This window comes from Pinus tabuliformis, chromosome J (genome assembly GCF_031772625.1).
Source record: "Pinus tabuliformis cultivar Carrire ecotype Pingquan chromosome J, CPIR1, whole genome shotgun sequence".
In the NCBI taxonomy this organism is placed as follows: Eukaryota; Viridiplantae; Streptophyta; class Pinopsida; order Pinales; family Pinaceae; genus Pinus; species Pinus tabuliformis.
In genome coordinates this window covers 1,519,095,184-1,519,167,272 of record NC_142295.1, presented here as the reverse complement: position 1 = coordinate 1,519,167,272, position 72,089 = coordinate 1,519,095,184, and the positions used below count along the sequence as shown (strand labels likewise).

The window sequence follows — 72,089 nt, the reverse complement described above, 5'->3', positions numbered from 1 at the left end:
GACCTAGGCTCTATCTAGGGACTTTAAGACTAAGGTGACTAAGAGAACAGAAAGGTTATCCCAAAGACCTGCTTGTTGGTTTGAAAGGTCTAGCAATTGAATGTCCAGATAATAGACCCTACCTCAGGCATGCCTCTTGAAAACTACCACAACATAGGCTGGCTGGCTTTGGCTTAGATGCTGGCTAGCCTAGAGCTGCTGGTCCTGGATCAACTGGTTATGCTTAACCAACTGAATTGACTGCTTTGTATATTGAGAAAACTGGTGCTGATGCTTAAACTCCTGGTTCATCGACTGGGTTAACTGGTGAAAAGTAAGAAACTGCAACATCAACGGAAACTACTGGTTCTAGTTTTGGAGATCCAGCCAGATATATATCTATATATATATATATATATATATATATATATATATATATATATATATATATATATATATATATATATATATATATATATATATATATATATATATATATATATATATAGAGAGAGAGAGAGAGAGAGAGAGAGAGAGAGAGAGAGAGAGAGAGAGAGAGAGAGAGAGAGATAGAGATGGGTAAAAATAGTAGATAAAGATAGAGACCCTGCCTTTTATGATCGAGACCCAGAAGTAGAGAAAGGAATGGCTTCATCAATCACATCTGTCACCGGCTGGCATAAGTACTGGTCAATATTTATATGTTAACCTGGCATACGATATGCGGAAAATCTCGCTAAACTAAAAAATGATCTGGGAATTTAGACTCTGTTCACATGGGGTGGAGATCTTTCATCTCCACTGGCTGCTAGTTCTCGACCTGGAAGAAATGCTGGAAGCTGGTTCTCTAACTGGAAGGGATGTTGTTGTTGCTTCTGTTGCTGGTACTGGTACTGGTAATGGACTTGGTCTAGCTGCCCCTGCTACTGATGCTGTAACTGCTGAAACTGCTACTAGTGCAACTATATAAACAGAATAAGCTCAATAAACTACTCAGTCTACTAATGTTAATGCTGCTGGATATGCGCCCTTATGCTGCTGACTCTCAATTTGGGATTAGCGCATGTTATGGCATTGGTGAGGATGCTTCCCTTGCTCAATCTTCCTCTCCTGGTGGTCGAGACTAGTTCCTTCCTCGCATTAGTCCAAAGAGAAAGTCTTTCCATTAGTAATAGAGTACCCAGGAAGAAGCTAGGGTCTTTGCCTCTGTGAGATCTGGATCAATTGGTTCAAATGGATAAATAACTGGGATTGGATAATGGGACTAACCCTAAGTTGGATTTCTCCAATGGAACCAAGTGATCAAGAAAAGGGGCTAAATCAATCTCCCATCTTTAGGGGCGGAGGGGGATAGCACAACAATTAAACATCACTGGAAGGATTGCTTATGGAACATAGAGGGAGGCACAATCAAATTCTCTCACTCTAGTGGCTTTGGTGGCTACACAGCAGGCAACATTCTATTGGAAGGACCTAAGGACGGGGACTAATGGGGCCTAAACAACCATGACTATGGATTTGATGGCTCACACCAATTCTCTAGCCTTAGTAGCGGGGGCAGATGACTATTAGGCTATCCACCCTGGGACTTAGGGGGGCTATATATCTAGCCATTTGATCTCGAGCAACCTGAGCTCGGATGGCAGGAGGGGCGAGCAACTATCTCTTGGACTGACCTAATCACAGCGGCAGTGAAAGGGACTTCACTTTCACTATAACTCCTATAGGTAGGGCACACACTAATGACTCTCTACTTCGGGTGGGGGAAATAGCTAAGTGGATGTAGGGGCTTGAAATATTGCAACTATAGATCAGGTCTACACAACTAAGGATTAAGGGGCTATCCAAAGGTACACTCAAACCAGGGGGGGCGGCCTTAACAACGGTGGCTCACTAGGGGGGTCTAGAATACTACTGTGGTTTTTAGGGATCCTACCAATGACTCTATACATTGGCCTACTAAGATTCACATTATTATGGGGAGCCCATTTGACAGGTTATTTCCCGGAAGGAGAACACCTTTTGCCTTAACGAGTGCATACAACAGCCATAATCAATCTGGGACTGGAACTTGCAGCGTATAAACCGGGCTACCCAGACTAGGTTGAACAAAAGGGAATGTCAAAACTAGGTACCTCCCATATCTACGTGAGCTTCATGAAGGAGAATCTACCATCTCTTCTACGCTAGGTTCACCGAGCAGTATTTTCCAATACCCGGCTAGTAGCTTCATGTAGAATACATTACCATATCATATGCCAGGTTATAAGAGTAGGCTTTTATGATTGCTATTGATTTATACATTTCTATTCATACATTTCTATTTGATGAGTGCCCATAGCTGAAGCTGCTGATCCACCAATTTATGATCCAATGCCAAGAACAGGGGAATTACCCGCATCCCCGCAGCATTATATTTAGGGGTCCTAGGTCGAGATGGAGATCCATAGCAAAAGGCAAAGGCGAGGCACTGAAACCGGACGAATAGAACAAAGCCAAGTTATCGATATAATGCTTTATTCCTTACTATAGTATGAGCATGACCTTTAGCCATATCCAGATTCTGAGTTTGTTGAAAGAAGCACCTTAGTGGAAGTGATTTGTCATTCCCCTCTGATTTTGGCTTATCCCCCTAGCAGAGAAAACACTTGTGACAACCCTTGGTTTGGTTACCCACTTTTGAATCATAATCGACCTTATCGGAAGTTCTTGAAGTTTGACTTCTTCTTTTTTCCTATCACCTTAGCGGATAACACACTTTTGACAACCCTTGTTTACCCACTTTGAATCATAATCGGCCTTATCGACCTTAGCGGGGGTTTGAGCCTTTTTCCCTCTTCTTTTGGCTTATCACCTTGGCCGGTAAAGTGGTCTATTTAGCTTAATTGACCTTGAACTCACAAACTCCTACATAACTCAACAACACACTTTCTTTCTTATTGAATTTTCATCCGACCTAGCTCGTAGTTTTTTTATAGATCCTGCCCTTATGGGCTTTTATGGTGGAGATTCTAATGATAGATATGTGTACCCTTCTTTCGTGTTCTCTCTGCCATCCTAGGAATAGCAAAGATATTGTTGTGATACCAAAATTGAGCAATGAACTGACGATAACAAAGTGGCGGTCGGATAGCTGGGTAGTCCACCAATCCCACGTAAGATTGGAAAGCGCAGGTTCAAATCCTGTTCGCCACCCGAAGAAGAAATGTAAGATTGCATCATTACGAGGGTGTCACATATATAAGGCAGTTGCCACTAGGTCTATAGTGTTCCGTTGCGGAGTATTAGGTTCCATTTGCTACCGGATGGGAGAATTCAAACCGCCCCATTGCTGATCGTGCTGGTTGGGCGCTTACTGGGCAGTACCAGACGATTGGGAGAGGCGGTGAGACCTTCCACTGGCAGTATACTATTTCCCTAGCTGTGTTATGAATTTCATAATGGGTTTATTTGACTTTTCCCTTAGCGAATTGGTATACCAAATCGACTTTTGGGTAAGCTAGGACTATAAATCCTCGTTCGGAACTAGGAATCGATCTTCTTTAGTTCTTTTTTTCGTGCTAAAAATCAATCCTATACAAATTGGAATTCATATCTCAGTAATGAAATGAAGTTTAAGGCAAGTGAAAGCATTCACCGCGCTTAACCAGTATTCCTTTTGTACCTACTTATGCCTCCCTTTCCTTGGTGGAGACTACGTATCCGATCATCTATATGTCACTAGCGGATTACCTACTTACGCTGAGCCAATCCTATCAACCCAGCTCTCTGTGTACGTATTCTATCCCATTTTCCCCCGTTCTTGATGGTTGCACATTCGCTTATTTGGTCACTTGGGCGTAGTTGATTGATTAGAGACAGTGATAGCTTATAACCGACTCTTTGTTCTATCCTGTCTCTCCCCAGTCACCGTAATCAACTTTTCTGCGGGTGATCCTGCAACCATTTTGTCTCCGTTTAGCCAAGTTTAGCTAAAGAAGGGGCAGGGCCGTATAGCCGTGTACGATGCCAATAAGTTTGATTTGATGCCTTCACAACCTTTTCCAACCTGCCTACGTATCCAGTAGGTGAAGTGTCTCAGCCAAGGATTGGTGTCTATAGCTTTCACTAGCGGAGAACTTAATCTGTAGTTGTCCTTGCACCCCCGACTCTAGAGATTGAAGAGACAAAGAAATACCAGTACATGATTGCCTTTATTCCGGGCATTAACAACCTACTTATTGGTGTATCTAGCTTGAACTAGTGCTATCATCATCACTCTTTCTAGCATTACAACCTTTGTATGATTCCAGCCAATAGTAGTTATAAGCATATAGCTGAGCGGAATCGACCTAGCTTTCTTCTTGATGACCAACACATGTTGACTCCCAACCTGAGTATTTGGTAGTGATACAGTTGAGTTAACCGGTTAGTTTCAATGATCGATTATAGCCACGATTGGTGCTTTAAAGATCAGAACGTAATGCTATAAAGTAGAACAGCGGTACTAAACCTGATGTTATGCCATCCATTCTATGTACCTACATCCCTTACTCTAGCTGAGTGCACGACAACGGAGAATCACACCTTGATGGCAGTATCCCAGTCTATCTGTTGGTGCCCATCCACCTTGATGATTCGAGCCGTGTTGGTTTAGCAGCTTACGTATACGGTGATCTACTATTGCCTTCATTCCTACCTATCTACTTATCTCAGCCAAGATCCATCGACTCATTCAAAGCATTGACATAATAATTCCTAAGATACTTTGACTACAGTAAAGCAGAAGTTAATCTATCGAAAGACGTCATTCATATTCTTGACGACGCCTACTGTTTATGGATCCTATATACCCAGAAACATATATTTTGTCCAGCCAGAGTGACTTTTGATACAGATCTCTCGGGCCACTGCTAGAGTGCAGAAGATACAGCTGAGTGAAAATAGAAGATACATCTCCCACTGCCTAGTGACCTACAGAAGATATGGAGTTACCTACATAAATAAGATCTTCCACTTCCAGCTAGCCTAAAGATATGATTATGTTTGTTGGTGGGGGATGGTGCTGCGAAGAATCAAAAAGTGATCGGGAGTTTGGAATGAAAAGAGTATTTCTTCATTACCCGCCATGAGGAAAAGAGAATATTCTTAACCGAATAGGCATGCATTATGTATTTACCGAATAGGCTTATATTAGGTCAAGGAGCGGGGGGTTACCACAGAAAGAAAGAAGCCCTCGAACCGATGATATTCTTTATATATGTCATTTCGGCCTCAGGATGCATGCAGATGCAGGAGGCCCCCTACTATAGATTATGTAGTGGGGGCTGGCAGCGGGGGCTAGATTTTGAAGCATCCCATCTCCATTATTTCTCCAGATCATTTAGGATTCTCCCCCACTCAAGTTCTTCCTATCTGATAGGCCTTTCAATCTATCTAGCTAGTTAATGCGTCCTTACCTTTCTTGATGTATGAGGGGAAAACCTCCTTTTTATGCTTTTCTTCCTTGGGCCAAATCAATATAGTAGTAGATAGGAGAGTGATCTAACCCCTCATTCCACTATGGGAAGGCCCTTACCCCTGCCTTCTGCCTATGGGGAACAAAGAGTTTTTATGTCTAGCCTGAGTTAGCGATCCAAAGCACAGGACAAAGAGTGTTGGGAAGGTCTTGAAATGTATATTAATCTATGTTCTATGGAGATTCTTGTCATCTTTCCTTATAATCTCCAGGATACGAGCCTCTAAGGTGGCCTACCTTCAAAGCCATGCGTCGTAAACCGTGGATCATTCAATTTCCCTCTCTATTCAGTAATGGCTGCCCTCGATAACTATGCATGCAGAGAGAGAATAAAGAGAAAACCTCCATATCCCTCTCCTCTTGTCTTCCGTCTCTGCGCGAGTGAGCGATCGATTGATACCCAAAAGGGAAAAGGTCTCCCCAGTGATTGATTGTAAAGGAGGAAGGGGCAGGGGGAAGGGGCATGTTGACGGTTCATCACGTACATTGGGTTCCATACAATTACTACGCGGCGGTTCCACTCCAACTCCAATAAATGGACCGCTCGGGTGGGTGGGCTAAGTAGAGGGGCGTGATGGTGCTCGAGGGAACCTAAGGGTGGTGAGGCACATCACGTTAAGGAGGAGAACGAATAAAGCAATAATAAAGAAAGAAATAGCTCAATTGTGGAGGGTGCGTTAGCACGCTCGACTAAAAGGCCGCCATCGATTTCTCGCTCATCCATCATATGCCCCCCCACCCAATAAGTAAATTGAGAAGCCGCGTATATTTCTTTGGCGAGAAAGGGTGGGAAGGCCGTAGGTTGGGTGGTTAAGCCAAAGGTCTTTGAGCACATTTACACTCGACATTGCGTTTTACGCCGAGCGGACTAGGCTTATATATGTCTTATTTGCATATGGGGTTCAAGCAGTAAAAGGAAAGGTCTGTAGTGGCAGGCAATATTAGATATCTAAGAATCGTCGCTTTGCGAAATCGCGAAAATGCTTTTGGAAAGAAGCCGTACTGGAGTGATCCAAGATCTCTGTTCTACTTAAGATTTTTTGTTTCTTTTCTTTTTGGGCCAACCATCAAAGTTTTTGGAACTATTCATACCTAGGCATTATAGGGGAGGCAGGGGTTCGACGGGATAACCTGAGGGGAGAACCTGAGCAGAACAAGTAAGAAATAAAAGCGACAGAGCTACGTGTTGTTTACCCTCAATCTATTTCCAAAGCGAAGTCACTATTTACCCTGCGTGATGCGGAAGGAAGGGAACGGTTCAACGCGCGAATGAAGGAGCTCACTCACACTCAATTGGCTGGCTCGCAAAGCTATTTGTCTTCTTGGCCGCTGTCCACGAGAGGGAGGGTGAAGGGAAAGCCGTTCCCTATTTATTTCACCTACCCCTTCCCGAGGTTGGTCCAGTTAAGGTCCTTAGTGAGCTATGCTCTTTTAGGGGAAGAAAGAAAGGGTCAGTCATATCTTCCCGAACCTAATTTTCACCCGGTAAGTTATAACCTATACAAATTAAGGTTATCCGAAGGGCAACTACGATCTATCTATAGTGCCGTAATTCTGTCACTATAGGTCGATCGTAGTTGCCGTAATTCACTATAGAATCATCTTTCCTCCACAAATGATCTGGTGATTCCCGAAACGCTCCGCGTTATCTTTCCCACCCAACCTGTTGCTTCTTTCTTCTAAAGGCTGTCCTCTCTCGGCTGGATGTTGGTCCAGCCTACTACGAGGATCCCGTACATCGTATTTATCCGGTCCCGTGGTTACTATGCCGCCGCGTTTCTTTTCCGGTCCTTTTGCAGAATTTGTGCACTATATATTGTAGTTGCCTACACACACAAATTCAAATTCTGGGATATCCTTTAGTGTTTCGACTCTCCGTTCAGTGGATGAGATGGCTGCGCTCCAGCTCACTAAATAATGGGACGGCAGTGGTCCGCCGGCAAGCTCGTTCTGATCCTGCCTGGACGCAGTACATTGGAATCCTGATGCACCACCACGAACGCTACCGCGGCGGCGTCCGCCTGCGGTAAGGCACCACCCTGTTGTGCCAGCAGCCAACCCCGGCGTGTCAGCTCAGTTATCCTCATCAAGCCACTTACTGTCTGTCTAGCTAGCTCCCCAATCTTCCCTTCTCAGATCGATGAATAAGGACCGGCAGGGGCTCGACTGCTAAGGAGAGGGATTTATCAGTCGATCCCTTATAGTAGCCGGCCACGCAAGGTTATACCTCCCCCCCCCTACCTCCTATAGTAAGTAGCGAGGGGTATAACCTTATAACCGGTATAACCGATAGGGCAAAAAAGTATTCACCCCCTATTCAATAAGTGAACGGGCGAAGCGCTATGCCTTCCCCTATAGCCTGACTAGCTAGAGGTAGGGAAAGGTATAACCTCATCCGGAGAAAAACTGCTCCCCTATCGAATGGATAAATCGGGTTTCCCAATGCTCTTCCACGTATCCGAGATACGCCACCTCGGGATGCTTTACTCCTAACCCCTATCGGTTCCGAGACGGGGCTTAACCTGAGTCTCGGTTAAGAACGGCATGCATCTACGTTTCACACGGCGCACGATTCCATGGGTAGTTTCATTTGACATCGTGATGGGGGACATAGCTTACGATCATCGGCTTTCATCATGCCACTAGGCATTCGATTAGGACATTGCACAATGATTCGAATACTTTGTCGCATCTCTTCGATACGGATACAGTGGCGATCATAGCAATCTCCTCTGGTACCCACTGGTACGTCAGAATCCGATTGGTCATGGGCATCGTAAGGTGCTGCTTTTCGCGAATCCCAGCATACTCCCGGTTGGGATGGGTAGGCCCACCACTTAGGCCAAGACCCAAGTAAGTGGGGGACCCCGTCGGGCTCCTCCCTCCCTAAGAACTGTACGTGAAAGTTTCCCTTCGTGCGGCTCGAATCATTCTCAGATGCCTGCCCAGCAGGCGCAGGCATCCCCGTTTGCCGCCGAATTGAATAGTGGCAGGGACCGAAACTATGACCAACCAATAGAGTCAACTTAGCTATGAGGAATGTGGTTCCAAAGGTTGAGGGTGGAGGGCGCTGGTTCGCGGAGTCCGCTTCTCAGGAGACTTCCGTACCACCATAATTCGACTGCTGTTGATCCCAAACTTCTCCGAACTCCTAAACATAAGGTGAAACCACAAGGTTATACCGATACCTACCTTCCCCTCGACTATAGGGAAGGTATAACCGATAGCCGATTAGTTGGGGGGTTATTGTGGGTGGCCCCCCCCCCACCTTTCGGGGCAGGGGGGCCGCCCGATTCGACCATGCATGGTATCGATATAATGGGGCAGCCGAGCTGATCTGCTTCCAATTGGAGAAAGCCGCTTTCACCAAGTCAGCCACCTTTCGGTGCGGGTCACGTAACCCTACCTGCGCCATTACAACTCGACCTTCGATTTTTTAGGCTTCCTCTACCCACATATTTATGTGCCCATAGCACCTCCATATGGATAAATATGGGCTTACCGTGTTCCATTAATAGCACCTGACCTATGTCGATTTTGGCGGACCGTGCTCTACCCCGGTGGACTCATGCGGTTCCGACGTGCCCAGAGGCCAGAGGCGAATCCGTCCACGCACGGCCAAACACCAAAGGTGGCCCGCCTGGAACAGTCATGTTTGACTGGGCTTATACACATTCGCTTACTTACGCTGTCCCCCCTCAGCTAACCCTAGCTTGCTAGTTATTGGGGGGGGGGGTACGTCGTCCCCGAGGCTTCACACCAAGTCTTTGCAACAGTAGGGGCATGCTTGAGTAGGGTCAGGCAGAACCGTCGTTGCCTGATGGGAACCTCCCCCATATTGCTACCAATGTCTTCGTGTCGCGCAACCTCTTAGCATTACACCACTGGATCCCCAATCCTTTGCCTGCTGTGCAGTGACAGTACCAATATCCACTAATCGTTGTTTCCAGATACGGTTGCCGGTTGACATCTCTTCTGATTCGTCAATACGAGAAGCGAATTGTCGTGTAAAGGAATCAATATCTCGACATAAGCCAAGAGGCAGATCTTGTGCCACTCCACCTGGTCGTATGAAACTGGCATGCATCCTGGCTCCCGGGACTCTTTCATGGAATTCCAACGATCTCTCCCGCTCCTCAGAAGCCCACAGGGACGGAGTTAATGCTCCCACATCCGTAGCATGAGTAGTTAAAGCAAGTGAATGATTCGAAATTCGAGTTATTTCACGAAATAACACTCGTATATATTGAGCCCGTAATGGTACCTCGCGATTCAGAAGTTTCTCTTACTTACGCTATCCCCCTCAGCTAACCCTTTTGGAGGGGGTTGGATACTCGTCTCAGTGCTAGGTCTCTTAATGTGGAGTGGACCAGAACTGGACAGAGGAGCGCTGGAGGAGACCTCAGGCTCTTTCCCGGCATGAGATGGATATTCTTTTGCTCGAGTAGTGATGTGGACGGGAATCGTCCCAGCCATAAATACTTGAGAGCCAAATGAAGAAGAGGGTTGCGATGGATCTGCCACCATTTGAGTTTGCTGTGAAGGGAAAGGTTCTTTAAGCACAACAGGAGTCCCAGTACTCTCTGGAGCTGGGGTCCCGGTACTCTCTGGCTGGAGTTGTCTATTGTGTCGGACCTGTTGTTGTTCTTTGACCGACGCATAACTGACTCCTTGTGTTTGGGGTTGCGCGATCTGTTGTTGTTCTTTTCCCAATTTGTTATTGACGCATTTCTCTGCTTCATCGACCTGCTGCCTGCCTCTACTATTCATTTACCTACCCTATCCAGAAAAATGATAGTGACTCTATGACAAGCTATCAAATTTGTTACTTAGAAAATTGAAAGACTGACTATGGGACTAGAACAGGATTAGGATCTGGAACAGGATCATCTGCTGGGTATCGATCTCGATCAGAAGGCTCTGGATTTGGATCTTTAGGAGGCTATGGATCTGAAACAGGTGGCTCTCGAAATGGGTCTACCGCATATGGATCTCGCTCTGCTGCTGGAGGATATGGATTTATAACTGGTTAAGGATCAACTGAATCTGGGACTTAATCTGCTTTAGATGGATCTGCTACTAGAGGATCTGAAACTGCTCCTGCCTTTCCTCCTGCTGCCTTAGATGCTGCTTGCTTAGCTGCTGGTTAAACAAGGTGCGAAGCCGCCAGAGAAGAAATAGGAGGGGCAAGGTCAATTGAATCTGCAACAAAGAAAGCTGATAGCTGTCGAAATGGAAGGGATTTATGCTGGCTATGTATCTCCTGTTGCTATCTCTGTGCCATCTCCACTGCTTCGGACTCAGGAGGAATTGGTTCATCTGCGTGTTGCATCGGATCTGAATTCCGACTCATTGATTGCATCTCGAACTGCTTCTGGCTGGCTACCTAACTTGAATAAGGGGGCTCCTTAATTGGATCGACTTCAACTGCTCCATACTCAACCTTCTTACTTTGCGGGTTTTGCTCCTTCGTACTTTGCCCCCGGTGGGCCTGGATCCGGGCGAAGTTATGACTAGGATGGCGCGTTGTACAGCTTCCCCCCCCCGCGGGACTGATGCTACTTACGGAGAAATGGGTTTTTCAACGGGCGCTTCCACTTAGTAAACTGGCTAATAAACTGCTTCATCGACAAAAGTCAACCGGCTTTCGAACAAGAAGAGATGCTACTAAATATCGAACGGGCTATGCCTTTGCGGGATCAAATGAATCAAGGTAAACCGTCCCTGCTGCTGGATCTACTGAATCTAAATCTCGCTATCAAATTAGGTTCAAAACTTCCTGTTGTGGAGGTAAATCCTCTCTGCGGACAGAGACGATCCCTACTAGCCCAGACCGGGTCTAGCAACAATCAAACAATGCTATCACGCAAGTTCCTAATTGCAAATTGAAAGTGGATGATGAGAACCTACTTGGATTCCAACGCTAATATTTGTAGAAGAGTTGTCGCTCTCGTTCCTTTGCTTCGGCCGGTCACGATCCCCACGATATCCGTGATTGGACACCTGCACATGCAAAGAACAACACAAATACAAGCATAAAATCCAATAGATGCAATTATATATCAGTCAGAAAAGATATAACTCAACATCAATCATTACGAAGGACAATGAGAGTGGAACCATAATGATAGTCATCTATTATTGATAAATAACAAAGAAGAATACAGCCATTGTTCTGACGTCAAATCCTCCTTTGGCTGGGTAGTCAGCTACACAAGTCTTGCAAAGCTTGTTAGGATGGGAAACAAGCCTCTCTCTCTTTGGTGACAAGAATCTCCTCACTTAGATTTTGCCTTATGGGTGCAAAGAAGGCTCTTGCAACTTCAATCTCTTGAACTCCTGGAATTCACACTATCTTAGCACTATGCTGGAACTAGCTTGCTCAAGGCATAGAGACAAGCTTTTATAGATAGAGGGGAAGGAGATAAGATCAATCACAATTTCAATGGGATTGGCTTTATCACTTAGAAGCTTCCATGAAAGGTGGCAAACCACTTCCCTTCTATGGAGATTCGAAGCCAAACCATCCTAACTCAACAAGGATTCAGTTGGTGAATGGGTTAAGGAGAACCTTCGGAAGCTTGTTTGTTAAAAACTTTACCCAATTCGGTTGGCGCGAGTGCGACTCTGAGACAGAGCGCCAATGGCGCGCCCTCTTTAGAGGATTTCCCCCATTGGCGCGAGCAGTACACTGTGGAACCGCGCCAATGCAAAAAGAGGTCTTTTTATGGGTATTCTACAGGAGATGTCTTCAGGGCATATGAAGCTCATACTTAGAGGAATATGATGCAAGTGGTTTCAGGTCATGTCACTTCTCACAGGTCCCGGAATGAGTCCTCCAGTGTGCGGGAGAGGGGTAACAGGGACGGTGACAAACGGTGACAAATTATTGTGTAACAGATGCCCCCTAAAGCATGAGGCCTGAGGGAGAGAGAGGGGTGAAATGCTTTACAAGAACATGCGTAACTTAAAACACTGCCACCGGAGAACCTGCATAAGGAAATACAACTGATATCTCAAGTACATGACATGTGGTATGGGCGCAGCCATCCATAAGAGAGTACATAATAATCTAGATCCAAGGTATGGGCGCAGCCATCCAGTGAGGATCGATGAATAGACTCAGGCATGGTCGCAGCCATCCAGTGAATGAGTCATGTAATGATCATAATAAGCCACAAATCGCAGCCTGGATTCCAACAAAAAATCCAGGGTCTTGCACTCCATCTCGACCCGAACAGAGTACAATTTCAGGCATGCGAATACATTAGTTGAAGTCGAACATGCATGAACATCTTCTGATTACCAGCCAATAGTGAAAACTGTTAACAGACGCGAGAGGTACCACCAATAATGACAATGGTCCTCAAGGTACTATAGGTACAATCCACGGCGTGTGAATCAATGAGGCATCGAACACCCACATAATCATTCGATCGGAGGCCAATGATGGAAACCTCGCGTCAAACATGAAGAACCTGCCATTGAGGCATGCAGGCTCCAAGGTACCGGAAGGGAGTCTCTAGATCAGCTTCCTGGATAATGAGCTGAAGTCGACAGGAAGTGACCTTGATCAAAGGTGGGCCATAATGTTTCCCACATCATTGACATGAGACAGAGGAAGAATGTTGTGGTGAATCAGAATTATGTGAGGTATCAGAGGGAGGTTGTAATTCTGCAGAGGTCAACTTCTCTTGAACATATTGGCGGCACGACAGTGGACTTGGCAGTATTTGACATCAAATGAGCAGAGGTCATGGTGACAAGGCAATGAGTAGATGAGAGGTCAAACAGGATAACCCAATCCCACGAAGGCTAGTGTAAAGCAAGATGAGATGTTCCCACCCAGACACGAATGCAGACTAGTGCCATGTTCAAGAGCGACATACTGTTGACGCAATAATGATTATGGTTCCATTTTCCCCACCATTTCTGGCGAGTACCCCAGTTATTTTTAACAAGCTTGACAGGGATAGCATATGCTTGTAAGGCGTCATTACGACAGAATCCGATGTCATTAAGTTTCAACGAGCCTGAAAAAGGAAGAAATCGACATCTTTTCCTGTTTAGAGAGTCTGAAAAGACAGCAGAAAAGTGAACTCCAGGGGGTCCTTTCTCGTAAAGTTGTGTCTCCCGAGCCCGAAAAAGTATAAAAAAATGCTTGAAAGAATCGCCTGATCATTACGATCAAGGAGTACTTTTCATATGTAGTGACATCGACCTGAAAAAGTAAAAAAGCGATCGATATCACATCGTTTCGTGACCATTAACGAACCCGAAACGATAAGGGTCCAACGATCTTTTCATTTTTTACACGGTCGGAAAAGAGTTTAAAGACGACCGCCTCTTACTTACGTTTAACGAGTCAAGAGGGATAACTCGGTGATCTTTTCATGTTTACCGAGTCAGAAAAGGGCTGAAAGATGACTCCACAGTGACTTTTTCGTGTATTTACCGAGTCCGAAAAAGTATAAAATACAACTCGTTTCACCATCGAAGTTGCATAAAAGACCTGTCGCTGCACAAGAAGCGAGCGTAAAATCCATTTTCGCCTAAAAGAATATATTAAAATATTCAAAAAATAACTTTTTAAACCTAAGTACAAGTCAAAAAGTTTATAAATATGGTGAAAATGGTAAAAAATAGAATTACTTTTACTTTTTACCTCTTTGAATAGTAGCAGCGGTCCGTTTGGGGAGTGAACTTCAGATGGTGATTATAGCCAATCCGTGCAACCATTCGAGATTTTGTTGGTTCCAGGTAAGAGGCGCTTCCCTTAGCTCCATTTCCATGCCTTTTTTATGCATTTTGTTCCCTGATTGAGCCTTTACAGGGAGGATTTCAAAATTTAAGGCTGCACCCCATTAGCGCGGGTATCCGGCACGAACCCGCACTAATGGGGTGATTTTCCTAAAGGGGTCGCGCCAACCGCGCGACCTAAGTTTTCCTTTGAATTTTCCCATTGTATTTGAAATTTGTCCGGATTGTAAGCTTACCAGTGTTCTAATAATGATTTATTCATCCTTGTGGGCGCAGGAAACAAGCAAAATGGTGGTGGAATGGAAAGAACGGGAACATGATGCCGTAGATGCCTTGGCTATAGAGGACGAGGGATGCATGAACGCTTTAAGAGACTGTGGTCTCAAGAAATTCTTCCTCACATCTTATCTGCGAGCTCAGCCCGAGTTATTGCAGTTCATAGTTGATGCTTGGGATGTTGATGACCAAGTATTTCGCTTACGGGACCAAACCTTAGAGCTGGACGTGTCTGATGTGTATTTCATTACTGGGCTGTCACGGAGAGGGGCGAGTCCTATCTTGACCGGAAGTAGACCTTCCGGGGAGAAGATGGGTGAGGTGATGGCCTGAGTGTGTCCAAGGGCACAATTTGGGAAAAACAGTGCGAAGGTGTATATTGCCACCATTCAAGACTTGGTTCTCAAGGTGATACTTTTCACCATCACTCATGCAGCCGGGGTACAGGCGCCCCATGAGTCGAGCAAGAATCATCTGCTACTTGCGGCAGAATGACTCAGCCCCACCATTTTTTACTGGGCTACAACGGTGACCACCAATATCAAAAGGAAGCTTACAAAGTGTAAGCGAGAAGGAGTGAAACAGTTTGGGTATGGCTCAATTGTGGTGTCGTTCTTCTTGGAACGATTACCCCTCTTTCAGATTCAGGGAGCTATAGTGGCTGATCCATTGCCACGAGAGCCTAGGATGGCTCGCTGGACAACACTAATGCCCAGAGGTGGAGGGGGCCAGATGTCCTGGCGGCTCGAGTTCTTTATATGGCTCCGCCGTCAGCTGATCATGGTGGAGGATTGGCCATACGCAGGGACTAATTTCATCGGGGATCCAGACCTCCCACTACCAGAGGGAGAGGAGTGGGACGAGGAGTTGGGTATGATCTCTTTGTTTTTTGATGTTTTATGTATTTTTTGTTTTTGTTAATACATGCATGTTCTGATGACAGTTGTATGTATATGCAGATGTTGGCCCAGAGCGACCAGCCGGCTTGTCTCCTGTAGCGCGGAGGGTCCAGCCCGCAGCTGACCCTCAGGCAGAGGGTGCCGTGGGGGAAGAGTTGGTTCAGAATCTCGAGGGACTCACCTGAGGGATTCCGGGTTACGCTAGACTGGCGGATGTGCCTTTTTCATACCAGAGGCACACAGTGGGGGTGCCGACTCGCATCCATCGTCTGTTGAGACGATTGGTGTGCGCAGTGACGTGCTATCATGAGCACCACCGCGATTAGACTTCTAGGCTTCTTTTATGCATATTTTTGAGGGACATGTCGTCCCAGGATGTATCAGGATGAACATGTATTATTTTTTGAACTATGTAATGCACGCGGTGCAAACATTGCGACACACATATATATATACATATGCCTATGGTTTATTATTGTGCTTTTATGCGCTTGCTTGTATAATGTTTTGATTATAAATTATGCAAATGTCTATCTAATACATGATTAGCCAATGCATCAGATAATGTGTTTAATCGTCATGGAATATGCTGATATGTGATGAAGTCAAAATTCCTTTCTAACAATTTAACACGTAAGTAAAACCTTAAAATGTGACGGTCTTTGATGGAATATCGCCCATTGAGCTGATGGACGACAAGTTGAGAGTCTAGGTTAACAACCAATGTACGAATACCGAGATTAATCGTGTCGGCTAATAATTCAATAACAACACTATATTCAGCAACATTGTTTGTAGTACAGCCTAAACACACACCTTGAAGATCTATCAACTCACCATGAGGATCATAGATCACCCACGCCGCAGAGGACAAATTGCGAGTGCTGCGGCAGGCACCATCAACGAAACCAACATAAGGTGCACCCAACATCTGCTTAAGGAGAAAAAACACAATAAGGGGCAATCACGCCTTCACACCAAGCCAAAAAAATGAAAACACACACACACACACACGCATGTATAAATCGAAGTGCATGGAATCATGCATAGTATTTTTTCAAGTACAGCCCATTGCGGGGCTTATCAAGAGGATTACCTTCGTAGTCAACTAGCTCATATGCCCCCTTCTGCAATACTTTCTTTACAATATAAGGGCCTAGCCACATGGGCTCGAGTTTGTCTGCCCCCAGCTTGTCATTTGCTTGGTCGTATAGCAGGACTAAATCTCTCTCAACAAAGGAACGAGGATGGATGGTATGGTTGAAGTGAGTTTTAACTCTCTTCTTTTGAGCTTCGATAGCTAGAGAGGCTAGGCGACGGGTCTCGTCCAACCGTTCTAGTTAAAGAAGTCGTTCCTCTACTGGAGTAGTGTTGGGAAGCAACTCAACGGCTATTTTTAACGAAGGGATTTCACATTCTATAGGAAGGGTAGCCTCCAATCCATAAACTAGTTGAAATGGAGTGAAACTGGTGGCATCCTTCACAGAGGTTCGGTGGACCCACAAGGCGGGAAACAACATCAGATGCCAATTAGACTTATGCATGTCAACATTACGTTAAAGCATCGTAACCAAAATCTTGTTAACGGCTTCAACCTGGCCGTTAGACTGAGGATAGTACGGGGTCGAACTATCATGCCGTAAGCCTAGTTGGGTTGTTAGTTCGGTCATCATGTGATTACAGAAATGCTTTCCGTGATCCGTGACGATGGCCTGCGGAACTCCGAACCGTGTAATAACATGATTGAACAAAAACTGCGCCGTTGTGTCACCGTCTTCAGTTAATGTGGGCATCGCCTTGACCCATTTTGTAAAGTAATCGATGGCAACGATGATAAACCCATGCCCCCTCGGCTGAGCGAGGCTTACAGGTCGCATAATCAATGCCCCATTTTGCAAAAGGGCCAACGGTGACTACAGGGTGCAGCGGAGCTGGTGGCGCACGCATCTTCTGCTGGTATATCTGGCACGCATGACATGAATGGAAGGCAAGAATGCAATCCTTAAAAATGGAGGGCCAAAAATAACTGGCGCGAAGGATTTTTTGAGCTGTGGCATATCCGGACATGTGACCACCACAGGCACTAGAGTGGTAGTCATTCAGAACTCTCTCAGCTTCCTCGAGGGTTAGACATCGGTGGAGGACGGAGTCAACGCCGAGACGGTATAGGGTGTCCCCGATGATACGGTAGGGTTGAGACTGATGACGGATCCGCCGCCGAGCATCTTTGGATACAGCGGGGTGGAAAGAGGACGTCTGCAAATATACAATAATATCCCCGTACCAGGGATCGAGGGTGCTGATCAGAAAAAGAGTTTCGTCCGGGATATGATCCTCTGAGTGAGGAGGTGCAGAAGGAGATGGCAAAGAGCAAAGTAACTCAACAAAGACCAGGGACTTCTTAGACTTGGCAGCAGTAAATTCCAAGTCAAACTCTTGGAGGATGACGATCCACTTTGAGTATTTGCCCCCCAGCAACTAACGTGACAAAATGTACATCATCGGGTTGCAATCATAAATCACGGTCGTGGTGCGCAACAAGATATAATGCCAGAAGCGTTGGACAGCACAAACGGCGACCAATGCAAACTTCTCGACGTAAGCGTATCGCGTTTCTGTATCCAAGAGGTTGCGGCTGAGGTAATATATGACGTGCTCATTGCCATCATCATCGTCTTGCACGAGAACCATGCCGATAGTGGTATTGGCGGCGGCCAGATACAAAGTATAATCATGGTGGTAATTCGGAGGTCACAATAATGGAGCAGAAACAAGGAGACCCTTGAGACGCTTGAAAGACTCTTGAGCGATAACATCCCAATGAAAGGGTGTATCTCGCTTCAATAACCATGTAAAACCTTTAGCCACCTCAGCATAGTTCGGAACGAATCGTCTTAGGAAATTTGCTTTGCCCTGCAAGCTCTGCAACTAATGCAAAGAAGCAGGGGGAGGAAGATTCAAAATAGCCTCGACTTTGAGGGGATCCAGATGGATGCCCTCTCGGGAGACGATAAACCCGAGTAGTCGGCTTGATTCAACACAGAAGACACATTTATGAGGATTGAGCCTGATACGGTAGTGTCGACAGCGGAGAAAGATTTCACGAAGATGGGAAGGATGGTCCTGGCGTTTGACTGAATGAGCTGGTAGATCATCCAGATATGGCTGTACAATGTGACGGATGTCATGAAAAGCATAGGACATTGCACGTTGGAAGGTAGCACCGGCATTCTTTAAACCGAAAGGGAGCTTCTTGTAAGAAAAAGTGCCCCAAGGACAGATAAAGGCCGTCTTATGCTGATCAGCGGGCGCGATATTGATCTGGTTATACCCAGAAAAACCGTCCATAAATGAATAGATTTCGCTTCTTGCACACTCATCAATGAGCTGATCAATGAAGGGTGTGGGGAAGTTATCCTTGGGATAGGCGCGGTTAATGTCACGATAATCAACACAGACTTGAATGGTACCCTGCTTTTTATTCACAGGGACTATATTGGAAACCCAATCCGTAAGTGGAATGGGGTAAATGAAACCAGCCTTGAGAAGCTTTTCAACTTCTGCTTTAATGGCTGCAGCCTTTCGGGGGTGCACGGGGCGTAGGCATTGACGAATGGGCTTAGCACCCAGATACGTAGGTATCTCATGCACCACTATGCTAGGGTCAATGCCAGGCATCTCTTCATAGGACCAAGCGAAGACATCACGAAATTTGCGAAAAAGGTCGGTGTAGAGTTGAACTTCCTTTGGAGTACAAGTGACTCCAATGTGAATATGCTCGACAATCCCTGGTTTCACAGAGATGTCGATGGGTTGGGTCTGCGTAATGTTTCCCATATTGCCTTCAGAAGACACTTGATAAACTTGAATAGGTGTTTGAAGGGGCTGAAATGGGATACAAGAAGAAAACCATTCGAGACAGGTGATCATTTCCTGATGGGCAGGGAGGAACGAGGAACGGTGGTGATGATCAGACCAAGGGGGTTCCTCAAGAGACATGGTCTCTATAATGGCTTCATCGGAAGGAAATATTTCCTTTAATGGATTCGAAGTAGCATCATCTCCAAGCCAAGGGGAATGATCATACGAGTTGAAAACGCTGCTCGGAGGGGCAGGTTCGGGAGGGGCAGCCGATGCAGCAACGATTTCGACGTAGTTGAGCTCGGCGGGACTCAACGGCATCATATCGCCCCAAGATTCTATCTGATTGTCGGGAGGAAGGACCCACGGATCAGAGCGCACAGAAATCATATTAATAGGAGAAAGATTAGGAGGTGGAAGGGAAAAGACACCCATCAGGGGGGGATCTTTAAAGAGTCCAGCTCCCACACTCTCACATGATTTGGAGGTATGCTATATGAAAGGCACGTTGCCTTCGGAAGAGGAGGCGAAGAAGGAGAGCTGGTCCACGGTGACAATCTTCCCCTGATGAGGGAAACGAATGACGCGGAAAAGAGAGGAAGCCACGGCTTGCATCGCGTATGTCTAGCTACGTCCGAGGAGGAGGTTGTAGGTAAGATTAGCATCGACAACTTCGACCTCCACTTCCACCGTCTTCCCTTCCAAAGAGATGGGCAACCATTGGAGGATACCATAAGGATGAGACTCTCTTCCGTCAAAGGCTTCCAATGTCGTAGGAGACTAGCTCAGCGTCGGAGAACCAATAGCTTTCCAACAGGCAACAGACATGATGCAAGTTGAGGCACCTTCATCAATGACTGTACGATGAATCGTTTTAGTATTGATAATGACCTGTATGAGGAAAGCGATTTGGTGAGGCAGTCTCGGTATATGGCCTTCGAGGTCAAAAGAAATCAGATCCGAGTCAGCCGGGTCTATGCCACCGATGGCCGATAGCAAGGACTTCCTCTGGGAGGGGCAGCTCTGGAGCACTTCTAAGGCGGACATAGCAGACGGAGCCTGAGCTAAGTCCTCAACGATGCTATAGTGCTGGGCAGCACGAGCATTAGGGTTGTAAGAAGACTTCTGGAGTACACCTTTTGGAGGGGGTCGGATAGTCGTCTCAGTGCTAGGTCTCTCGATGTGGAGTGGACCAGAACTGGACGGAGGAGCGCTGGAGGAGACCTCAGGCTCTTTCTCGGCATGAGATGGATATTCTTTTGCTCGAGTAGTGATGTGGACGGGAATCATCCCAGCCATAAATACTTGAGAGCCGAATGAAGAAGAGGGTTGCGATGGATCTGCCACCATTTGAGTTTGCTGTGAAGGGAAAGGTTCTTTAAGCACAGCAGGAGTCCCAGGAGCACCTTTCAACAATCGACTAACTTCGGACCACCTGGGGCAGTCTTTAGTATAGTGATCCTCGTCACAGATAAGACAAGGATACTTAGGTTTACGTTTGGCTCCTTCCTCGGGTGGAGGTTTAGGGGAGTCCTGTTTGGGCTGTTCGGATTTATTCTTGGCTTTCCCTTTCTTTTTCCCTTTCGAGGATTTATCCGCCATGGTGGACTGGATGGCGTTAACCTTGAAAGTGTTTCTAGAATTAGATTGACCCTGAGAAGTGTTTTCGCTAGAAGCATTCGGTTTTTGCTTCCCAGGGTTCGCAGATGATTTCTTTGAAGATTCGTTTACAGAGCCAATAACATCGTCAACAGATGGCTTTGGCGGAGCTTTGGATGTTCCGGGTCTTGGGGCGTCTGGCAAATAATCATATATAAGTACCTGACTGAGAATAAACTAAGTCGAGGTACTGAGCACAGGCGATAGCTTACTCTTCAGTTACACAAGCTCCCATAGCAATGTCTCGCGCGGTCACAAGAACAAAGGAGGTTGTAAACCAATCGGTTAGGAGCTGATCAGGAATCCAGAACTTGATCAGACGATGACGCTGTTAGATACCTATACCAATAGGTTTCATATTTCATGATTGGCAAAGAAAGTTCCAAATATGCTCTGCTTTGGTGATGCAAAGATCCCATATTTCCAAGAGAATGCAATATGTGAACATAGCTTAATGTTGACTGAATTTTGGATGGATGGTCCAACAGTCTAATCTGGATCATGCCATGTTTCAATTTCTTGTCATCAGAATAGAGCAAGAAGCCTGTCCAAACTGTTTAATCTTGGCAGGCCAGTAGTTAGGTAGAGAATTAAGGTTCCCAACTGCTTAATCTAGGGCCTTGGAAGCAATAAGGCTAGCCTTAGATAGAAAATAAAAACGAAAAAGCCAAGGAAAAGAAAAGGCACATGAGTCTGCTAGTTTAAGTGCACCCTCCTTGGAGTAACAAAAAATGCTAGGCAATAGAGTGGGTAGGTAGATGGGGTTGCAGAAGCATGATTTCCTTTATGTCACTGGCCCAACCAAAGGAAAAACATGGGCCAGTGCAGGTCTCTTATTCAGCAGTTTTTGCAGCAACTCAATGAAGCATGTCTAACTTCCAGATTATCCCCCATCACATTCATTGCTAACATCCCAATACTACCTATGCTCATGAAAGAAGTCAAACTCTTTTGTTGATTCTTGTTTCTTTAAAAGCCACATTTCTTGTGTAAAATTCTTTTCATTTTGATCTACTTCCTGAACTAAGTTGATTCCATATAAAACTTAGTGTCTTTCCCCCTTCATCCACCTCTTCCCCTCATATTAACTCCTGATTCCCTATTTATTTAACTCCTTATACTCCCTTTCCCCTATTATTAGGATAATCCTATAAAACAAATCCCAAATATGTACATATTCCCTCCCCCTTGGCATTATAGCCATATGCTTGAATATTGGAAAATCATGCAGGAATAAAGTCTGCTTGCATGTGGTTGTATAAAGTCAGGGATTAAATTGACCTCTGGTCAGTTTGATAACCTAAGCTACACCCCTTTTCCCTTTACAACCCTTTGAAATCATTTACCCACTCTACTTGCAAAAAAGCCTTGTAAAAACCCACCTTTACCCCTTATCCTAAGTTTGCTGTAATGCACATTTCAACACAAAAAACACCAAATAAACCCATTTTTCCGTTTTATCCAAAGTTTATTTGCAAATGCGCACTTTTACAAAAAAGCATTGAAAAAAAACCATAAAACCCGCCAAATTCTAAAGGTTCCGCCTGAGCGCGCATTTCCAGAAAAACTATCAAATATGCCCCGCCCGCTGCCGTATTATCTTGCCATCTTATTGACCCGTCGACCGTCAGATCTGGGCTTTCCCATCCGACGGCCCATATCCATATCGGGTCGGCCCCGACGACCGAATGTTACCTCCCGAGAAATTGTCAGAGGGTGACGTCAGGCCTCCGCCACGCGTCGCCCCTAAATCTTATCGGGCCACCCTCTGACAATACCGCGACCGTATCCAGAGCGGTCCAAGCAAACCACTTACTGCTTATTGTTTACCACTTATCCTGTCACGTCCTTGTCATTGCTACGTCACGCCCACGTCATAACCACTCAGCACCGTGTCAGCGCTCGGCCCGCTACTGCTCCGACTTGTCCGCCACCTCACCAGTCCCCGTGGACCACTCACAGGCCGCCACATCACCCTTCTGTACCCGACCCCACCTGATGATGTCATGCTGACGTCATCCAGAAAAAGCACCAATAACCCAAAAATTCCATATTTTCGCCAAAAATCGTGTTTTTTGTCACTTTTGGAAAAAGAACTATTGCTCCGCTCTGCATGCATATTACGACCATTTCGCCGCCAACCTGCAAATTTCGACTTGGAGACCGTGGGTGCCTACAAATTCACCTGCATTAGTCACCATTGCCAAAGCTTTACCAGGTATTTATCCAAGTTTCCCCTCCGCACCTGGTTTCGTGCATAATTCACCAAAGCTAGCTTAGAAAGAGTGAAAAACAGTGTGTTTGCCAGCAAATCCCCGGCGACCAGCATCCATTTTCAGTTGTAAGGTCGAAATTCACCTGCACAGTCCACATTTAGCCAAGTTGTCATAAACTTACAGTCAGTTCGCGCATTCGTGGACTTGAAACCTGAGCTGCACTAATTCACTGGGAAAACAGTGGTACTAGTCCCAGCAGTTGCTCATTTATCTCTCTTTGGAGCATTTCGATTGTTCTCGCCACAATTTACCCAGTTCTTTCCTTGCAAATTGCCTCACTCTTGCAAAATACCCCTCTGTGTTGCTTTGTCCAGTAGAGCAAATCCTTATACAATTCAGAGTCCTAATTAGCCATGGAAACACCAGTAGCATTAAATGTCCCACCTCTGAATGCCCCACACAGAGAGTTAGAGTGGAAGGCCCTGGGTGATACAGATTATCAGATGACTGTGACATTCTCAATGAATTCCAAATTTAACATTCATATGGTAAATGAGTTAAAGGCTCAACACCTCAGTGGAGCTGATATTTTAGGGATTTGGGACTCCAATTTGCCCATTTTTAACCTTCCTCAAGTCAATGTCCTTCCAGACTTGATCCATAGATGCTGTGAAAACTATGATCCATGTCAAAGAGATGTTCTCAGTTCCAGAGGTTTAGTCTTGTTCCATATCACCCCTAAGGCCATAAATGAGATGCTGCACTTTCACACTGCAAAGCCACTAGCTCCTCTCTCTATGATGGACTTATTAAAGAAGGGGGGCAAGCTGTCCAGTGCCCAGGTCATCAAGATTAATCAGTTATTTATTCAGCCAAACTCTGAAGCTGTGAGAACACCTCCTATTGGAAATCCATATCTGAATGACTTGGGCAAAATGCTTGTGGACTTGATCAGTTATGTCCTGGGGTACAGGGGAGTTGAGGATGTTGATGACACTATTATGGCCATGCTGTCCATATTTTCCCCTAGAAAGCCTCCTGCTGTGCATTATGATTATGCTACATACATTGCCAATAAGATTCATGAGCAACTGATGAATCTAGAGAGGGAGAAGGTGTTCAGATACACCTCATACATCTATCATTTGTTCTTATTTTATCAACCTGACAGTTTCCCTATTCCTCTCAAGAAACTTGATGCCCAGGGAAACCCAAGGTCTGTAGTATTTTGGACTTCAGTTTTTCATCACACCTCCTATTCACCATACACATACTGTGAATTCGTAGACCTTTTTATCCATCCAGCTATGACCTTGTTATTTGGTGTCCCTCCTCCCAGGTTGACTGATGAGATGCAAAGAATACTCCAGCTCTCAAAGGCCTACAGCATTGGTGATTGGTACTTTTACCAACACCATACAGTAATCAGAATATATGGCTATGAGTTGGACCCTTATAGGCTGCCAAGATATGTCCCTATGAGACTCTTTGCCTTGGAGTATTTCAGGCAATTTGGAAATGCAGACCAGGTCCATTTCCATAGTAAAAACAAGAAGGTGCAACTAAAGGTCAGGAACCAGCTAGGCCCATTTCTTTACAACAAAAGGGAGGAGGGATGGAAGGAAGCAGATATGATCCTAGAGACCCTCCAATTAGAAACCAGTTTCCACTGGGTACCTTATGACCATAATCATTTCATTTCTCTCAGGAGGGTAAAACATAAACTGGGTGGCTATGCTCATATCAGATTGCCTCATATTGAAAAATATGCCAATTTACTAAGTTGGAAAGAGGGCACTCTAGAAGAGGCAATCACTAGAGAGAAAATGCTACAAAGAGAGGCAAAGAACATTGAGAAAGAGGCTGACTTGGAAACTTGTGGGCAGGTTTCCTCTTCCTATCAAAGGCAACTTGGAGCAGCTGCCTCATCTTCTACAGCCCAGCAGCAAGCAGCTAGAACTGTTCATCAGGTGTCAAGCAAGGGTAAAGAAAAGTAGATGGAGCAGGAACAGCCACCTCCTAAAGAAGAACAACAAAAGGAACAACAAAAAGAACAGCAAAAAGAAGAGCAGCCAATGCAGCATTACAAAGCAGAGGCCTTCTTGGCTTACTGAACAGCGCAGGGAGGCTACTATCACATGAGAACTATGCAAAAAGGTTCAATACATTTGCCACCAATCAGATCATTGTAAGAGCAAGCACCTCAGAAGAAACAGGGCCAGCATCTGGGCAAAGTCTCTATGACAGAGTAGAGAACTTATTTTTTATTATGAATGAGATCAAACATTTGTTTGAAGTGCCTCCAAACTTCTACAAATATACAGAGGCAGATGAAACCTTAGATGCAATTTTGAGACATCAACTGCCTACACAGGAATGGTGGACCAGAATGATACAGTTGTTACTGTAAACAAGAGGCTTTCATCAAGTTTTTTCATCAAAAAATATAAGTCATCATGTTCAGAAAAATTTGATGCATTCAGTATGTCTGGAGAAGAATGGACTGAGCTAGCTCAACAAACCAATTCGGCCACTAAAGCAACACTGACAGCTACAGATGACAGGGCCGAGAAAGCTACAGCGTGACAAAGCCACAAAGACACATCATTCAGCATTAATGCAGAACGCTCAACCGACTCAGTGGCCTCCAAAGGTCAAAAAGACTTCTGACAGAATTAAAGAGTATTCATTTTGTATTTAGAGCAGCAATAACTTCCTTACCTGCTATTCTGTAAAGTTGGTGAGCGTATTTATTTATCAATTGACTCAGCGGTACAGATATTTTTGTATAACCGATTGTATATATTCCCCCTCGCATAAGCTTGCAAGGGTTGTTGATTTTCTCTTCAGGAGATACTATGCTGTAAATGTTCAGAGTTTTAATACAACCAAGCTGATGGAATTTCCAAAGTTCTTTGTTGTCTGATGTGTTTTGGTGTGCTTGCTGAATGCTACAGGATTCCTGCGTATTTCATGGAACAATAAGTTTCTTTAACCTGTTCGTTATGTTTTTTATTTCCTTCATAATCCATTCATGTTCTGTGTTTCACAGTTTAATGGCAAAGAAAAAGAATAGTCTCAGGATTTATTCATAGAATACCCTGAACTCAATCTATGCTATTATGTATGTTTTCCTCAGTTATAGTTATAAGAGTGTGATTCTTAATTGCTGCACTTCCAAACTATACCTTTCACAGTGATTATTGTTCAGGAATTCAAACCTGCTCCTGGTCAATACATCTCTTTCTCACATCACCAACTTAGTGGAAATTTCTTAATTGCCTTCCACTGGTTAAACATACTTCATCATAACAATTTCAAGTTTGTCTCATGAAATATTTAAAAGGCCCTGTTGTTTCAACAATCACACTCAACAAATTCAAACAACCTGCAACCACAGACTCCATTGCCCAATGGTCTAAAACTGTCTGAAGATATCACCTTAGGTACTGAAAGACATCATTCAACCAAAATTTCAAACCAAACCCTCACCTCATATCTAGCCTAAGATCCTTAAGAACAAATTTAAACAGTCAAAGAGAGAGCCCTCTCTGATTACAGGTTCGCTAGAACCTGTGATCCAAAACTTGGTTAGTGGTTACCCCGGCCGTATTCCCTCAGGAGTCAAAGGGAACAACCTGGGTGTTAACAGAAATGACGACTCCACTGGGGACCTGGATGAACTTTGCAACCTCCTATCTGATTCTTAATGCTATAGATAAAGCTTGAGTGACAGCCAGATAGCCTTAGAAACTGCCTCTGCTTTGCATTTGCAGGAGTATATAAAAGCTGCCTCAGTCAATATTTATTCAACATTAGTTTTCATATAGTTGTGCTATAACTGATCAGTCCTTGTCAAAAGATCACTACCTCCTTAGAAATTCTTACAAAGAAAGTTATAGAAGCTGACTCCTAAGAAGAAAACTCGTTACACAAGATCAAACCCAGATCCTGATCCAGCACCTGAGTTTCAAACTCCAAACTTGATTGCAAGAATCCTCAAAAGACACAAATCAGAAGGGACTTTATCATATTCAAGTTCTGAAGCGGGTCTCCAAACCCACATTCCAACCCCTTGCTAAGGCTTCTCTACATCCTCATACAACTGGCCCACAATCTCCTAGCTCTTCATCCACTTCACAAGGTATCCTTTCAACCACTCCATCAACTACACACACCCCTTTCATCCCACTTCCTCCACTTGTCCCATTCATCCCTGTTTTCCCTATTGTCCCACCAAACATGGCTAATAGATATGCCCCACTGCAGTTACCGGCCAATCCAGCTCCTATGCCTCAAGAGTACCAAAGCAAGATCTCATACTTTGATGGTACTGGCTCTTATCCAGCCCTTCAACATACTAAGAAAATGCAGGACTACTTTGAAAACTATGAAATAGATGATGATGGGGTTAGAATGAAAATTTTTGTGCAAAGCCTAACAGGGGATGTAAGAACATGGTTTAGGTCACTTACAACAAACTCAATAGCTGACCCTGAAGCCCTCTATCAAACATTTATCAACAGATGGGAGAAGAAGAAGGATCCACTTCATATTTTATCCGAATACAATACAATTAAAAGAGGTCCACAAGAAACTGTCCTGGACTATTGTGCTCGGTTTAACAATGTCTACAATGCTATTCCCCAAAACCTTAGACCCCCACCGGATCTGGCCCTATATACCTTTCCTGATGGGTTTGATTCAGATATGGCATATCAATTAAGGGAAAGGGCTCCCCGAACTTTAGCTGAAATGCAAGATATAGCAGTAAGTGTAGAAGCTAACCTGATAGCCAAGAGAAATAGGACAAGAACTGAGAGAAAGACTACCTTTAAAGAAGAGCCTTCAGGCTGGGATCAAAAACTGGATGCAATAATCACTGGTATGCAGAGATTAGGTGACAGAGCAGAATCAGTTGAGAGGAAGTCATCATGGGAAGCACCACAGAATAATCCTATTAGGAATCCCAATTTCAGAAGAAACCAAAATCCTAATGTTGGTAAAGCAAATTCTGAACCAGAGATTAGACCTCCGTTCCAAGAAAATTATACAGAAGCATCCACTTCTAATGAACGGATAGATGACACCCACATTAACCTAATGGGCCTGAATGATCATCAACAAGTTTTTCTGAGTCAAGAAGATCATAAGGATGATGACATTAAGCAGTTCCAAACCAAGTCAGGTGAGTCATTCGACTTTAAACAAGGCTATGACACAGCTGTTTATGAAGTTCATAAGCAATACAAGCTAAGGAGCAGAACTATAAATGTGACACAGCCTGAGAAAACAAAGGACACTCCACTGCCTAAGAAAACCATTGTCACAGAGCCAATTGACAAAACTGATTCAATCACAAATGAAGTAGCAGTTGAAGAAATAACTGAAGCATCTTCCCCAAATCAACAATCAATGGCTACATCACCCTTGCAGCCTAATCCAAGCATTACTTCCCAAAAGATGAGTAAAAAGGACAAGCCTCAAGATCAGAGTGAAAACCAAGAAGAAAATTTGAACAACAAAGAAAGGGTTGTCAACCACAATACCAAGTTCCAATCTGAAAAACCCTTTGACTTAGAAGCTGAAATTGGCAAATTGAAGATAGCCATTCCTCTTTCAGAGCTAGCCAAGCATGACATTTACAAACAACAAATCAAAAAGTCCCTTCAACTTACCCATAATAAATATGATGTCAATGTGTTGGATGATACCCCAGTACTAATTTTTGGTCCAGAGGTTGATGGAAAGACAACAGTTACAGGGATCTTACCTTTTTATGTTAGCTTGCATGTTCATGATAAGATATTACACAATGCAATGTTTGATTCAGGCGCCTCTCATAACCTTATGCCTAAATCAGTAATGGAAAGACTTAACCTAGACATTACAAGACCATATAAGGACCTATTTTCATTTGACTCCAGCCAAGTTAAGTGTTTAGGTTTGATAAAAGATCTATGTGTATCCCTTCTCCGGTATCCAAACAAAACAATCTTAATGGATGTTGTAGTTGCTGATATCCCACCCAAATATGGAATGCTGTTATCAAGATCGTGGGGGGCTAAACTCCAAGGTTCCCTGCAATTAGACATGTCATATGCCACCATCTCAGTCTTTGGTCAACCCAAGAGGCTATATAGAGAGTCACTTATGAAATACATGGTGAGCAGTGAAGAAAAGCCTCAAAATTTCCCCATTTATGCAGTCCATTCGGATATGGATTCCTTTATTCTGTTCAATGATGATACAAGTCCTGAGAGTGATAACAAATCTGTCACACTTGAACAGAATATGCATGAGAGTAAGCAGCCGAGTCCCCAAGAAATCAAGATTGAGAAACCAATTGATGAGTCAGTCCTAAAAGATAAACCAAATGAAAGACAAGAACTCCAACTGATAATCCTAAGTTACAGAAAGGATGTTCAAAATCCCTTAAAACAGGAGATCTTATGGTTTCTTGAGTTTGATGGATCAGTCAAAAAATTAGGGGCAGGAGCTGGAGTGTGGATTCATAACAAACAAAGCAGTCATGCACAAGGTCGGGCCTATAGGCTTAATTTCAGATGTACCAACAATATGGCAGAATATGAGGCTCTTTTGCTAGGCCTCAAACTGGTAAAATCATTAGAGGCCACAAAAATTTCAATCATGGGAGATTCAGACCTTATTATCCAACAAGTGAAAGGCAATTTTGTCACCAATGACAAAAGACTAAGGTCATATAGGTCTGCTGCTATTGAAATGCTTAAAACTTTCACTGAATTTCAGATAACCAAGATAGCCAGAGCCCACAATCTTCATGCACACAGTTTAGCCACATTTGCTAGTACGTGCAAATTGCCTTTTGAACCTAACCATTGTTTTACAGCCGAGATAAAACACAGACCTTCTGTCCCAAACAATGTTAAAGACTGGCAAGTATTTGAGGATGACACACAGATAAATAATTTCTTAACCTTGCAGCACGAATTTTCAGGTTTGAACATTGATGTTGATTCTGTGAAAGACATACAACCATTTAGTGAACATGACCAAATAGCTATATCACCCAAAACAGCAAATCAAATGCTTTGTTCAACAAGCTTTGACAAGCAACAAATACAAGAACTTGAACAACTGCATTTGGATGAAATAGCTGGTACAGAAGCTGAAATCATAGAGCTAAAGGATAACTTTCTGCCAACAGGTCTAACTCCATTGGAGGACATTTTTGACTCAAATGATGTCCCTAGAAAACTGAAAATGCAGCCCCTCAATGCTACCATTGAAGAATGCAACATTGGGACTCCTGAAAAACCCAAAATAATAAAATTGTCTGCATCCTTACCTCCTGACCAGAAGCCTAAATACATTGACCTCTTTAAAGAGTTCCAAGATGTGTTTGCATGGAGTTATGAGGATTTGAAATCCTATGACACCTCTGTTATCCAACACGCCATCCCTCTCAAGCCTAATCAAAAGCCATTCAAGCAAAAATTGAGAAGGATCAATCCTATGCTTCTCCCTTCAATTGAAAAAGAGGTACAAAAAATGTTTAAAGCTGGTATCATAGCCCCAATCAGGTTCTCAGATTGGATTTCAAATTTGGTGCCCACAAGAAAGAAAACCAGTGAGATTAGGCTTTGCGTTGATCTAAGGAATTTAAACCAAGTATCCCTCAAAGACAGTTATCCCTTACCTAAAATGGATCACATTCTCCAAAGAGTGGTGGGGGCTTCAAGAATATCATTACTTGATGGATTCTCAGGCTTCAATCAGATCCTAGTCCACCCTGATGATCAAGATAAAACAACATTCACAACCCCATGGGGAGCTTTCAAATATGTTAAAATGCCTTTTGGATTGAAAAATGCAGGAGCTACATTTCAAAGAGCAATGGGCATTTCTTTTGCTAAAGAGATCCATGAATTTCTTGTCATTTACTTAGATGACCTCACACCTTTCTCAAAATCTGACCAAGAACATCTGAAACACTTGAGACAGATATTCATAACTTGTAGAAAATATGGGATTTCCTTAAATCCTAAGAAGTCTCTATTTGGTTTGGAAGAAGGTAAGTTGTTAGGTCACATCATTTCTAAGGATGGCATTAGAATTGACCCAGACAGAATACAGGCCATCTTGCATGCCCCATCCAAGAAACATCAAAGAATTACAAGCCTTCTTGGGAAAGATCAACTTTTTAAGGAGGTTTATCCCAAACTTAGCAGAACTAATCAGATTACTAAACAACATGCTAAAAAAGGATTCAAAAGTAAAGTGGACAGTAGAAGCAAATCAAGCTTTTGAAGGTATCAAATTGGCCCTTACCCAAACTCCAGTCTTAACAAATCCTCAATTTGACAAAGAGTTTATCATTTTCTCTTTTGCCTCCCAGCATACCATTACTGATGTCCTATTGCAGAAAGATGACCAAGGAAATGAGAAACCTATTGCTTTCTTTAGTAGAGCTCTTAGAGATGCACCTCTAAAATATCAAATCATGGAAAAACAAGCTTATGCTTTGGTCAAAGCTATCAAAGACTTCAGGATCTACATCCTGTACTCCCATGTTATAGCTTATGTGCCAAGTCCCATTGTGAAAGACATACTCACTCAAGAAAACTTAGAAGGCAGAAGAGGAAAATGGATTTCCAACATTTTAGAATTTGATATTGAGATAAGACCTACAAAACTGATAAAAGGGCAAGGTTTGGCTAAATTAATGTCTGAAACAAATTTTCAAGCCTTAGACGTTAACCAACTGGACAATGAACCGGAGCTGGCGACTCCAAAGATCAATGCAGCCTTTGAACAATCCCAGTGGTATTCTGATATCTGTTATATATTGCAAAACCTGTGTGCTCCCCCAGGATTGTCCAGAACCAAATCTAGATTTCTAAAAATGAAAGCTTCAAAATTTTGTGTTATAGATGGTAATTTACTATGGAAAAATCATGAAGGTATACTGCTGAACTGTTTGAATATGGATGAAACTGATAATGTTATGAAAGAATTTCATGCAGGTGATTGTGGTGGACATTTGTACTGGAAGTCCACTGTGGACAAGATACTAAGAGCAGGTTACTATTGGCCTACCCTGTTCTCTGATGTTAAAAAATTTACCACTTCATGTCACAAGTGTCAAGTATTTGAGGGAAAGAGAAAATTACTGCCCCTTCCTTTGAGGCCTATTGCAACAGAGAAGCCCTTTCAGCAATGGGGCCTGGACTTCATTGGGGAAATTCATCCTTCTTCTTCAGGCCAACATAGATGGATTCTGACAGCCACAGATTACTTCACCAAATGGATTGAGGCTGTTCCATGTAGACAAGCAAATGATTCTACTATCATTCAGTTTCTGGAGACTAATATTCTTTCTAGATTTGGCTGTCCTGACAAGATTATAACAGACAATGCTGCCGCTTTTAGATCCAAGAAGATGGTGAACTTCTGCCACAGATTTCATATTACTTTGGGCCATTCCACTGCATACTACCCTTAAGGAAATGACCTAGCTGAATCATCAAATAAAAGTCTTGTAAACATCATAAAGAAGGTGTTGGAAGAAAATAAGAAGAATTGGCATAAGAAACTTGTGAATGCCTTATGGGCAGATAGAATAACAACCAAGAGATCCATTGGGGTCAGCCCACATGAGTTAGTCTATGGATTAGAAGCCAAATTCCCTTCATCCTTAGGGATCCCTGTCATGAAACTTCTTCAAGAAAGCCAAGCTGAGCCCAATGACATGCAAAGAAGGATCAATCAAATAATATGTTTGCAGCAAACTAGAGACCAAGTTTATAGCAGAGTTCAAGTTGTACAAGAAAAGTTAAAGAAAGCTTTTGATAAAAGAACTAAGGCTGAAGACTTGAACATGGGTGACAAAGTCCTCAAGTGGGATTCAAGAAGGGAAGATAAAGGAAAACATGGAAAATTTGATTCCATTTGGAGAGGACCATTTGTTATCCAAGCAGTGCAAGGAAACAACACTTACTTCCTAAAAAATCTGGATGAAACTGACTTGGATGAAGGTCCTGTGAATGGCAGGATGTTGAAGCACTATTTTGACTACTTCCCATGTATATAGTTTGACTTTCCCTTGTACATTATAGGGTGTATATATTACTTTCTGTTAACATGTATAAAAGGCAGCTTCCCAAGTTTTGTAAGTTATCAGCAGAAGACAAATAAGTTCAGAGATCTACCAAGATGGAAAGGGCACAATTTTGAGATTTCAAGGAGGAAAACTCCAAGTTTTGGTAAAAAGAAGTCAGGGGCCAAGGCATTCTGACCTGCTGTTCTTGGTCTTTCAAATGGAAAAACCATCCCCATGTGGAGCCACTGTTAGATACCTATACCAATAGGTTTCATATTTCATGATTGGCAAAGAAAGTTCCAAATATGCTCTGCTTTGGTGATGCAAAGATCCCATATTTCCAAGAGAATGCAATATGTGTACATAGCTTGATGTTGACTGAATTTTGGATGGATGGTCCAACAGCCTAATTTGGATCATGCCATGTTTCAATTTCTTGTCATTAGAATAGAGCAAGAAGCCTGTCCAAACTGTTTAATCTTGGCAGGCCAGTAGTTAGGTAGAGAATTAAGGTTCACAACTGCTTAATCTGGGGCCTTGGAAGCAATAAGGCTAGCCTTAGATAGAAAATCAGAAAGAAAAAGCAAAGGAAAAGAAAAGGCACATGAGGGTCTGCTAGTTTAAGTGCACCCTCCTTGGAGTAACAAAAAATGCTAGGCAATAGAGTGGGTAGGTAGATGGGGTTGCAGAAGCATGATTTCCTTTATGTCACTGGCCCAACCAAAGGAAAAACATGGTGCCAGTGCAGGTCTCTTATTCAGCAGTTTTTGCAGCAACTCAATGAAGCATGTCTAACTTCCAGATTATCCCCCATCACATTCATTGCTAACATCCCAATACTACCTATGTTCATGAAAGAAGTCAAACTCTTTTGTTGATTCTTGTTTCTTTAAAAGCCACATTTCTTGTGTAAAATTCTTTTCATTTTGATCTACTTCCTGAACTAAGTTGATTCCATATAAAACTTAGTGTCTTTCCCCCTTCATCCACCTCTTCCACTCATATTAACTCCTGATTCCCTATTTATTTAACTCCCTATACTCCTTTTCCCCTATTATTAGGATAATCCTATAAAACAAATCCCAAATATGTACATATTCCCTCCCCCTTGGCATTATAGCCATATGCTTGAATATTGGAAAATCATGCAGGAATAAAGTCTGCTTGCATGTGGTTGTATAAAGTCAGGGATTAAATTGACCTCTGGTCAGTTTGATAACCTAAGCTACACCCCTTTTCCCTTTGCAACCCTTTGAAATCATTTACCCACTCTACTTGCAAAAAAGCCTTGTAAAAACCCACCTTTACCCCTTATCCTAAGTTTGCTGTAATGCGCATTTCAACACAAAAAACACCAAATAAACCCATTTTTCCGTTTTATCCAAAGTTTATTTGCAAATGCGCACTTTTACAAAAAAGCATTGAAAAAACCATAAAACCCGCCAAAGTCTAAAGGTTCCGCCTGGGCGCGCATTTCCAGAAAAACTATAAAATATGCCCTGCCCGCTGCCGTATTGTCCTGCCATCTTATTGACCTGTCGACCGTCGAATCTGGGCTTTCCCATCCGACGGCCCATATCCATATCGGGTCGGCCCCGACGACCGAACGTTACCTCCCGAGAAATTGTCAGAGGGTGACGTCAGGCCTCCGCCACGCGTCGCCCCTAAATCTTATCGGGCCACCCTCTGACAATACCGCGACCGTATCCAGAGCGGTCCGAGCAAACCACTTACCGCTTATTGTTTACCGCTTATCCCATCACGTCCTCGTCATCACTACGTCATGCCCACGTCATAACCACTCAGCACCGTGTCAGCGCCTGGCCCGCCACTGCTCCGACTTGTCCGCCACCTCACCAGTCCCCATGGACCACTCACAGGCTGCCACGTCACCCTTCCATACCCGACCCTACCTGATGACGTCATGCTGACGTCATCCAGAAAAAGCACCAATAACCCAAAAAGTCCATATTTTCGCCAAAAATCGTGTTTTTTGTCACTTTTGGAAAAAGAACTATTGCTCCGATCTGCATGCATATTACGACCATTTCGCCGCCAACCTGTAAATTTCAACTTGGAGACTGTGGGCGCCTGCAAATTCACCTGCATTAGTCACCATTGCCAAAGCTTTACCAGGTATTTATCCAAGTTTCCCCTCCGCACCTGGTTTCGTGCATAATTCACCAAAGCTAGCTTAGAAAGAGTGAAAAACAGTGTGTTTGCCAGCAAATCCCCGACGACCAGCATCCATTTTTAGTTGTAAGGTCGAAATTCACCTGCACAATCCACATTCAGCCAAGTTGTCATAAACTTACAGTCAGTCCGCACATTCGTGGACTTGAAACCTGAGCTGCACTAATTCACCGGTAAAACAGTGGTACTAGCCCCAGCAGTTGCTCATTTATCTCCCTTTGGAGCATTTTGATTGTTCTCGCCACAATTTACCCAGTTCTTTCCTTGCAAATTGCCTTACTATTGCAAAAATACCCCTCTGTGTTGCTTTGTCCAGTAGAGCAAATCCTTATACAATTCAGAGTCCTAATTAGCCATGGAAACACTGGTAGCATTAAATGTACCACCTCTGAATGCCCCACACAGAGAGTTAGAGTGGAAGGCCCTGGGTGATATAGATTATCAGATGACAGAAACATTCTCAATCAATTCCAAATTTAACATTCATATGCTAAATGAGTTAAAGGCTCAACACCTCAGTGGAGCTGATATTTTAGGGATTTGGGACTCCAATTTGCTATTTTTAACCTTCCTCAAGTCAATGTCCTTCCAGACTTGATCCATAGATGCTGTGAAAACTATGATCCATGTCAAAGAGCTGTTCTCAGTTCCAGAGGTTCAATCTTGTTCCATATCACCCCTAAGGCCATAAATGAGATGCTGCACTTTCACACTGCAAAGCCACTAGCTCCTCTCTCTATGATGGACTTATTAAAGAAGGGGGGCAAGCTGTCCAGTGCCCAGGTCATCAAGATTAATCAGTTATTTATTCAGCCAAACTTTGAAGATGTGAGAACACCTCCTATTGGAAATCCATATCTCAATGACTTGGGCAAAATGCTTGTGGACTTGATCAGTTATGTCCTGGGGTACAGGGGAGTTGAGGATGTTGATGACACTATTATGGCCATGCTATCCATATTTTCCCCTGGAAAGCCTCCTGCTGTGTATTATGATTATGCTACATACATTGCCAATAAGATTCATGAGCAACTGATGAATCTAGAGAGGGAGAAGGTGTTCAGATACACCTCATACATCTATCATTTGTTCTTATTTTATCAACCTGACAGTTTCCCTATTCCTCTCAAGAAACTTGATGCCCAGGGAAACCCAAGGTCTGTAGTATTTTGGACTTCAGTTTTTCATCACACCTCCTGTTCACCATACACATACTGTGAATTCATAGACCTTTTTATCCATCCAGCTATGACCTTTTTATTTGGTGTCCCTCCTCCCAGGTTGACCGATGAGATGCAAAGAATACTCCAGCTCTCAAAGGCCTACAACATTGGTGATTGGTACTTTTACCAACACCATACAGTAATCAGAATATATGGCTGTGAGTTGGACCCTTATAGGCTGCCAAGATATGTCCCTATGAGACTCTTTGCCTTGGAGTATTTCAGGAAATTTGGAAATGCAGACCAGGTCCATTTCCATAGTAAAAACAAGAAGGTGCAACTAAAGGTGAGGAACCAGCTAGGCCCATTTCTTTACAATAAAAGGGAGGAGGGATGGAAGGAAGTAGATATGATCCTAGAGACCCTCCAATTAGAAACCAGTTTCCGCTGGGTACCTTATGACCCTAATCATTTCATTTCTCTCAGGAGGGTAAAACATAAACTGGGTGGCTATGCTCACATCAGATTGCCTCATATTGAAAAATATGCCAATTTACTAAGTTGGAAAGAGGGCACTCTAGAAGAGGCAATCACTAGAGAGAAAATGCTACAAAGAGAGGCAAAGAACATTGAGAAAGAGGCTGACTTGGAAACTTGTGGGCAGGTTTCCTCTTCCTATCAAAGGCAACTTGGAGCAGCTGCCTCATCTTCTACAGCCCAGCAGCAAGCAGCTAGAACTATTCATCAGGTGTCAAGCAAGGGTAAAGAAAAGCAGATGGAGCAGGAACAACCACCTCCTATAGAAGAACAGCAAAAGGAACAGCAAAAAGAACAGCAAAAAGAAGAGCCGCCAATGCAGCATTACAAAGCAGAGGCCTTCCTGGCTTACTGAATAGCGCAGGGAGGCTACTATCACATGAGAACTTTGCAAAAAGGGTTAATACATTTGCCACCAATCAGATCACTGTAAGAGCAAGCACCTCAGAAGAAACAGGGCCAGCATCTGGGCAAAGTCTCTATGACAGAGTAGAGAACTTATTTTTTATTATGAATGAGATCAAACATTTGTTTGAAGTGCCTCCAAACTTCTACAAATATACAGAGGCAGATGAAACCTTAGATGCAATTTTGAGACATCAACTGCCTACACAGGAATGGTGGACCAGAATGATACAGTTGTTACTGTAAACAAGAGGCTTTCATCAAGTTTTTTCATCAAAAAATATAAGTCATCATGTTCAGAAAAATTTGATGCATTCAGTATGTCTGGAGAAGAATGGACTGAGCTAGCTCAACAAACCAATTCGGCCACTAAAGCAACACTGACAGCTACAGATGACAGGGCCGAGAAAGCTACAACGTGACAAAGCCATAAAGACACATCATTCAGCATTAATGCAGAACGCTCAACCGACTCAGTGGCCTCCAAAGGTCAAAAAGACTTTGACAGAATTAAAGAGTATTCATTTTGTATTTAGAGCAGCAATAACTTCCTTATATGCTATTCTGTAAAGTTGGTGAGCATATTTATTTATCATGTGACTCAGCGGTTCAGATATTTTTGTATAACCGATTGTATATATTCCCCCTCGCATAAGCTTGCAGGGATTGTTGATTTTCTCTTCAGGAGATACTATGCTGTAAATGTTCAGAGTTTTAATACAACCAAGCTGATGGAATTTCCAAAGTTCTTTGTTGTCTGATGTGTTTTGGTGTGCTTGTTGAATGCTACAGGATTCCTGCATATTTCATGGAACAATAAGTTTCTTTAACCTGTTCGTTATGTTTTTTTTATTTCCTTCATAATCCATTCATGTTCTGTGTTTCATAGTTTAATGGCAAAGAAAAAGAATAGTTTTTTTTTTACACAAAAAAACACACTCCTTATTGACTGTTAGAAAGGAGTTCAGATAACTAACACTCCGGAGATATGGACATATAGCTACCTGTTCGGTCTTCCTCCTTGGGCGAGTCTTTGAGCACTAAAACTGTAGAAACCTTTTTCAGTTCGAGGTCTCCTACAGAGAGGAAAAAACACACTCTTACAAAACTGTTTTCAGATCTTCAGGCGAGATGATAAGATCAGTATGATGCGGTATATATAATGGAGTTCCGTTATGAAAAAATTGTCCACATATTAAAACATGAAGTAGAGGAACAAAGACATATATGAAGAAATATCCAAGACCAAGAAAGCGTATAGAGACAGAGTGTCACTATCACTGAGGCTATTCGAAAGGAGGGTCTGTCGAAACGATGGACTGCCCCTACCTGTATTCTATAATTGACCAGCTTCCCAAAACTTGTTGTACACCAGCCTTAGAGAACCTGTCGGCATCCTCGTTTCTGTCCCTGAATACATGGCATAGGATGAAGACATTGAAGGATGACTTTAAGTGTTGTATTTCCTCAAGAATAATCTTCAGGATTTGATTTCGACATGCAGCATTTCCGTTCACCCAATTGATTACGTTCAAAGAGTCACCATAAATTTGAATTGAGTGAATATTTCGCTGAAGAAGCAAACATAGAAGAAAGCGTAAAGCAGAAATCTCAGCAAAGTTATTTGAGCCTGGTCCGAGGCCTACAGAGGCTTTAAGAGAATGTTCTTGATTAAAGTGAATACACAGTCCAGCCCCTGCCTTGTTGTTCTGAGAGGCCCCGTCAAAAAAGGCCCAGGGAATACCCTCTTGGATATTTACAGGCTTTGATAATTTTTGAGGAGTTTTGAGATCAGGAACAGGAATGGCAGAGTAGATAGCTGCACAGTTTATCGCTGTAATTGCAACGGGGATGTCTTTATCTTGAAACAGGCTCTTATTTCTCGCAATCCACACTCCCCAGAAATAAATAAGAGGAAGGATTCTCATATTCCCTTCCTTGTAGGTTTGCCACCACCTACTCCAAACCGCTTCCAAAGGATCATCACCCAGCTGTGCATTGATGTTGAGCAGACTAGATAGCTCCCCCCAAATCTTTTTTGATTCAGCGCATGTGATAAAAAGGTGGTTAATAGATTCCTCTTCTGATTTGCACAAAGGGCATCTCCCTGGTCCAACTAGATATCTGGCTCGCAATGTATCCCAGGTTGGGACTTTCCTTTTTAGCATGCACCAGAGGAAAATCTTGGCTTTTGCAGGTCCTTTAAGCTTCCAGATAAGTTTCGACCACCAATCTGGATTGCCCCAACCTTTCTTTTGCATAAGGAAATTGTAACCATCCTTAGGGGCATATTCTCCTGTTTCCCCCTGTGCCCATATCAATAGATCTGATTCATTTTTGAGCCTGACATTAGAACGGTGGAGTTCTTGGATATAAGAACACCATTCGTTCTTCCACCTGATATTTAATCCCAGATCTTCTGCACTCTTCCAAGCCTGTCCCCATATTGAAAATTGACCAATTTTCTCCACCTGGTTTAAAGTATAAATGCCCTTGTGTTCAAGATGCCTGAGTAAGCCTGGGGATAGGGCATAAGCTTCATTACAGCCTACCCAGGGATCCCTTCCATTCCTGCAATGACTTCCATCACCTATCTTCCACGCTAGCCCTTGTTCAATCACAGAGAAAGCTTCCATCGTTGCTTTCCATACGACTGAAACATTTTTTTTCCTCTTTTCCTGGCTTCTGATCCAGTCCTCCATTGGGACAGGGTCGATATATTTTCTTCTGACCACTCTGGTCCAAAGATTCTCCATCGAAATAAGCCGCCAACCTGATTTGGCTGCCAATGAAAGGCTAAACTCGGGGAGCCTTTTTATTCCCCATCCTCCCCAATCTTTGGGTCTTGCCAGCTTGTCCCAAGCTACCCATGGGAGGACAGAATTTTCTTTAGCCCCTGCCCATAAGAATTTGCTACAGATCCTCCTGATTTTTTCCATCACACCTTTTGGAACCCAAGTTAAGGCTACCCAGTAGACAGGGATGGCTAGTAGAACTGATTTAATAAGGGTTAATCTGCCTGCTCTGGACAGCCATTTATGACTCCAGTGTGAAATTCTAGCTTCAATCTTAGCAATGAGCCAGTTCCAGTCCTCTATCTTGTGTGCTAAAGGTTTTAACCAAAAACCCAAATATTTAAAAGGGGATTCCAGCTGTTGATGATGGAAGGGGAAGAGATTTTGCATCAAGGATCTTTCCCTTCTTTCAATGTTTGCCATAGATACCTGGGATTTCCTATGATTAATCTGCATGCCTGTAGCTTTTAGAAACAGATCAATTATTTTTAAGCTCTTTAATTTCATTGATAGATCCATTAGTGAAAAGCAATATATCATCGACAAAAAGGAGGTGGGTAATGAAAAGATTAATTGCTACCTCAATACCTTTTACCTTCTCCTCTCTTCTGGCTTTGTGAATCAACCTGCTTAAGCCCTCTGCCACTAGAAGAAAAAGAAGAGGTGATAAGGGACATCCTTGCCTTAATCCTCTTTGGCTTTTGAAAAAAGGGGATGCAGCTCCATTAATAAGTATCGCATAGCTGACATTGGAGATACAGCCCATTATCCAGCTGATGAAAGAATAGTTGAAGACCACCCCTTTCTTTTTCTGCTGCCTGACACTATGAATGACTTCCTGTGCTACTCCTATGGCCTCATGGATTTGTCTTCCGTCCAAAAACCTGAATTGTTCCATAGAGATATTCCTTGACAGAATGGGAGAAATTCTTATAGCTATCACCTTTGCAATAATTTTGTATATGCAGTTGCATAAAGATATCGGCCTGAAGTCATCAAAGGTCTCTGGATCATCCTTTTTAGGAATGAGGGCTAAGAATGTTGAATTGAAGGGCCTGTAAACTTCTCCTTTCTGTCTTGATTCTTCAACTACATCAGTTATTTCAGAACCTATTTGATCAAAGAAAGAGAGGAAGAGTTCAATAGTCCACCCGTCCGGCCCAGGGCTTTTATCTTTGCCCATGAGTTTCATGGCAGCTTCAACTTCATCCTTGGTAACAGGGGCTGATAAGTCCTCTGCTTCATCCTCTTCGACAAATCTTGGGAAACACTGTGCCGTTCTAATAACCTCAGCTATTGTGGCTTCTCCCGAATCTGAGAAAAGACTCTGGAAGTGTCTCTGTCCAAGACCGGAGAGGCCTGTGAAAGTATTTACCTCTCTACCTTCTTCATCTTTTAGACTCCAAATGGTGTTAACAGATTTTCTCCCTTTTGCAAAATTATGAAAAAAGCTGGTATTCTCGTCACCTGCTTTCAGCCATATAGCCCTGCTCTTGAGCCTCCATTCTTCCTCCTTATCCAAAAGAATTTTGTTCTGAAGCTTCTCCAATTGAAGAATTTTATCCTTGGTTGCCTGCGAGATATAGCCGTCCTCCTCGATGCTTTCCAGAATTTTCAACTCCTCCCTGATTCTATGTAATTCTTCATTCTATTTGTATTTCCTATCCTTTGCCCAGGAAATAGTTGCCTTCTTCAGTCTCTTGAGATTCTCCATAAATAAAAAACTTTTGTCCTCCCTTGCATCCCTGTCCGGATGAATCCATGTTTCCACAAAAAGATTTTTGAAGGAGGGATCTTGTAGCCATGAAGAGTTAAATTTAAAGGGGGAGGGAGGTTTAGGGGAAGGGCAGGAGATATCAAGGAAAATAGGGAAATGGTCAGAATTGCCAATTTCCTCCACCCATTGCTTGAAGATAGGAGCCTTTGAGATTAAACCTTCAGAGAGGAGGAACCGGTCCAATCTTTTTGCAATTCGATCCTCCCCAATCCTTCTATTCCTCCAGGTAGGTTTCAGTTTAGAGGGGGACGGGTCTATGCGATTGTTATCCAAGAGAAGGCTGTGGAAGAAGTCTGACAGGGGGTCTTCCCTTGCTGGAGGGCCCCATGCTTCTGCGCGCCCTATTGAAAAATTTAAATCACCTCCCACAATCAGTAGGGGCGATTTCATCAAAGATTTGTTCAACAACTCGTTCCAGAATGACTCCCTTCCTTGACAGGGGCCATAAATATTAACAATCAAAAAGGGAAAGGAAAAATCTGGGGAAATGATCACCATACCCATTACTTGTTTCGACCCCCATAGGTTCATGACCTTAATTCTTCCTTCTTTGTAGCCTATCGCCAACCCCCCGGAATGGCCTGATGAGTCGATTGCTGTGAATTTCCAACCTGGGAGAATGGAGTTTAACATATTTTCCACTTCCAACCCTTTTCCCAGAGTTTCTTGAAGGAAAATAATGTCGGATTTGGAGGAGAGGAGCCAATCTCTAAGGGCCAGTTTTTTAGGTTTGCTGGCCAAACCTCTGCAATTCCATGAAGACAGGATCATTTGTTTACTGAGACGGGGTTCTGCACTGCTCTAAGTACCCCAGGAATTGAATATTGTTTCCCGTCAGCTACATCCATCTTCGCTTTTAACTTAGCCTTTGATAGATCCGAGATTCTGCCCCTTTTGTTTTTAGGTAAGCTATGGGAGACCATAACTCAATCTATGCTATTATGTATGTTTTCCTTAGTTATAGTTATAAGAGTGTGATTCTTAATTGCTGCACTTCCAAACTATACCTTTCACAGTGATTATTGTTCAGGAATTCAAACCTGCTCCTGGTCAATACATCTCTTTCTCACATCACCAACTTAGTGGAAATTTCTTAATTTCCTTCCACTGGTTAAACATACTTCATCATAACAATTTCAAGTTTGTTTCATGAAATATTTAAAAGGCCCTGCTGTTTCAACAATCACACTCAACAAATTCAAACAACCTGCAACCACAGACTCCATTGCCCAATGGTCTAAAATTGTCTGAAGATATCACCTTAGGTACTGAAAGACATCATTCAACCAAAATTTCAAACCAAACCCTCACCTCATATCTAGCCTAAGATCCTTAAGAAAAAAGTTAAACAGTCAAAGAGAGAGCCCTCTCTGATTACAGGTTGGTTAGAACCTGTGATCCAAAGCTTGGTTAGTGGTTACCCCGGCCGTATTCCCTCAGGAGTCAAAGGGAACAGCCTGGGTGTTAACAGATGCTGTCTCCATTCATGTATATGATCAGATATATGCATGGTCGTGTCCTGTTTGAGAGACGTAAGGAGATGCGTCCCTGTCTCATACCGAATGGGTAACTGAAAATGAGTTAGGAATGCCATAGCCAACGAGTTGAAATCTTGAAATGTTCCGCGATTCAACTCAATATACCACTTAGCGGCCGAGCCGGTGAGTGTCCTTTGGAAGAGGCGGAGCCGGATGGAATCATCAAGCCACGAGTTGGATGAGCACCAAAGGTGATAGGTCATGACATGGGCTTGAGGGTCCTCGCCAGCTTTGCCATCGAATTTCGGGCAATCACCGGGTATCTTGGTTGGAACTGGTGGCCAATATGGATTATGAACAATTGGATCATTTGTCAATTTGGACACATTTGGCAGTTACAATGTCGCTAAGAAAGGTAACTGAGGATTGAAGGACATTTGTGGCCGTGGAAGAGAGGTAGTACTAGGGTTCCAACCAGGTGGTGGTTGCCCCCATGGACTTTGTCCGGACGGGCCTGGCCCATAAGGGTTCTGCCCATAGGGGTTCTGGCCATAAGGATTCTGTCCATAAGTAGACAGCTGACCCTGGATCTGCCCCCCAGCACCCCATGGATTAGCAACTTGACTTGCAGGTGCAACATACTGTTGCTGATAATTCTGATAAGGTGTGACCTGCATTTGTTGATAATTTTGATAAGGGGTGAACTGAGTTTTCCCCTGGGGTTTCTGGTAACCATACGATTGCTGAGCTCCATACTGAGCCTGGTAAGCAGGCTGCGCCTGGTAAGAAGGTTGGGATTGAAATCCACCTTGCATCTGAAAACCAATTTGAGTCTGGGGCCCAGAAGGATGTCCTTGAACAGGTTGAGCTTGGACCATCTGGCCGGAAGGTTGTCCTGGTTGGGTTTGGGATGGACCCGTTTGCCCAGAAGGACGAGCTTGCTGGGTACTAGGTTGTCCTTGTGCAACCGAGGGTTGTCCTTGCGGAACAGATGGTTGAGCGGGCTGGACGACCGGTTGACCTTGAGGTTGACCAACTTGTCCAGAAGGATGACTAGGCTGGGCAGTGGGTTGGCCTTGCTGTACGTAAGGCTGACCCCCTTGCCCAGAAGGGTGCCCCTGCTGAACTGCCGGTTGACCTTGTTGAATATAAGTTTGTCCTGCTTGTCTAGAGGGATAACCTTGTTGGATACCAGGTTGACCTTGTTGGATACCAGGTTGTCCTGATTGTCCAGACGGGTAACCTTGTTGGGTACCAGGTTGCCCTCGATAACCGGAAGGTTGAGTCAGATAAGTAAAAGATGGACCACCAGCGGCCGAAGGTTGTCCCTGATAGGGTTTTCCTTGTGGGCCCCTAGGTTGTCATGTGTAAGACTGGTCGTAATATTGCTGCCCTTGGGGGGTTTTCATATAAGACGGGTGGCCTTGGTTAGGCGGTCCCTGAAGCTGTCTAGGCATTGCTTGGCCCCCATGGAAAGTGGTGGCGTCCCAAGCAACAGATAATGGTACTGAGACCTCAACAACAGGTTGAGTAGGCAAGGGTCTAGAAGGATAAAGGAACTGACCAGTAGAATCGTAATAATAGAATCGACCTTGCGCGTTCGGATCTTGAATAGCTTGCCCATACTGATCATATGGCCCCCCTCCTGGGACGGGACCAGAAGAGGGTGGTGCACTTTGTACGGGATGAACAACTTTGGGTGTGTGTGCCGGCTGGCCGCTACTCACTTGACCGTGAGGGGGACCAGCACCAGTAGTCAGAGCTGAAGACGCTGTAACGGCACTAACAACTGGAGTTGAATGTGCTACACAAACGGTTGGATTCGTTGCAATTGAAGAGACGGGTATGTTGTGGACTTGTGAAACAAAAGATCCCGCAGTGGGAGTGATACGGAGGTCCCACATGGTACTTGAAGCAGGGATCCTGGCACTTATATTATCCCTCAACGACTTATAGTGTGAGGGTACCGGAGAAGTGGCCGAGATAGGAGTGTCGATATTCGACAAAACGGGTGTCTCACTCACTCTAGGAGATGTCTCATCCATGTGAGAGGTAGACATTGGAGACGAAACACCAGGGGGGGTAAAAGGAATATCGTCCTCTTCAGGCTCCCAAATAGGGTTCCAATGAATTTCGTAATCCTCGTCGTCCGGAGCACGAGAGTTAATCGGTTGGATACTCGAGATAACAGGAAGAGTATCACTCACAACCGGTACCTCAGGAGCAACGGAAGATGGAGACCCTTGATCACTTGGAACGGGAGACGGGATCGATGGTTCAGCCAGGATGACAAACTTCAAACAAAACCTAAGGGAATCTAATGATAAAGGACCCTACTCAAACTAATGCACACAAGATCTAACCAGGTAATGTTAATCATGGCCAAATAAATTTTAAGACGCAAGGACACAACTTGACCTTTTCATGTTTTAAGAGTCGAGAAAAGGACAAAATGATGACTCTAGTCTCCTTCGAATATTTAGTGAGCCCGAAGTGACAAATGCTCAGATGAGCCTTTTCATTTAAGGAGTCTGAAAAGGACCAAAAGTGACTATTATGGAGAACTAGGAAAAAGGGTTTACCAAACAAATCCGTAAAACTGCATATACACCTTGGCAGTCATATGAAAACCAAGGACTACCCGTACGGCAGTCAATCTTCCTGAATGCTATGTTCGGTGCCTTACGGCTTGTAATGCGGCAGACACGGCTTCCCTGTGGATAAAGGATGATAACCTAGTGGGGTCTCCCCTATATACTCGACGGTACGTGGGAGCTCAAGTCCGTGCTAGACCACTATCGAGTCACAAAAGGAGGAATCACCCAACCATAATTTGAAACAACAATGACTAGGTTTAACGACGCTGGAGCATGTCTCTAGCCTAGACCTCTAAACAGTGAGCGTTATGTTCCAATGCGTTTTTAAGTTCATTCAGTTCATTTTACAGTTGATCTTTGATTAGGTTTCGATTTCCAGGTCCTACCGTATGTAATCTCTCACAATTCTCTAAATGCAAGCTATATGCCAAAGTATATCATTTTGTTCGATGAACACTAACTACGAGAGAGTTGAGAATTTTCAATCCAACAAAATGAGCATAAATAATCAAGAACCACTCTAATGCAGCGAATGGCAATAAACGAAAACTTTTTTTTTTGTTAAGTCACTAATCAATGAAAAACTCTAATTTCCATTAACTAATTCAACGCAAAAGAGATTGTTCGTTTCCTTTTCAATGGAAAAGTGCACTAAACAAATTTTGAGAGACAATAACACCGAGTAAAAGAGACAAACTTCATTCAATGAGAATGCAATAAAATACCCAAAACACCAAGGCAGTCCTTCAAATCCAAAGAAAACACAAAGACCTCTATGAGCTATGTGATCTAAGCCCAAACGAAGCCAAGCGAAATCCAAGCGGAAAAGAAGCAAATCACTTGAATAACAATAAAAAGCTTTGAAAACTACTGAGCAAATGCAAAAGAGTAATCACAAAGTCGACTGGACGATCAAAGAACCCAAGACTCCTACGGAAGGCTCGATGCACAAAGCCACTAGATGCCCTAGGGCTGAAATGTGAAATCGATGGAAAGAGGCAAACACCCGAAGGATGGAGGTCGAAAACCAGTCAAACAAGGATCAAACACACTCCAGTAATTGAAAAAGACGTGGCAAGATACAAATCCAAGCTCAGAGGGCTTGAAAACAAGCAAACTGGAAAAGTTGACAGGCCTGGCGCGACTGTCAGGCTGCAACTCGCGCTTTTAAGGGATTGGCGCGGGTTGTCTTTGAGCAACATGCGCCAATTGGCGCGATTGTTAGGCAAAAAAGCGCGCTAATCAAGCTTGCTAGGTCAAAAATAAAAACAAGCAGTCCAGGGCTTGGTTAACAGTATCCAGGCAGACCAGGAAGCAAGAGACAACAAGAAATTCAACCCAGAAAGCTATCTAAGCAATCAAACGAGAGAACCAAAGAGACAAGACTCCCCAGTGGAGTCACCAAATTGTTGTGGAGGTAAATCCTCTCTGCGGACAGAGACGATCCCTACTAGCCCAGACCGGGTCTAGCAACAATCAAACAATGCTATCACGCAAGTTCCTAATTTCAAATTAAAAGTGGATGATGAGAACCTACTTGGATTCCAACGCTAATATTCGTAGAAGAGACGTCGCTCTCGTTCCTTTGCTTCAGACGGTCACGATCCCCACGATATCCGTGATTGGACACCTGCACATGCAAAGAACAACATAAATACAAGCATAAAATCCAATAGATGCAATTATATATCAGTCAGAAAAGATATAACTCAACATCAATCATTACGAAGGACAATGAGAGTGGAACCACAATGATAGTCATCTATTATTGATAAATAACAAAGAAGAATACAACCATTGTTCTGACGTCAAATCCTCCTTTGGCTGGGTAGTCAGCTACACAAGTCTTGCAAAGCTTGTTAGGATGGGAAACAAGCCTCTCTCTCTTTGGTGACAAGAATCTCCTCACTTAGATTTGGCCTTATGGGTGCAAAGAAGGCTCTTGCAACTTCAATCTCTTGAACTCCTGGAATTCACACTATCTTAGCACTATGCTGGAACTAGCTTGCTCAAGGCATAGAGACAAGCTTTTATAGATAGAGGGGAAGGAGATAAGATCAATCACAATTTCAATGGGATTGGCTTTATCACTTAGAAGCTTCCATGAAAGGTGGCAAACCACTTCCCTTCTATGGAGATTCGAAGCGAAACCATCCTAACTCAACAAGGATTCAGTTGGTGAATGGGTTAAGGAGAACCTTCGGAAGCTTGTTTGTTAAAAACTTTACCCAATTCAGTTGGTGCGAGTGTGACTCTGAGACAGAGCGCCAATGGTGTGCCCTCTTTAGAGGATTTCCCCCATTGGCGCGAGCAGTACACTGTGGAACCGCGCAAATGCAAAAAGAGGTCTTTTTATGGGTATTCTACAGGAGATGTCTTCAGGGCATATGAAGCTCATACTTCGAGGAATATGATGCAGGTGGTTTCGGGTCATGTCACTTCTCACAGGTCCCGGAATGAGTCCTCCAGTGTGCGGGAGAGGGGTAATAGGGACGGTGACAAACGGTGACAAATTACTGTGTAACACTCCCTTTTCTACTTTGGGTGTCATCTTTGCTTATGCTTACTAAGATGTGGACTGTGCTGCTGCCTCCGGTGCTTTCCATGCACCTGCCCATGATACCTTTGGTGTAGCTAACGGACCTTCAATAAGGGTAGGATCTTAGCACCGGTAAGGGTGTTTTGGTACCGTGTATGAGCTTTTCACTGGTAGGGATGATCGACGACGCAACGTGTAGGGGTGCTGCTTTATTCTTCAGCTGAGCACGTGTAGTGGTGCTTATTGGCTTATGTCTTAGTCTGCTGGAACCAATACTTGTATGGTCTTCTCTGGCTTTTGATACCACCCTTGTTTTATTTATATACCACAGTTCCAGTTATCACGCTGGGGTGCATGCCACATCGTCGTTGTTCAGTCTCGTTACTATGCCTCATCTCTATACGACCGCTGCCTAAAGGCCTGATCGAGACAACAAAATCTTACCCACCATTTGGCACTATTCATTCATTGATAGTGATTGCTCTGTGTGGGAATAGGTAAGGTGATACGCCGTGCGTAGCTTTGCCTATGTGCCTGGATATGTCTCTCTCGCCTTTACCTCTGGTTCTAGGTCAACAACAGGATGATCTGCTGCGACTTCAAGGTGATGGGTAACCTCTAATTGGTTCAACTCGATCGACTGATGAAACTGAAACTTCTATAGCTGGAATTGGATCTGTTACTAGGGACTCTAAAGCTGGATCAGCTCGGTCTATAGGCCCTGGTACTCAAACTAGCTCTGTAATTGGTCCAGAAGCTGGAGTCGGTGCCTGAGAAGCACTAGCGAGGATTGAGATTTCTTGTGGGATCTATCGGTAAGGAGTAGCATATTATTAATGACGGTCGGCCGTTATTAATAATCCGGCGTCGTTCGTTTTTTCTAATGGTCCCGCGTCTCACTTTCCCATGTATGGTCCGCCCACTATATTAATCAGAAGGGGGGCCCCAATTGCTTTCTCGTGATGGTAAATACGGGGAGCATTGCACCTTCTACTAATGATGTTGTCGGGTCTGTTGCTGGGTAAACTGATCTTTCTGGTGCGTATGTAGGTGGATCAATAGGTGAAACTTCTGCTGGATAAACTGGTCCATCAACTGGGACTGGAACAAGCTATGTAACTACGGAATCAACTAGCACCTGGATATGGAATTTAGACTCTGTAAATTGGAGCGGGGTAATAAACTGCTTTTGCTGCGGGATAAACTAATTCAAGGCCAACACCTGGTAACTTAGATGTCAATCCCTTTGACCCATCACACTGGGCATCTATACCTGATAGCCTGTTAGGCACTTACACTTGAGAGCACCGTGGATACTGCTCCCAGCGGGAGACCTTACTCCGGATACCTGAGAGCATACCTCATAAGCGGGCATCATTCCCACCTTATCTATACCGGGAGCACACCTACCACCTATATGACATTGTGCACCTAGGGAAGGCAAACCGTACAATACAGATCCATGGATCTTCGCCAAGCAGGTCAGGTCACCGATCAGTAGCCCCCCACCCACCCTGCATATCTCCGTTGAGTCAAGCAGGGTCACCAACCTACCAGTACGGACCAGTCCCGACTAGGGACATCAAAGAGCAGAATTTCATCGTATATCATAGCAAGTGCATATATCCAGACTTGATGACCTTATGTTGATCAATCTTGAGCCAACACCAATTGCTGATTCCCCAGTTCGATTCACCAATAGCTTCTATGCCACGTGCAGATGCCAAACCACTCGATCCTGATGCGGGCCATCGTTGATTCACCCACCCGCAACTATCCACATGCCTATGACCGAGACCAAAGCTCATGCTCGTTTATGCGATTCACTCAATCCCACTCGATCTTGATGCTGCAAACTATTTATGCAACAAAACACTCGAATCTCAATGCTTAGCCGTCCATATGCTCTGATCCACCCATCATAGCTAATGCCATTCCTTGCGCCAGTCTTCACAAAAAAGGGTATATATCTTGGCCTCCCTATCCAGTCCAGATCCACTTTCTATCTTCCATGATAAATGACCAAGCAAAGGCATAGCAATTCACTACGTATGGAAACTGAGGCCCATCATGCAAGTATTACCAATCGATGCCAAAGAAGCATGCCCTCCTATCCATTCTTTATGCGAGCAATTGACTAGTCATAATAACCACTAGTCATACTAATCAAAGGGATTGGCTATATCCGTCATTCCATCTCATCATACTATCAATAAATGTAAAGTGTCGAAAAATAGATTTGACTGGGACCACCTATGCTTAGACTAGTCATTCAATCAGTAGATAGACCCGGTGCGGGGGCGGGAAACTAGAAGTCACCGTCTGCGCATGCGAAACGCCCATAGCAGTCAGTTTTACTACTACACGTCACTTGAGCCCCAATAGTATCGCCCCATATAATCTATACTGACCACTCCGTTCTATAGGTGTTGGGTCAGCTTAAGGTCAGGATTAGCTAGTACTAGTAGCCAGGCTGTGTGTGCCTGAGAGCTCAGAGTGGTAGGTGGCGCAGGGACCGACAGCTATCTGAGCGGAGACTGTAACGAGCGAGGCATCCGTTGCACTCACCGAACTGCACCTGATGTAGTCGACCTCCAGCTAAAACCTCACAAGCCAGCCAGGTAAGCACCCGTCTTTGGAGCATATGTCCTACCAATTGCAATAGCAATGTAACTAAACTTGTCTTAACTTGTCTTCACCGGCTACGACCTTTTCACCTTTCCAATAACCCAAATAGCAACACCTAGGGCATGTGTAGTAACTACTGCACCAGCTACGTGTATCCCCATATTAGAAGCTAGAAGCCCGGAATGAAAAGCTCACCATCTCATAGCAGCCGATCGATCTACAACTAACTAGATAATGGCAATGATCAGTCAACCACCACCACTACAAGGGCTCATTGAACAACGTAAATACATATCTATTTCGCACCTTCCAAAACCAACTCTCTTCATATACATATTTTCTCTCCGAACTATCACATGAACGAAGTGCAGTAAGCGACAGAAAATTCAATACAGACAGTGTGCATCCCGATCCATCCAGACATATTAGATTAGATTATATATGATTGTGACAAGTGGTGAATTCGCCAGGAGATGCCGGTTGGATGCTTATGGTTCGAGGTGCAACATTCAATCAATGGAAGAACTAGGGTGGCCCAAAGATTGACGGGAGCTTCCTACCGGCCCGAATTACCTTTTGATGAATGAATAGAAAGGTCATTTCCTTAAGCCCGCGTAGTGGTATTCACTGGTTCGAACAAGAAGGAAAGTAGTGTAGTTAGTACGAGTCCCTTCTTTCTTTGTTCAGTCATACTTGTTATTTGCGATGTAAGCTCTACTCTATGGTTCGGCGGTGAGTGAAACAAGTCAGCATGATGGTTCGGTCCTGATCGTTATAATAGCCCTAAACATGAAGGGGTTCCCCGCACGCGAGGTTGGTTTTCTATTCTCTTTTCTAATGAAAGGGGTAACATCTGAAGTTAGAGGAAGTTGATTACGATACCTTATATATGATGGAACAAGATTATGTATGTGCTTTACATCCATCGATCCATATCCACCTCTCTATGTTTGGACGAACTCAATTGCAAGCGACCGAGAACTTATATGACTTGAAGGACTATTTAGAAAGCCCGATGGTCCATCTACAAGCTACAAGATTCCCGGAAATAGACTTCAGGAACCCACTACCATAAGCAGTCTATGATCGGGCGGTGACCCAAGCTGCAATAATATAGGGCCATACATCATTTACCACATCACATTTGAAGTACTCAACTTTTCCTTTCCATTATGAACAAATCAATTACTTACTCTACCTTGCCCCCCAGAGGGACAAGCGGCTTCGCACCTTGCCCGATGCGGACAAGCGGGTCAACCTCCTCTCCCCTATGGTCGAGCGGCCTTACGGCTCCTTGTTATGGTGGTAGTTATATATGAGCATGTGGTAGTTTAGATAAAGACAAGAAATCTCCTCTTCCTTAATGGTCATGCCACTCCCCGTTTTCCCGCACTCCTTGAGCTACAGAATCTTCGGGTGAGTGTGGTTGGGGTGGTAAGAGTGGCCAAGGTGGGTCTAAGAGCATTGGTGCCCCTACATTTTCTATTGTTTCCCCTAGCTATCTTTTAGGCACATGGATTATTCAGTGTGATAGGTGTCTAAGGTGGGTCTAGGGTCGTAATGATGGGACACATAGAGGTGATATGGGATTGAAGACTAAGTGCACTACAAGATATTATCTACGTTCGTTCCCCCATTGCAGATCGATATTTAGACCGCTTTGATTCTGAAATTGGGGGGCTAAAGGCATATATGGTAGCTTTTACAACAGCGGAGGAGAAGCTGACAGTAGAAGTGGATTTCAAAAAGAAATCCACCAGTTTGAGTTTGAGCGGCGGTCCCACCAGTTGCAGATCGAGTAGCAGTACCAGCTTCCCTTCGCCTGGTTCCTATTGCAGTAGATCCTGCTGCCTATAATAAAGGTGAAAGGGGGATAATGGATTTCACCTTCTAGGAGGATAAGATCAATAACCTCCCTAGAAAGAAAACCTTTCATTTCAAGTGTTATAAAAGTAGATGACTATATGAATCTGAAAGGGCAGTTTGGCCAATACTTCCTTCTCATAAGAATTCTTTTCAAATTCTATATTAGATAGTAGGCTTCAGAACCTGAAAGATAGATCAGCCTTGGAGAATGGCTGTGTAAACAATTCTTTCCTTTAGTCCAAAATAGATAGACGGCCGTATAATCCAAATGGTCAGATCGGCCAGAAAGGGATAGAACAGAATTTAAAATGAGACTTGATAGACGGTTACACTAGATAGATGGCTTCTTATACCTTTTAGGGAAATAAGCCCTTATACCTTTGACAAGCAGTTGATCATTCTATATTTCATGCTACCTGGTACCAGCTTCTAGTAAGGACCAGCACTCATATTTGGACTCTATGCTACTCGATACTTGCCTATAAAGGGAGAATACTCCCGTTTGAAATAAGAGAGTACTAATATTCCTCTGATTGTGCTCTCTCAAGCATTTTGAGAAACTGTTTGCATTCTGACCCCTTTTGAGTTGAGTCAGCGTACCTGGATTTCATTCCAATACAATCGAACCAAAAAAACTCATCTATGGGTCGGCCTCTCAGCAATGAGAGCCTACCTATCGAGCTTCCTTCCATATAGAATGTGCAATAGGTCCCCTCTCCACTCCTTTCTTCTATAAATCGGTAAGAGCCATTTCAAGCTATTCAAGTGATACCTGCGTAGGTCCTGCTGGCAGGTGTGTAAGGAAGGAAATAAGGAGGAGCCAGCCTGTCCACCGGAAGTAGTATCTCCCTTGCTTCTCTGTTTCAAGCATATATATAGGTAGAATATCAATCACGCGTGTAAGAATTGATCAATGACAGATCGAATGGTCATATAGTACACTAGCATGTCCCAGGAGCTTCTACCAGTGGAACTGACTTTTCCACTCACACTGGCTGGGATAGAGCGCAGCTACACTTTCTTTTCAGTTTCTTTTGTAAGGTTTCATTCATCGGGTCTGGCTCTCCCTTAGTCTTCTCGAAAGAACCAGGTCAGAAAGAGAAAGGAACAAACTACTGGAGCCAGGTAGGGTGCATCCTGGCAAGCTCTTTTAGTTCTACCCTTACTTAATCCATAATTCATACTATGGGGAGCTCACTATTCAAATGAAAGACGATTATCCAATATCAAATCCCACGTACCGAACGAGAATGGAACAATTTAGAGTCAGTTTTTATCCCCTCCCATCCCTATTGGATTCGTCAAAATTGGGGATCTCTCACGCACGTTTTGCATGATATCCCCCAACTCAATTTTTACCAATCCAATCTTTCATTGGCAGACATAACATATATGGATACATCTACATATATGTACCTAGATATAGATATAGAAATATACAGATACACATCTATATCCATATCCGTATCTAGATAGGTATATGTCTACATCCACATATAGATGTTCCATACATCTATATCTATCTATTTAGATATCTATGTAGATATAGATCCATATCTGTACAAATCCATAGATATCTACACCTAGATACCTATACAGATGGAAATAGATCCCTGTATCGTATCTATCTCCATATATCCGGATAGATATATAGATGGATAGATGCGAAGTCTATCCATGAGTGACCCCGATCAAAGGTAGTAGTTGTTTCGGCCACGTTCGTTCCTGCTCTGAAGGGGAAGGTTCAGATCTTTCAATCTTATGTCGTGAGGGATGTGACCTATGTCAGGTCCATAAGATACCATAACTTTTGGTGTTCTATGATTGACCTCCGAGTAATGAGTAGGTAGTTCGATTCCTCTGATTCTTATCTTCCTGGTATCGCAATAAGGGGATTCAGAACAATAAGTTGAATCGCTACATAAATTTCCGTTATTAACAATAAGACTCATTGTTCGAGTAGGAATCCGGGTTTTTCTGTTCCTTCTCTTCAATAATAGTAAGAATTCGGAATGTTACGAATTTTTCTTCATTTTATTGTGCTCGGTGAATAAGATGCCTAAGCATACTCCTTTTGATCTAGAGGGATTTATCCTCTCTAAGTCTTTTTCTTGCATGGAAGAACGCAACTGTTGCGAAAACCAGGATTTTGGTAGGAGGCGGCACCCTTTTTTTCTCCAGTAGGCGGAACCATCTTGTTTTGGTTCTTCTCCACATTCTTTCTAGGTGATCTAGAAATTTTCCCGCTATTTTATTTACTGATATTTCGATATGGGAATATTTCCTCACTTTTCTCCCCATGATTCTGACATAATTCTCTTCAATAGATATTGGATCACCACTGGACACTTTAGAACGAGTTATGTTACCCATTGAATTATTCACACGAATCTTTCGGTGACTTATCGGCTGCCTCGCTTGAGGAATAGTTTCATGGAAATGGAGACAAACTGGGATGACATCCGATCTTGTTTCTGGATTGAGTGGAAAAGGTATATGTGAAGCTCGTTCTGTCCCTATGTGCATCTCTGTGATGGGTAAATTTCCATGAGAAAGGGGCGACTTTCATATGGCTTGTAATTTGATGTAACTGTGAAAATTCTGTCTCGGAGAAATATTTTTCCTAATAGATCTTCTCTTGCTTCTCGATATTCAGGGAATGCGGCATTGTATTCTTGTCAGTTTTTTGTTTCGAACATTTTCTGGAGGTGGAGGATGAGTTTTAGATCTTAATGCGAGCGTATCTTGCTGGATCGGTCCTTTTGATTAATCACATCGCGTATAATGGGAATCAGACCCATATCCTCTGCTACTTCATCGGATGATTTGCTAGACCTATATCTATCCACCTTTTGATCTCGAAAGGGTGTGATGAATGGATAATAACCCGCCAGCGTCGAGTGTCCTCTTCCTATCACTTCAGGAGATATCTTCACCCAACCCAGTGAGTGGTTAAAGCCGCTTGTTTAAGGCCATCAGGAAAGGTCAAATGAACTATTAGCAATGGGAGAGGGCTTGTAGCCCCCCCCTCTCCCCCCCGGTCCTATTTCGTCTCTGGCGGGGAAAACCCCAGCCAGATGGGAGAGATGCGAAACTCTCGCATATCATATACGGTGATACATTCAATAGTTTTGTACAGGTAGGTTTATGACTTCTTCGACATTTCCAATGTTTTGAAATGGACCCATTTCGAAGTCAAGTTTGGTAACCGGCATAGCATAGCAAGCAAGGCGGGCAATACAACGCCAACCAATGGGCACTCTGGAGTCTATTGCCCCAGTTAGTTGTTTGCTATTGGGCTGATGCGAGGGTTCTATGTATCCGAAGAGCTGCTGTGACATCCCCTTTAGACGCGGGAGGGAGCGGCAGGTCCCACCAGATCCTTCATTCGCCCAGGTGGCTACGACGAGGGGGGTATACCTGATCCCTATTACCAGGTGGGTGATGCGGCAGACGAGACGAGCAAATTGTATTTTGCATTATATGTTTTGACATTCTTTGTTTTGCCCTGCGGATAGGAAATTATCGTCTATCTATCCCACCCAGCCCTTAATGAAATCCGATCGATGGGTCAACGGATATACGAACGGTACCAGCTCCAACTCCTCTGTCCGTTTTTGGTTGTGCGGACCCACCCTGACTGATAGGATGATGTGCCGACCTGGGTAGAATTCGACTTTACCCACCCTGCCTGGACAAGAGGTCCGAATAGCACTGGTCGTGGATACGTCCCTAGTAAGTAGCAGAAAATGCCCGCAAGTGGCCTCACAAACGAGATGTCTATTCGCGATGCTTCTTCATGTTCCAGGATCATTCTCTCTCTTCACCGGTTGTTAGATCCGATAGGTAGCTGGCGTCAATAGGAATTGTAACCAAATCCCCCCTTCGATCTTTACCCACCCCCCCCAGGCCCAGACCAGTGCGAACTTGACTGCTTCTGAGAGCCAGGAACTTACTTTCATCATTCGTAAGTGCGTGGGGAAACGAGAATGGGCTGGTCAGGTCTCTTTCCCATGCATGGTGGGTGGACGGAATCACTCAAGGATTGCTTAAATAAAGCGATATTCACGTATTGGAATCTAATTGCTAAACATTACAATTACAAAGCTAATTCTACTTAGTATTGAAATATAAGAAAATAATGTCTTTATTTCTTTATTGGCTGGGGACCTTTGTCTGATTGATCAGCAGACTCCAATCCAGGGTAAACAACCCTTCTGCAGAATTTGTGTATTTGTGTTCAGAATTTTTGTAGGTTATCCCAACCCGCCTGGTAATACCTTTCAGGATACTATTTTCTTCCCCTCAAACTGAAAGGACCAACCCAACCCTTCTCACTATTTTTTTCCACCCGGACCTTTCAGTAAGCCTTCTATTTCTTCCCCTCAAAAAGTAAAAGCATAATGACATATATAATGAGATATATCTATTTGTATACGATATATAGGGTACGATCGATTATGAGAGCCTAAAGCGTAATTACATATATAATGACCAGCCCCTTCAATTAAGTCGTTAGGTGAGGAATGAAAATCGCTCGACTAAAAGGAGAGGATGCTAACGCATGGCTCGACTGAAAGGCCGCCATCGATGGAGTCACTCATTCCGATGTCCACCACCCAATAAGCATCAAGGATAGCACACTCGACTGTTAAGGCCGCCATCAGCTCGACTGTTAAGGAGAGGGCCGCCATCATGCCCCCGGCAGGGTGAGGACCGTTAGGGGCTCGACTGCTAAGGAGAGGGACGGAGACACTCACCCATTCTAATGGGTGAGGGTGCATTAGCACACTCGACTGTCAAGGAGAGGGATTTATCGCTCATCCATCATATGGGTGAGGGTGAGCCTGTCGAAATCTTAACCTATGGGAGAGGTACATGGGAGGAAACGAGCAACTCTCTTTTGGGGTAGGGGCCCCAAAAGGGAGGAACGAGAAGAACTAATAAGGCCGCCATCGCTCGACTAACAGGAGAGGAATTCTATATGTCATTATGACAGATATTATATATGTCATTATGCCATCTCCTACCTCTCCCTCCTACCTTTTGGCCTTTCAATCTCTCCTTACCTTCCAAGAGAACCCGGCGTATCAGTTATCAATTCTACCCTACCTACCCAACTAGCGAACAACCTACCTATCTCTATCAAAGTGCCTCTCTTCTTCTTTCTTTCAGCTGGAGTGTGTGATTGAGACTCTATTCTATGGTGGGGACCTGGTGCTAGCAGATAGAGCGTGATGCTGTTGAGAATGGGGATGTTTAGGTTTCTTCGTTCGTGGGGATATATAGGACATAGGCAAGCGTGAGTGATCCAACTAGCTTCCCGTGTGGCTTATCGTATAAGAAAGCTATGATCAGATCTGAATCCATTCTCCTATTAGTTCCTTGCCCTCCGCGGAAAAGTAGTTCCTCTCCTTAGTGGAACCTCCGCCTCCGGGGGATTGGGGTGGGTGGGTAAATAGTGGTCGAGCCTGCTTGCGCACCCTAAAATGGCGAGAATAGGCGAGAAAGATGTGAAAACCTCCGCCAAAGCATATATTCTCTATGTCATTATGCATGAATGAATTATATATGTCATTATGCATCAAAACCTCCGCCTCCTCAAATGGCAAGAATAGGAGAGAAAGATGTGAAAACCTCCGCCAAGGATGCGTAAGCAGGCTTGACTCTGAAAGGAGAGGATACGAAAGCACACTCGACCACATTATTGAAGGGGCTTGAGCCAATCAAAGATAACTCACTTATTCCCACTTCCCTATTCCTTCGGGTTCAACATATTCAAACAAAGGGGTGGGGTTGAGATGGAATGGGTCCATTAATTATAAAGGCATCAGCATCGAATCAATTTCTTCTATGTGAGCCCAGCCACGAGTCTAGGGAGATGATCCCCAGTCGATAAGGTTGCCTCAATGAATTCTTAGAAAAAGGGTGGCTGGCGAGACTAGGTTCGGCGGGGTTAGAAGCTAGAGGCGGATCGGCAGATAGAGAGAATGTTGGGGGGATTTGAAAATTCATTCGATCAAAGCTCCTACTCACCAAATAATCCGTATCTGTCTCTCCCCTCCCTTTTCCTTTCTTCATCCATTTGGGCTTCTTTTCCGCTTCCAACACTGCAAATTCTCTATTTATTAGTGTGTGGCCATTCTTCAACCAAGGGTTGCACTCCCTGGTCCCATTGGAACCCCATCCCTTCTGGACTGCAGTGTGAGATTCTTGGCTTGACCCTTCCGTCCCTGCTTCTGCCCCTCGCCCCACTGCTCTTGCAAATCGGGCTTCTCCTTCTTTCTCTGCCTTTTTATTATCCAAATCCTCTCTTCGTCATGCCTTATCAGTAGCTGGGCCAGCCCAATATCCCTCAGCTTAGTCAATCCATAGTGGCCTTTCTTATTATATGGTGCTGGTCAATCCTAGACATGTTATCAGGAATTCCCCATCATGGGCCCAGCTTATTGGATTAAGCAGGCTCGCCCAGCCCTAGTTCTTTCTTGGATTGGCTCCATCTTGATCTTATCCTACTTTTGGTTTGTTCAGGTTATGGTTGAGGCAAATTCTTTTCTAAGGGGCCCTATTCTTTTCGCATGGGAAACAACCCCATCCGGGATGAGAGCACTAACTAGCGATCACTAGGGGAGAAAGGAAGACATGTCCCACTCGGCAGTCAACTTCGATCTCTCAATCCCCTCCCCAAGACATCTTGAACTCGGACATCTCGATCTTATTAGGACAGACGGGCCCTTATTCAATAAAGGAAGGGTCTGAATCCTCATCCCCGCCTGGCACACGACTACCTGCCCTTTGCCACTAATCCGTTTAGCGGCCACCAACTCTCTCTCTCCTTTTTGGAAGGCATCGAATCAGAATTCTTATCTAGAAAGCTCATTCGGATTATCAATCCAGCTAGCTCATCATGGCTCATTCAGCTTCTAAAAAAGGTGAATGTATTAATCAAGAATGGCTAATGAGGCGGTTTTGTGAATTCATTTCAAAGCGATTTGATTGCCTGCTCCGAACCAGGTATTCAATCGATCAATCAATTCTAATCGGTGCACTCACTAACACTCTTGGGTCTGTTCCGATCTGTCCGTTGGCCCACCCCTCTCAGTGGATGTATCAATAAATGCAATCAGTCACTGTATGTCCCTATCTGTCGATGGTTGTAGTCCGATCGTAAGTAACACATAATTCATGAAATCTAGGTATTAACTTGTCTTCCGCAGGTTTGAGTTTCTAGGTTCGAGGTTATAGGAGGGCTTTGATTCCACCGATTCATATAGAAAGTTCATGAAATGCCTTGCCCGATGCGGACAAGCGACTTCGTACCAATCTTCAGTAATGAAAAATTCATATGAGTACCCATGATAAACTAAGCCTTCGATCCCCTAAAAAGGAGATTGAGCTTAATAAAAATAGCAAATGAGCGGGTTTTGTGAAATCTATTCCAAGCCAACTTTGTGCCTAGTCCGAATATGTATTCCATGAATCAAGATCTCTCTCGGCGGGCATAATCCTTCTCCTTCCCTTACTGGGACTACCGGACTAGCGTGAATGAACCAAAGTGTCTGTTGATGATCCTAAACGGGTGCATTGTAAGTAAGCATTGTCGATTAATCCCTTCCTTCAATCCAATTGATGAGGCTTGTGTTCCGTATGCGTAAGTGAGGTGGAGGGTGGAGGGTATAGAACATGGGTGCTTATATTAGACCTCGATGGGGAGTGAGATAAAATCAAGTCGAAATTCAAGCTAAGCATCGAGTGCCTCAACACTTGGATCGAACCTACCTGGCATTGCTACTTGGATCGACTGGATTGAGTACCGGCATCAAGACCTGACATTGAGTGTATCGACTCTTGGCTTACTGGCATCGAGTACAAACCATTGAGAGTACAAGCCATTGAGTACCACCATCAACTCTTGGATCAAGTACCGACAGTCTTGTCATCTACTGCATCATCACCACTTGGCATGGAGTACCGGCATCTAGTGAATCAACACCTGGAAATAATAGGGAAACGATCAGAAAGGGTATAATTCAATACGAAGAAAAATCCACTTTAGGTGCCCCGATGACTTACTCAAGCTTGGGCCTCCTAAAGATGAGATTTTATTAGACGAGAACCATGAATGAGGCTATTTTCTATAACCGGTATCCAAAAGTATCCGAGCCAATTATCCAAGCCAAAGTTGAGTATCCCGGTGACAGAAAACATCCTAATTCGTCATTCTTTATTAATCAAATCACTATTTTCGGGGGCTCAGAGAAAAATCCCCATAATAGCTGGCACACTGAAATGAATTTTTTTCTTACTGAACCATGCCTTTTTAGGGCATTTATCCATAGTAGTTTGGTAGGATGGCATCCATTGCTTTTTGCTTTAGCGCTTTATACTTGCTGACTGGAATATGAACCGAGGCTGACTCGGAGAACTCAAATAAGCTGGTCAAACACAGATGGCTCTTATTCTTGCTGGTCAACTGGAATAATGAATTGGGGGATTAGCATTGCTTTCAATCCAAATATGATTTTGAGAGGAGGAAGGAACAACTATAAGTTGATTATGCACGGGTGTTTTATCACATATATAATACAATCAATGAATTTGTACTGCTAGAGTTACTTGCTTTGAGGAGAGTAGTTACTGGGTAGGATTGTTGAAGAAACAGGCTGGTACGACAGAGGAGAGGAGAAGAACCCATTCAGTACATTCCCCTTCAAGCCAGAACAAGAGAGTTGCATCAACTTGAATCCAACTCGTTGTTACAGCTCTACTCTCTACTCTGTCTTAAGCCATAGTTGTTGTTTGTTCTTAGCTTGTCTCTTTATTCTTTAGTTCAGTCTCGTAAAGTCATTATCTCACATCCCAATAGTTGCAATAACTACAGCGGGTCATTTTATTAATACATTTGTATTTACTTTCTTATAATTTATCCAATTATTTGTTATTTCCTTTTTTATTCTTCATTAAGTCTCTTACTATTTTTAATTTATTTTATTCTTTGTTGACACATTTGATAATTCATTTTAATAACTTATTAGTTTTATTATACTCTCATTTAATTACTAACTCATTAATTATATTATAATCTCATTTTGTAATTTAGCTTGTTTTTATATAATCATTTCTTTTCATTTATTTGTGCAAATAGCATACTTGATTTATTACTTAGTTTCTTTCTTTCTTTCTTTGTTTCTATTTTATTTATAGTTGTGAACTTTTTACTATTTGCTCTTTTGTTCATTAAATTGTGATTTTCATGCAATTATATATTTAATTTGCATTTAATTTATTTTTCTTTATGTTTTGATTTAAGTTCATATACTTCTTAAACTTTGTATAATTTGATTTTACTTATCTTATTTGCTCTTAATATCTAATTATATGTTTACTTTTTCTTTCTATAAGACTTCTTTAATGTTTTAGACTATATTTTTCTTTTCACTTATATATTATACAACACCTTTCTCATTGATGATATAATCCTTATTTCAACATATACTACACATACAATACCTTATTATTTAATATTTTATAATAACATTTATTGCTCATATCTTTTTTTATTAACTTTAGTTTTTATATATATATATAAAATACTAGGGAAAAGGGATTTTATAATAACGTTAGTTTTCAATCTACGAAAATAATAGGGAAAAGGGATTCTTGAACTTAAGAATGAATGAAGAGGCCCAAAAGAAGTTCTTGAACTTCAAAATGAAGAGGCGTGAATCATGCCCATGCCCTCTGCCATGCAGAAAATAGGTTGCCTTCAATGAATTAGCTTCATGTCTTCCAAGTGTCCATTTGTAAATAACGTGTGTTGAGAGGTTTGTGTTTTCATGAAACATTTATATTACATGTTATGGTATGGGTTCCTGCAGATTATATTATATGTTATGTTATGGGTTCTTGCAGAAAATAGTTTGCATTCAAGTCATTAGTTTCATGTCATTCACATGTACAACAGCAAATAGCATGTGTTGAGGGCTTACTTTTTCATAAACACTTATATTACATGTTATCTTAGTTGGTTTATTAATTAAAAAAATAAAATCCACTTGTAATGTTAGTTGATCTTTTTTTTTTTCTTTTTTTATAATAAAATTTGGATTTGAATTAATCGTTATAAGCCGTAATATTCAATATATTTGTTTCATTTAAATAAAAATAAAATAATATTCTCTGTTTGCAATATGCATTTGATGCTCATATGAAATGGTTGCAAAGTATAAATTATTATTTAAGGATTCGAGCAAACATAATAATTATTGTGAGAATCAATTTAGTGAGACTTTCTCTGTCATGTTTGTCATGCAATCTAACACAAACAAAACTTTTTTTTTTCCTATATTTTTATTGTTTTTGTTCACACTTGATTTTTGTGATTAAAAAATTCCTGTCAATAAAAAAATAAAGAAAATGAATAGATATTGGAATAGGAATTTGAATAATCTCCTTCTAATTTTATATATTCATATTTTTCTTAATACAATTCGTGGAATTACTCCAACCTGAAATGAAAACATAATTTTAAATATTTATGATTTCTCTTAATACAAAATACAATTCGTGGAGTTACTCCAACCTGTAATGACATGTTTTCATAGATACAAATCCCAATTTTAGTTAATGACATGTTTTGATAGATATATATATATATTTCTTATTTCATAGTGAACCATTAGAATTGTAGTTAATGGCCTGTCAGTATTTTTCTTTGTTCAAGCCTTGTTTCTTATCAATCGTAACTTCTCATACCTACCTTTGTATTCTAAATGGTTGACTCCGGCTGTCTGACACAGAGGTTAACATTTACATCAAAATTCCAAAAAATTAAAAGTCATGTCGAGAATCTGATGGCTAATTGACTTGCTTTCTGACATTACAATTCCACGAAACTTGCTAATTAGGAATCAAATCTTTCAAATCAATACATATCTTCCTGTGATTTGTATGCCTTCTCCACCATTACCAAACCATTTCACTATTCAAAATATCATCGAACATAAATAAACAAATCAGCTCATTATAGTTACACTCAAACACTCACGCCCACACATTTTGAGATATTCATATTATGTTTCTTTTAGCCCTGAGATATGCTTATATACACGCAGGAAACAGCACAGCTTCGCTCGGATCTCACACTGTATCGCAAGCCTGCGGCCATCGCTGCTTGCAGAAGCTATTATTAATTATCTATTTAACCCACCAATGCAAAAGATTTAAACATTACCGAAAGAGAAGGTGGCTGCACTCGATTCCCCTCTCTTCCTTACTGTATTTTTTATGTTATTTGTAATTTTCAAGAATGATGGAAATGACTATGGCGTTATGCATGCCATGTCCGTTATTGAGTTTCGAGGGGTCACTTTCTTCACTACTACAGTTGGAATCGACCTCAAATGTCTTAATCGATTCTCCGTAACAACCTGTTCTGCAAACCAGACAAGTCTCTTTGTGCATGAAATGGTTGGAGTCTATGGGTCATATGTTTCATTTCAATGTCATTCTTTGCGTTGAACACTGTATATCAAATATTTGGGGCATGAATTGAGTTTTCTGCATATATATACTGGTGTCATGGCAGCGACACCCCCGGGCCGCCCCGCCCCGCCCGATCGGCGGCGGGTCGATTCCGGGAATCGACCCGCCGCCGGTCGGGCGGGGCGGGGCGGCCCGAGGGTGGCGCTGCGAGCACAGTTTTCTGCATATATATACTGGTGTCATGGCAGCGGCACCCCCGGGCCGCCCCGCCCCACCCGAACAGCGCCGTAATCGACTCGCCGCCGGTCGGGCGGGGCGGGGCGGCCCGGGGGTGGCGCTGCGAGCCTGTAGCGCCACCCCGGGCCGCCCCGCCCCGCCCGACCGGCGGAGGGTCGATTCCGGGAATCGACCCGCCGCCTGTCGGGCGAGGCGGGGCGGCCCGGGGGTGGCGCTTCGAGCTCGCAGCGCCACCCCCGGGCAGCCCTGCCCCGCCCGACCGGCGGCTGGTCGATTCCGGGAATCGACCCGCCGCCGGTCGGGCGGGGCTGGGCGGCCCGGGGGTGACAAAGACATTGCTCAACGTTTAGTATGAACCAATATCTAAACTAAATCGACACAGTTGTGCACCAAAAACAAAAACTAAACCATAAACGTATAGAAAACAAGGTAAATACGCTAAATGGAGTCTCGGTAAATACCATTCTAATCAATTCACAAACTATATTGGCATGCAATCCTCAAAAAAATTTCAACGCACAATATATATATATATATATATATATATATATATGCAGAAAACTCAATTCATGCCCCAAATATTTGATATACAGTGTTCAACGCAAAGAATCACATTGAAATGAAACATATGACCCATAGACTCCAACCATTTCATGCACAAAGCGACTTGTCTGGTTTGCAGAACAGGTTGTTACGGAGAATCGATTAAGACATTCGAGGTCGATTCCAACTGTAGTAGTGAAGAAAGTGACCCCTCGAAACTCAATAACGGAACTGGCATGCATAACGCCATAGTCATTTCCATCATTCTTGAAAATTACAAATAACATAAAAAATACAGTAAGGAAGAGAGGGGAATCAGGTGCAGCCACCTTCTCTTTCGGTAATGTTTAAATATTTTGCATTGGTGGTTTAAATAGATAATTAAATATAGCTTCTGCAAGCAGCGATGGCCACAAGCTTGCGATACAGTGTGAGATCCGAGCGAAGCTGTGCTGTTTCCTGCGTGTATATAAGCATATCTCAGGGCTAAAACAAACATAATATGAATATCTCAAAATGTGTGGGCGTGAGTGTTTGAGTGTCACTATAATGAGTTGATTTGTTTATTTATGTTCGATGATATTTTGAACAGTGAAATGGTTTGGTAATGGTGGAGAAGGCATACAAATCACAGGAAGATATGTATTGATTTGAAAGATTTGGTTCCTAATTAGCAAGTTTCGTGGAATTGTAATGTCAGAAAGCAAGTCAATTAGCCATCAGATTCTCGACATGACTTTTAATTTTTCGGAATTTTGATGTTAATGTTAACCTCTGTGTCAGACAGCCGGAGTCAACCATTTAGAATACAAAGGTAGGTATGAGAAGTTACAATTGATAAGAAACAAGGCTTGAACAAAGAAAAATACTGACATGCCATTAACTACAATTCTAATGGTTCACTATGAAATAAGAAATATATATATCTATCAAAACATGTCACTAACTAAAATTGGGATTTGTATCTATGAAAACATGTCATTCCAGGTTGGAGTAACTCCACGAATTGTATTTTGTATTAAGAGAAATCATAAATATTTAAAATTATGTTTTCATTTCAGGTTGGAGTAATTCCACGAATTGTATTAAGAAAAATATGAATATATAAAATTAGAAGGAGATTATTCAAATTCCTATTCCAATATCTATTCATTTTCTTTATTTTTTATTTACAGGAATTTTTTAATCACAAAAATCAAGTGTGAACAAAAACAATAAAAATATAGGAAACAAAAAAGTTTTGTTTGTGTTAGATTGCATGACAAACATGACAGAGAAAGTCTCACTAAATTGATTCTCACAATAATTATTTTGTTTGCTCGAATCCTTAAATAATAATTTATACTTTACAACCATTTCATATGAGCATCAAATGCATATTGCAAACAGAGAATATTATTTTATTTTTATTTAAATGAAACAAATATATGGAATATTACGGCTTATAACGATTAATTCAAATCCAAATTTTATTTTAAAAAAAAGAAAAAAGAAAAGATCAACTAACATTACAAGTGGATTTTTTGTTTTTAATTAATAAACCAACTAAGATAACATGTAATATAAGTGTTTATGAAAAAGTAAGCCCTCAACACATGCTATTTGCTGTTGTACATGTGAATGACATGAAACTAATGACTTGAATGCAAACTATTTTCTGCAGGAACCCATAACATAACATATAATATAATCTGCAGGAACCCATACCATAACATGTAATATAAATGTTTCATGAAAACACAAACCTCTCAACACACGTTATTTACAAACGGACACTTGGAAGACATGAAGCTAATTCATTGAAGGCAACCTATTTTCTGCATGGCAGAGGGCATGGGCACGATTCGCGCCTCTTCATTTTGAAGTTCAAGAACTTCTTTTGGGCCTCTTCATTCATTCTTAAGTTCAAGAATCCCTTTTCCCTAGTATTTTCGTAGATTGAAAACTAAAGTTATTATAAAATCCCTTTTCCCTAGTATTATATATATATATATATATATATATATATATATATATATATATATATATATATATATATATATATATATATATAAACTAAAGTTAATAAAAAAGGATATGAACAATAAATGTTATTATAAAATATTAAATAATAAGGTATTGTATGTGTAGTATATGTTGAAATAAGGATTATATCATCAATGAGAAAGGTGTTGTATAATATATAAGTGAAAAGAAAAATATAGTCTAAAACATTAAAGAAGTCTTATAGAAAGAAAAAGTAAACATATAATTAGATATTAAGAGCAAATAAGATAAGTAAAATCAAATTATACAAAGTTTAAGAAGTATATGAACTTAAATCAAAACATAAAGAAAAATAAATTAAATGCAAATTAAATATATAATTGCATGAAAATCACAATTTAATGAACAAAAGAGCAAGTAGTAAAAAGTTCACAACTATAAATAAAATAGAAACAAAGAAAGAAAGAAAGAAACTAAGTAATAAATCAAGTATGCTATTTGCACAAATAAATGAAAAGAAATGATTATATAAAAACAAGCTAAATTACAAAATGAGATTATAATATAATTAATGAGTTAGTAATTAAATGAGAGTATAATAAAACTAATAAGTTATTAAAAGGAATTATCAAATGTGTCAACAAAGAATAAAATAAATTAAAAATAGTAAGAGACTTAATGAAGAATAAAAAAGGAAATAACAAATAATTGGATAAATTATAAGAAAGTAAATACAAATGTATTAATAAAATGACCCGCGGTAGGGGTAAGGGTAGGGGTAGGGCGGGGGGGTAAGGGGGGGGTAGGGCGGGGGGTGGGGTGGGGGGGGGGGGAGGGGTGGGTAGGGGTAGGGGTAGGGGTAGGGCGGGGGGGTAAGGGGGGGGTAGGGAGGGGGCGGGGTGGGAATGGGGTGGCTGAGTGGGTAAGGGGGGGTAGGGCGGGGGTAGGGGGTAGGCGGGGGGTCGGGGGGGGGGGGGGGGGGGGGGGGGGGGGCGGAAGGGGGGTAGGGAGGGGGGGGGGGGGGGGGTGTAGGGGTGGGGGGTAGGGGTAGGGCGGGGGGGTAAGGGGGGTGCAGGGGGGGTGGGGAGGGAGGGGGGGAGGGGGGTAGGGTAGGGGGTGGCAGGGGGTTGGGGGGCGGTAAGGGGTACGGTGGGGGGGAGGGGGGCGGGGGGGGGGGGGGGGTAGGGGGTAAGGGTAGGGGCCACGGGGGGTAGGGGAGGTAGAGAGGAACTCTTCGCTTCAAGACGACAGAGATTCTGAAAAGGTTGTTACCAGAAGGAACAGTGTTGACATGGGAGTCTGCTGAAACCAGTCGTAGATCTAGAAGACTTTTGAAACCTGGAATCTTGGGCATGCATGTGGACTCATATGGGGCACTAGTTGATGACAGAGAAGAATATGGAACATCTTTGTCAGCATCCAGTCACTCATCTGAAGATGTGAATTCTGATGGTGTGCAAGAAAATATGAGTGATTTTGAATAATTGTTTATGATAGTTTATATAACTGATGTATGCATCGTATCTTCAAATAAAATTAATGTTTTCCATATTTTTTTAAATGAGAAGTTATGAAGCATTTTTATGTTGTTGGATTATGTCTTAAGTATGATAAATTTTATTGTTTAAATATCTACAATGCAATATCAAATTAGAGATATAATGTCTGTTTTATTCAGTGTACAAATAAAGACTTTTGAATTCATTCAGTGATATAATTTGTTCATAATGTCATGTTTTTTTAGTTTTATAGTTGAAAAAATTTCAATTTCTTTTGTATCTAGCATGTTGTGGTTGAAAACATGTTAAATTTATACTTAGGAAAGAAAAATGATATTCTACCAGAAACATTAATGTGTTTTTTCCTTAAAATTTAACTTTGTTTGAGACATAAAAATTTGGTTTTATTAGCATTTTTTTAAAAGTATGAAAATTGACCCTAAAAAAAAAATCATTATTCCAGTATCAACACTTTCGTTCTGAAGCTATATTTTGCAGGAAAATTTCGTAGAAAATTTCGTAGTCACTGCCATTTTTAAAATAGCCGCAAAATTGACACCTAAAAAAAAATCATTATTCCAGTATCAACACTTTCGTTCTGAAGCTATATTTTGCAGGAAAATTTCGTAGTTACTGCCATTTTTAAAACAGCCGCAAAATTGACACCTAAAAAAAAAAACATCGTTCCAGTATACACACTTTTCGTTTTGAGCACTGTTTTTGTGGTTTTTTTGGGGTTTTTGGGCCAGAGTTCCCGTTTTGAGTTTATAGTTCCCGTTTCAAAGTTTACATTGTTTAACATAGGCTACGCCATTGGGAGCAGGCAACAGGTTGGCTTTATACAGATTTCACAAAACATTCTAAATCGACAGTAGTCTTATTTAAAGAAATATCCTAGGGATACACAGCGTGATTATCGAAAGTTCTAAAATGAACTTTTTTTGACTCAGTATTGGCTTTTCATAAACTTTCTCTATGAGCGTGGGCGGGATTGATGACATTGAAAATCACTTTGGTTTAGGTTAGCCGGTACAACAGATTGACAATTAACTAACGACATCTGCCAAGTACACTCACTCAGCGTGGTAGACCTTTACGCTTTTAGGACACACCCTTACGTTATTTATAATGCTTTCTGTTCATACACACATTTCGTTTTTGGAACCTAATAGCAGCTAATAGGGGAGGCCTTCACGAGAAAAAGAGGCCTTGACAATAGAAGAGGCTTCTTGGACAACATAGATAGAGGTCTTGACGGTGATCTTAACACTTGAGGAGGCCTGAACACAACGCGTTATTTAGGCTTTCAGTTCTTACCCAACAATACGCATTCGGAAGAAAACAATATATTATTAAGCTCTATGGAAAGGAAACTCCTCACCCATAACAATCCTACCATTCTAACATTATACCTTTAGTGCATTCTAACATCCCCCCATTATAGCATACGCCCGCATTTGATCGGCCACCCACGAGGTCCGAAAAAGAAAGCCAGTTTTCATAGCATAGGGGTTGGTAGCAACTATAGATAGAAAAAAGCATAATGACATATATAACGAGCATCATTCAATCTCTCAAGAATGACTAATGAATCACATCGAATCTGGTATGAAACATATATCGAGTCATGACCGGAAGAAATCAAGTCAATTCGATCGATTCTTTGATCAATTATTCGATAGCGTAATGACATATATAATGAGCGTCATTCAATATCTCAAGAATGACTAACGGATACGGGTCGAGGGGAAAGTCAAAGTGCCTTGGTTAGTGAAACACGCCGCCCAAAGGTATTCCTACGGCGAATCGGTCACCGGCGTGTTACTACTTGGCTACTATGCTTGAACCCTCACCATATGAATAGTGAGTGACCCCTCACCATCGGAATAGTGAGTGACTCTGTCGATGGCGGCCTTGACAGTCGATCCCCTCTCCTTGACAGTCAAGTGTGCTTACGCACCCTCACCCATCGGAATGAGTGAGTGACCCCTAAGTAATAAATATAGGGCCCTCTTGGGTTTGCTTATTTGGTGGGGGGCTTATGGTCGAGCAACTAAAGTTTCAATTTACTTATTGGGTGGGGGCCTTATGATCGAGCCCCATTGCTGGTCCTTGACAGTCGAGTGTGCTTACGCACCCTGCCGGTCCTCACCATATGAATAGTGAGTGACTCCGTCCCTATGAAGAAGTAGGGGCCCTTCGACTCACACCGAAATGACCGATAGCGTACAAGTACCGTGAGGGAAAGGTGAAAAGAACCCTCACCCATATGAATGAGTGAGCGACTCCGTCCGAAAGGGAGTGCAATAGAAAGAAATCTGACGCGAACAATTAGTCGAAGGAGCGAGAAGCCGCTCACCCGACCTACTATTTACCCACCCACCCCAATCCCCGGTGAGGAGCGAAGCTGCGGGTAAGATTCTCAGGGTCTAATCTGCAAGACCCTCACCCATCGGAATGAGTGAGTGACCCCTCTCCTTGACAGTCGAGCGCCTCCGGTCCTCACCATATGAATAGTGAGTGACTCCGTCCCTATGAAGAAGTAAGGGCCCTCAGCATATGAATAGTGAGTGACCCCTAAGTAATAAATATAGGGCCCTCTATTTGTTTCAAATACCTGAGCAGAGCTTAGGGTTGGGTTGACCTGGATGCGCCCTAAAGGCTTTTGCATAATGGGTCAGTGAGTAAATGGTAACAGTGGCTTAAGCCATTAAGTGTAGGCGCTTTCTAGCCAGGGAATCTCCCAATTGTGACTATTTGACCCGAAACTGATCGATCTAGCCATGAGCAGGTTGAAGAGAGCTCCAACAGGCCAAGGGTGAGCTTGTCGAACTCTCGACTGTAAGGAGAGGCCCGATAGGACCTGTTAGGGGGCTCACTATTCATATGGTGAGGGTGAGCCTGCCGAACTCTCGACTACAAGGCCGCCATAGACAAACTCATTCCGATGCCCACCACCCAATAAGCATCAAGGAACTTTAGTTGATCGACCCACAGGAGAGGACCGGCAACGAGGCTCGACTGATAAGGAGAGGAACTTTAGTTGCTCGACTGGTAAGGCCGCCATCACCGGCAGGGGCTCGACTGTTAGCCCCCCCACCCAATAAGTAAATTGAAACTTTAGTTGCTCG

At 42.9% G+C, this 72,089-nt stretch overlaps 1 protein-coding gene across 1 annotated transcript; it reads right to left on the bottom strand.

Moving 5' to 3' along the window:
• Positions 1 to 38,854: 38,854 nt before the first annotated feature.
• Positions 38,855 to 54,669, bottom strand: LOC149233274 (uncharacterized). The gene is made up of 3 exons (XM_089382143.1): positions 54,569 to 54,669; positions 40,913 to 41,949; positions 38,855 to 40,782 (listed from the first exon to the last, which is right to left on the bottom strand). The coding sequence occupies exons 1-3, from the start codon at positions 54,667 to 54,669 to the stop codon at positions 38,855 to 38,857; spliced, it is 3,066 nt and encodes a 1,021-aa protein (XP_089238269.1).
• Positions 54,670 to 72,089: the final 17,420 nt, after the last annotated feature.

Bases quoted from the DNA above. Each gene is read 5' to 3' on its own strand.
- LOC149233274 (XM_089382143.1), bottom strand. From the start codon at position 54,669: ATGGATATAGATGTGTATCTGTATATTTCTATATCTATATCTAGGTAC. The intron at 41,950-54,568 runs GTAAAAATTGAG...ACATAGAATCAG, and splicing joins GCCAATGAAAGATTGGATTG to GGAGGAGTTGAAAATTCTGG. The intron at 40,783-40,912 runs GTATTGAGGTAG...TAAAAGCTACAG, and splicing joins AAGAGAGGAGAAGGTAAAAG to GCATGCAGATTAATCATAGG.